The sequence below is a fragment of the Gopherus evgoodei genome, unplaced genomic scaffold (genome assembly GCF_007399415.2).
Source record: "Gopherus evgoodei ecotype Sinaloan lineage unplaced genomic scaffold, rGopEvg1_v1.p scaffold_108_arrow_ctg1, whole genome shotgun sequence".
Taxonomy (NCBI): Eukaryota; Metazoa; Chordata; order Testudines; family Testudinidae; genus Gopherus; species Gopherus evgoodei.
Window position 1 is genome coordinate 80,754 of NW_022059771.1, and position 72,089 is coordinate 152,842.

General features: G+C 42.6%; 1 protein-coding gene and 1 pseudogene across 1 annotated transcript; both read left to right on the forward strand.

Moving 5' to 3' along the window:
• The first annotated feature begins 15,402 nt into the window (after nt 1–15,402).
• LOC115639712 (olfactory receptor 1009-like) lies at nt 15,403–16,341 on the forward strand. Its single transcript, XM_030542661.1, has one exon. It carries the CDS (start codon nt 15,403–15,405, stop codon nt 16,339–16,341), a length of 939 nt encoding a protein of 312 aa, XP_030398521.1.
• A 20,351-nt stretch (nt 16,342–36,692) lies between these two features.
• Nucleotides 36,693–37,631, forward strand: LOC115639713 (annotated as a pseudogene).
• Nucleotides 37,632–72,089: the final 34,458 nt, after the last annotated feature.

Genomic DNA, 72,089 nt, shown 5'->3' on the forward strand with positions numbered 1-72,089 from the left:
CAGCGGTTCACCAAACCATCAACCTCACCTTATGAAAATCCTACAGGAAGAAAGGGAGGAGGTATCTACTGAGTGGGCTTCTTCATTTCCCTATTATGTTTTTGTTAATCTCTTCTTCTCTAGAGAAATGATACTGCATGCCCTTGAAAGTTTAGACTAAATGGACATATTCCTACAGCCTGTCTGCCTTCAAACCTCCAACTGAGGTTTAGAAGATTTCCACTTACAGACCGCCGGCAGGGTTGAATCTAATCAACATTATGCATGATCCCGATCCTGCAGATACATTCACCCTCGTGCTAGGAGTCGGTACTTACGTGTAATTTCAATAATATTATTCATGTGTACAACATCTTCATAGGTGTAACGTTCTTGCTGGATTTTGCATTGTATGCCTATTTATATGATCATTTGTATTTTCACTAAACTGACCACACTGAAAAGTGAGATCTGCAAGATGTTAATTAGGCCTGAACTTTCACAGGGCTCTGAATTCTGGACATTGTGGAAGAGACAGGAGCAGATCTTGAATACAATGGAAATGAAAATGTAAAGATGGATACTTGGAGTTACAGGGATGGACCATGTTTGGAACTAATGAAGTAGGGGAAATGTTATAGTTATAGAAAAGCTGAGGGAATCAAGGCATAGATGGTTTGGCCATGTGAAAAGAAAATTGGAAGAATATATAGGAAACAGGGAGTTAAACTTAGAAGTGGAGGGAAAGAGAAGGGTTGGCAGACCCAGAACTAGATGGATGGGTGTCATACTAAAGGACATGATTAGCTGCAGAGTTTCCAAAGAATAGAATTCAAGACAGACTGGAATGGAGAAGAAGGATGTGAAGAACCAACCCCATATAGATGGGAGTAAAGTTAAGAAGATTTGAGTTAAATAAGTGCAGCAAGATGTTCAGAAACTATATTACAAAAATGCAATATAGAGTGCATGCCTGCAAAACACTATATTGCAGATATAACAAGATCCTTGAAGAAATGTTCTTGAATTAAGTTTCACATCCTTGGACTTCATTGCATTAAAAATGCAAATTTTCATGTACTTCTGTAGGATTGCATGGTGCTTCTTTAGGAGGAAGACATGAATAATGCAATTGCTGGGAGATATTGGGGACTTCAAAGGACTTTCTGGGATAATATGCCTGATGTGGATTTTCAAGGAAATTCTTCGGGATGGACTCACCTAAAATCCATTCTTCTTAAGCTACACTTTGAGCAGATACCCATTGTTTGTCTGATTACCTAGTCAAGGTCTCTTAAAGAGCCATACTGGAGAAGTCAATGACAGAGGGTCAGGAGATGATTTTGGTTTGAGCTGTGATATAATGACCTTGAAACCACAAGAAAACCTCTGGGTAGGGGTTGAAGTACAGCTCCTGCCAGAGCCCTGCACACATACTTAATCTCATCTAATCTCATACTACGCTAAAAGCTAAATTAATTTGACTTCGCTCTTAAATTACAGGAACACAACCTCTCTGATTTGCATTCTCTTGACCTGCCCAGTTTCTCCTGTGTGCCCATATAACTCTAAGTGTGGTTCCCTCAGTGTGACCCAGCCTGTTCAAACTGTTTCCAGTGTCCCACAGGTAGCATGCTACAGCCTTTAACACATTGACTCACAATGTTCATTAAGGCTGTGTCTACAGTATGAGTTAAAGGTGGGATTCCCAGTTCATCAAGCTAGCACTCCAAAATTAGCAGTGTAGCAGTAGTATCATGGACAGCAGTGAGTGGAGGCACAGACTATTTTCACTGACTAGAAACATGTATGAAACTCATGGGTATGTATTTGACATGCCTAGTCCATGCCAACACATACCACTGTCTGTACTACAGCAGCTACATTACTATTTAGAGTGAGTGACCTCAATGAGAGCTACAATCAGTGAGTCTGCATAAACTGGGAATCACACCCCTAGATGACTTGTAGACACACTAAGTATAAGGTGTTAGGCAACTGTTGGAAAGGGCTTCCTTTCTCTTCCTCTAGGGTGGTAGGTTCTAGTTCCTAGATAAACCTGTTGGGTGAAATACACATGCCATTATGTAGTACAAAAAGCACCGTAGTAGTTACAGACCCTGAAACAATCTTTACAATTACTAAAGAGAAAACCCAGGTGTCACACTTGATAGAATGCTACTGAAAAATTCCTAGAGTGACCAAAGGACGTTACCTTCATGTTCATAGACTTTGTTGCCGGTTTTGACTCACTGCATCAATCAGTGCTGTGGATACAGCTTCACCATTGCGGGATGTATGAGGTCTTAGTGTGCCACATAGAGGAACACTACTATCAGGGCCAGTGCAACCCATTAGGAGACCTAGGTGGTCATCAAGGGCACTGACATTTGGGGTGCAGCAACAGCAGCGGCCAGATGTTTGGCCGCCGCGGTTGTCGGCGGTATTTCTGGGGTGGGACCTTCTGCTGCCTCTGTTGGGGGCTTCTTTTTGGGAGTGGGACCTTCCACCTCCGAGGGAGCCAAAAAGGCTGCTGGCACACCTGAGTACTATGGTACACTGACTTGTGCGAGGGTCAATGGTTGTATTACTGACTGGTTTTCTGTAGAAGCAGGGGTGCATCAAGTATGTTTCTCCAAACCTCGGTATCCAATGTTATAATAGACTATCAGATGACAAGATTGATTGTGGCCCGATAGAGGTGTACTATTTAAAGATTCATCTTGAGTGGATCTTAAATATGAGGATGATATTGCCTTACTTGGAGAGACTACTGACCATGTGCTGAGAAAAAGTGCTTTATCTATGATAAAATGAAAACCATCCATGCCGCTGATAAAACGGAAATGAATGACCTGGTGATGTGCATGTAGATGGCAATGACACTGAATAAGTTAATAGTTTTATCTATCTGAGTAGCTGATTGACATCAGAAGGGACTATGTCTGAAAAGGTCACATGTATGATCAGTCTTGCGTCAGTGACATTTAAGCATTTTCAGATGCCTCTGTTTGGGCAGCACAATGTCTATGTGACAACTAAGAGATAAGTTTTGTCAAAGTTAGACTCAGGACTCACAGTTTATCAGACCACTCTGTTTATTAGCACAGCTCTCTGTTAATAACACCCAGATAATGTGAGCACCATGCAAGACACAATAGAACCCCCTCATGTTTTTTTTAGTGAATTTGACTAAATTGTCCATAGTCAAATGATAGCAATCAGATAGTCTCTTTATTTGGATTATTTACAAGCATTCTTTTGGAAAAGGGTCCATTTTCCTTTCAGAATGGCTGCAAAGAAACCAAGAATTCTCTCTTTTTAATATGGTCCTTTTTAAGATTTTCACAAAGTTTAACTGCTTAATTCTCTCCAACCTCTGTAGAGTTAACTTTTCACTCTCTTTCTTTAAATCACTTGTTTATTTCCCAAAATGACACCTTTATCAACTCACATTTCACCGTTTTAAGTATTGTCCCAGGGATTCATGCCTGCACTTACTGCTTTCCTTACTCCTGACACTATGCCCTTAGGGCTTCCAAACTGTGTTTCAGTTTCTTTATCTGTTGCTTGTCTGCTTGTGTGGGCTCCAATATTGCTTTTTTTCCAATGAACCATTTTTGTTAGTGATATTGTGGCCATTTCAAAACTCTGAGAGAAATGCTCAAGGAAAGGGACCAGGAAGAGTGGAGATCAGCCGAGGAGCCCACCCTCCTTGCTGAATTGGCAGTGGAACACTCAAGGAACCTTTATATACAGAACGCCAGCTGGCGAATAGCAGCATAGCTCCACTGAAATAAACTGGGCTACTCCGATACATGCCAGCTGAGGATCTCTCAAAGATATGACTTTAAATTCGTCCATTGCCAATGTTTGGCTTATAGAGCTATGGTCTGGGGTAAATGAAGAGTCAACCAATATGCAGAGCTATTCAAAAGAGTCTAGGGGAATCAGCTGCCCAACTTCTTTTGGATGAGAATAACTTAGTCCCAGCCTCATGTCCAAGGTCAGCCAGAAAGTCTGTGGAGAACAGTACACAGAATCCTGATCTTTTCATTCCCTGGCTAGTGTGTTCAGTCACAATTCCATACATATGCCCACTTTCATCTCTCTTCCCATCCCATCCTAGTATTGATTGCATGCACTCTCTGCCCCATTTAAGAAAGATACCACCCTCTGCTTCTATTTTCACAGGGACAATTTCTTCTTTCAGATTCTTCACACAAAATAAATAGAGATAGCTGAACAGTGGGACTATTTACATGAAGAAACCATGTCTGTCTTTGTTAGTTCTGGTCAACATTTTTACCATGATTTTTTTTATCAAATTTCAAAGGTTGGTATTACCATGATAGATTGTTTTGTTTTGGTTTTTGGTTTGTTTTGGTTTTTGTTCTGGAAAATCTGAATTTTGAAGTAAAATGTTTGATTTTCTCATTGGGAAAATCTAAACAAAAATTTCATTTCATTTTGACCTCTCAACATGACAAAACTACTCATTTCAATATAATTTAGATCAAAATATTGATTGACAATGAAATTGACACTTCAAAAGCATGGTTTGTTTCAATAAAAAAGGACAAAATGAAATGTTTAGATATTTCTGCATTTAAATATTTTATGATTTTTTCCTTTCACAAAAATGTTGACATTTCAACTTTATGGCCTATTTTGGGTTTTAAAAAAATGTTGAAATTTGGAATTTACTGGGTGACTTTTTTTTTTCTGACCATCTCTAACATTTATACAGAACCAAGAATGACAAGGCCTTAATCTCACCTAATTGTAATAAAAAATAAATAATAATAAAAGAAGAAGTAGTATTTCCAGATTTTTTTTTTTTATATGTAAGCCTTTTGAGTCGTGGACTTTCTATAATTGTATCTTAAGCACAAAGACTAGAAGTGGATTGGTGTTTAATGGATGCTTGATAGTAATAATCTTCTGTAATTTGAAGAAAATAAATGGGCAGATGTATTGCAGAGGTTTATATATTAATGTACACAAAATATTTTGAGATCTCTGGGAAAAGAATGCTACTGAAGAACACTGATCTCTTCTTGTAATGCCATTGTCTGTGTCACAGAGCCATAAAAATAGCCATGCTGAGACAGATGTGCCATCTAAATTTGCTGTTCCATTTCTGACAGTGACCAGGAACAGATGTTCAGAAGAAGATTCAAGAATGTCACAGTAGACATGATACTTAATATCCCTTCCAGTAATATCATAATTAATCATAATAACTCTGTACATTATTCATACCCTATCTCTTTTTGGATCTTGCTACATTTATGACCTCAGCATATCCCTATGGCAAGAAGTTCCACAATCTAACCATGTGTCTTCTTCATACCATCTTCACACGCATCGAAAACCATCCCAACACTACTGCACCAAATCACCCCCATCATATTATGCAGATTCTATAGAAAGAAAGAAAGGATGACCTGACTGAATGGGCATTTTTCATTCAGCTCTTTTGGTTTATATGCATTTCTTTTACTCTATAGACATGATACTGCATGCACTGGAGTGTTCAGACTAAATGGACAGATCCCCATAACCTATCTGCATATAGATATCCAGCTGAGGAGAGCAGGACTTTCACTTTTAGACCACCTGCAGGCTTGAGCCCAAACAACATTGTGTATGACCCACTCCTGCAGACAGATTCATAGTGATGGCAGTGGTCCATACTCTCACTTAATTTGTTCTAGCTGTTCACTGGAGTAAGCCTTCTGCAAGACTGGGCACTATGTGACTATTTATATGAACATTTGAGATTTCACAAAGCCTATTTAAGTGTAGAGTGAGATCTACAAGTCGGTAATTAGGCCTGCACTGTGGTAGGGCTATGAATGTTGGGTACTGAGCAAGAGACAGGGGCAGATCTTAAATATAGTGCTTAATTACCAGCTTAGATCTGATATGCTGCCACCAATCAGGAATTTTCCAGGGCCTGATACCCTCTGGTCCCCTCAAAACCTTCCCTGGGGACCCCAAGACTCAGATTCCCTGAGTCTCACAACAAAGGGGAATAAAACATTCCCTTACCCCTCTCTTCTTCCTCCCAGCTCCTTCCCACCCTGAAAACACTAGGAGATTGCCTGATTCAACTTCTTGAATCAGCACACCGAGAGGAGTGTTACCTTCTCCCTCACCCAGAGGCACTACAGATTCAAGCTGCTTGAATCTAACACGAAGAGAAAATTTATTCTTCCCTTCTTCCCACCAATTCCCTTTAACCTTAACTAGGAGAAAAAAAATCACACAGGTCTTACAAGCAAAACTTTTAATAAAAAAGAAAGAAAAAAGTAAAAGGTTTATCTCTGCACTTTAGGTGGTAAACAGTTACAGGGTCTTTCAACTTATAAACAATAGAAAGAAACTTTCTCCAGCAGAAAAACAATTTAAGCTACTTCCAGCAAGTACACATATGTAAATGAAAAAAAAAATTAAAAGACTATGACAGCCTTTTCTTACTCACAATTCTGAATAGATAAGAGACTGTAGCAGGGAAATTGGCAGAAACCTGGTTGCACCTCTAGTCCCATCCAGGACCCAGAGAGAACAAAGCCAAACCTCAAAACCCACGAACAAAGGCTTCCCTCCACAAGATTTGAAAGTATCTTATCTCCTGATTGGTCCTCTGGTCAGGTGTTTCCAGGTCACTGTTTGTTAACCCTTTACAGGTATAAGAGACATTAACCCTTAACACTTTATTTATGACATGCCCCCCAAATTGCAGACAGTGGCGAATCTCACTGGCGGCGATTTCTTCCTAGAACTCAAAAATAACCAGATTAATACAAAACATGCACCTTTACATATACTACTAAGGATATAACTAACAGACTTCTACATTTTAATAACACTTTTTAACTACTGGATTCTGGGAAACTTTCACGAGAGAGTGCATCAGCTACTTTGTTAGAAGCTCCTGAAATATGCTGAATTTCAAAATCAAAATCTTGAGAGCTGAACTCCATCGAAGAAGTTTTTTGTTGTTTCCCTTGGCAGTATGAAGCCACTTTAGAGCAGCATGGTCAGTCTGTAGCTGGAACCGCCATCCCCAAAAGTCTGGGCATAGCTTTTCCAGGGCGTACACAATGGCGTAGCATTCCTTTTCACTGACTGACCAGTGACTTTCCCTCTCAGACAGTTTCTTGCTGAGAAACACGACAGGATGGAAGTTGTGATTGGGGCCTTCCTGCATGAGAACTGCTCCTATACCACGCTCAGATGCATCTGTGGTTATTAGGAATGGCTTGTCAAAGTCCGGGGCCATTAGCACAGGGTCAGACGTGAGTGTCGCCTTAAGCTGGGTAAAGGCCTTCTGACACTCATTAGTCCACTTGACTGCATTCGGCTGGGTCTTTTTGGTTAGGTCGGTCAGTGGGGCAGCGATTTGGCTGTAGTGTGGTACAAATCGCCTGTAATACCCTGCCAAGCCTAAGAAGGATTGGACCTGTGTCTTTGACTTTGGGACAGGCCACTTTTGGATAGTATCCACCTTGGCATGTAGGGGGTTTATGGTTCCTCGACCCACCTGGTGTCCCAGGTAAGTCACTCTGTTTTGGCCTATTTGACACTTTTTGGCCTTAACAGTTAGTCCGGCCTGCCTGATGCACTCAAAGACCTTTTCCAGGTGTTCGGCCCAGGAGTCAGAAAAAATGGCCACATCATTGAGGTAGGCAACTACATATTCGCCCAGTCCTGCTAGTAGACCATCTACCAGCCTCTGGAAGGTGGTGTGTGCATTTTGCAGCCCGAAAGTAAGCACATTAAATTCATACACTCCTGCATGGGTGATGAATGCTGACCTCTTTTTGGCAGGTTCATCTAGCGGTACTTGCCAGTACCCCTTGGTTAGGTCTATTGTAGAGATGAACTGGGCACCTCCCAACTTTTCCAATAGCTCATCGGTGCATGGCATTGGATAGTTGTCTGGACGAGTTACCGCATTTAGCTTACGGTAGTCCATGCAAAAGCATATTTCCCCATCTCGTTTGGGTACCAGAAGCACTGGAGATGCCCATGCGCTGGTAGATGAGTGTATTATACCAATCTGTAGCATGTTCTGGATCTCCCATTCTATAGCAGCTTGGGCATGAGGAGACACTTGGTAGGGTGGTGTTCTAATGGGGTGAGCATTACCTGTGTCAATGGAGTGGTATGCCCGTTCAGTCCGTCCTGGTGTGGCGGAGAACAATGGGGCGAAGCTAGTGCACAGCTCCTTGATTTGTTGCCGCTGCAGACGTTCCAGGGTGGTTGACAGGTTCACCTCTTCCACGCCACCGTCTTTTTTCCCTTCGTAGTAGATACCGTCAGGCCACTCAGAGTCATCTCCTCCCTGGACTGTAAACTGACAAACCTGTAAGTCTCTGGAATAAAAGCGCTTGAGAGAATTAACATGGTGCACTCTGGGCTTTAGGGAGGAATTGGGAAAGGCTATGAGGTAGTTAACAGCTCCCAGGTTCTCTTTGACCATGAATGGCCCTTCCCATGATGCTTCCATCTTATGGGCCTGTTGCACCTTCAAGACCATAATCTGGTCTCCTACCTTGAAGGAACGCTCTCTGGTATGTCTGTCATACCAGGCCTTTTGCTCTTTTTGAGCATCCTTTAGGTTTTCTTTAGCAAGGGCTAAAGAGTGTCGGAGGGTGTTTTGTAGGTTGCTTACAAAGTCCAGAATGTTAGTCCCTGGAGAAGGTATAAACCCCTCCTCTTGCTGCTTCAGCAACTGTAATAGCTCCTTAATCTCGTGACCATACACATGTTCAAATGGTGAAACCCCTAAACTGGGATGTGGTACAGCCCTGTAGGCAAAAAGTAACTGCTGCATCACTAGGTCCCAGTCATTGGAGTATTCACTGACGAATTTACGTATCATGGCTCCCAAAGTTCCATTAAACCTTTCCACCAGGCCATTGGTTTGATGGTGGCACGGGGTGGCCACCAAGTGGTTCACCCCATGAGTTTCCCACAGTTCCTTCATGGTCCCTGCCAGGAAATTAGATCCTGAATCTGTAAGGATGTGGGAGGGCCAACCTACCTTTGCAAAAATGTCAGTTAGGGCCTGGCACACAGCTGTAGCCCTGGTGTTGCCTAAAGCTACTGCTTCCAACCATCGGGTAGCAAAGTCCACGAAAGTCAGTACGTACTGCTTTCCTCTGGGTATCTTTTTTGGGAAAGTACCCAGAATATTCACAGCTACTCACTGAAATGGGACTTCAATTATGGGGAGTGGCTGGAGAGGGGCCTTGACCTGGTCTTGGGGTTTTCCCACTCTTTGGCACATCTCACAAGACCGGACATACTTGGCAACGTCCTTGCCCATCCCCTCCCAGTGGAAGGACTTCCCCAACCGGTCCTTGGTCATGTTCATCCCAGCATGGCCACTAGGATGATCATGGGCTAAGCTTAAGAGCTTTTCCCTGTACTTAGCTGGAACCACCACCTGTTTTTGCGGATGCCAGTCTTCCTGATGTCCGCCAGAAAGAGTCTCCTTGTATAAAAGTCCTTTTTCTACAACAAACCGGGATCGATTAGAAGAGCTGAGAGGCGGTGGGGTGCTCCATGCCACTGTCCAAGCTTTCTGAAGGCTGTCATCTGCTTCCTGCTCATTCTGGAACTGTTCCCTTGAGGCTGGATACACCAGTTCTTCCTTAGACTGTGGACTTGGGCTTGGTCTGTCTGGAAGCGTTGTAGGTGATGGGGTTGTTTCCGTTGCTGGTGAACCGCTCTCCGCTGGTGCACCAGGGGGTACTTCAGGCTCTGGCTGAGCCTCTTGGGTGTGGTTGTCTGCTGCTTCTGCCAGTTCAGGCTCACTGGCACCCTCTGGCATTGGGGTTGAAGATGAATTTGAAAGCGCTGGTGTTAGTGCTGTTGCTTTTCTAGTTCCTGGTCTGGGACTGGAAGCACTGTGACTGTTTCCGTTGTTGGCATGGGATCCGGGTCCACTACCTCCGTCTGGGTCTCTTGTAACACAGACGGGGCCTCTGTGGACGGCTCAGAAACAGGAATGGGGCTGGAAGCTTGCCTGGTTTGGCTATGTGTAACCATTCCCACTCTCTTGGTCAGCTTCACCTGGTTGGCCAAATCTTCCCCCAGTAGCATGGGGATGGAATAATTGTCATAGACTGCAAGAGTCCACATTCCTGACCTGCCTTTGTACTGGACAGCCAGTTCAGCTGTAGGCAAGTCTACAGCTTGTGACATGAAGGAGTAAATTGTCACTTGGGCCTCTGGGTTGATGAATTTGGGGTCGACGAAGGATTGGTGGATAGCTGACACTTGTGCCCCCGTGTCTCTCCACGCAGTAAACTTCTTTCCGCCCACTCTCAAAATTTCCCTTCGCTCCAAGGGTATTTGAGAGGCATCTGGGCTTGGGGATCTTTGGTGTGATGGTGGTGTAATGACTTGCACTCGGTTTGGGTTCTTTGGGCAGTTGGCCTTTATATGTCCCAGTTCATTACACTTAAAGCATCTTCCAGCTGACTGGTCACTGGGTCGAGGTGGGTTACTGGAGACTGGTGAGGTGGAAGAATAGGGCTTCTGTGGCTTTCCTTGGGTTGTAGGGGGGGTCTTTGGTTGCCCTCGGTTGTAGGGTTTATTGTCAGTGTGCCCTCTGGGGTATTCGTTCCTGTTGACAGTAGCTTTTTCTATTCTGCCACTTCCATCCATTTGGCTCCAATCTCCCCTGCCTCGATTACCGTTTTGGGTTTCCCATCTAGGATGTACCTCTCTATTTCCTCAGGAACACCATCTAAGAACTGCTCCATTTGTATCAGGAGATGCAGCTCGTCCAGATTGTTAACCTTTGTTCCTGATATCCAGGCTTCATAATTGTTTGCAATGTGGTAGGCGTGTTGGGGAATGACACATCTGGTTTCCATTTCTGGTTCTGAACCCACGATGGGCATGTTCAGGTGTTATCCCCATTCTGTATCTGGCCTTGGTTGAAAAACTTTATATCGTTCATTTTTCCTCCTTAGCATTTCGAGCCGCCACATGTCATAGTATAATTCCCAATTCTGGACCTTAGCGTCCAAAATATGCGTACTAGCATGAATTCTCCTAAGCTTAATTACCAGCTTAGATCTGATATGCTGCCACCAATCAGGAATTTTCCAGGGCCTATACCCTCTAGTCCCCTCAAAACCTTCCCTGGGGACCCCAAGACTCAGATTCCCTGAGTCTCACAACAAAGGGGAATAAACCATTCCCTTCTCCCTCTCTTCTTTCTCCCAGCTCCTTCCCACCCTGAAAACACTAGGAGATCGCCTGATTCAACTTCTTGGAGTGTTATCTTCCCCCTCACCCACAGGCACTACAGATTCAAGCTGCGTGAATCTAACACAAAGAGAAAATCTATCCTTCCCTTCTTCCCACCAATTCCCTTGAACCTTAACTAGGAGAAAAAAATCACACAGGTCTTACAAGCAAAACTTTTAATAAAAAAGAAAGAAAAAAGTAAAAGGTTTATCTCTGCACTTTAGGTGGTAAACAGTTACAGGGTCTTTCAACTTATAAACAATAGGAAGAAACTTTCTCCAGCAGAAAAACAATTTAAGCTACTTCCAGCATATACACATATGAAATGAAAAAAAAAATTTAGAAGACTATGACCGCCTTTTCTTAATCACAATTCTGAATAGATAAGAGACTGTAGCAGGGAAATTGGCAGAAACCTGGTTGCACCTCTAGTCCCATCCAGGACCCAGAGAGAACAAAGCCAAACCCCAAAACCCACAAACAAAGGCTTCCCTCCACAAGATTTGAAAGTATCTTGTCTCCTGATTGGTCCTCTGCTCAGGTGTTTGCAGGTCACTGTTTGTTAACCCTTTACAGGTATAAGAGACATTAACCCTTAACACTCTGTTTATGACAAGTGGAAACAAAACCATTAAGATGGGTGCTTGGAGTTATTGGTACTGACCATGTTTCGAATGAACAAAGTAGGAGAAGTGTGAAAGTGGTATCAGTTATAGAAAAGCTGAGGGAATCCAGGCTTAGAGGGTTTGGCCATGTGAAAAGATCGCATAGCAGGGAGTTACATTGAGAGGAGGAGGGTAAGAGAAGTGTAGGTAGACACCAAATTAGGTGGATGGATGTCATGGTAAAGGATTTGATTTGCTGCAGAGTTTCCAAGGGATAGTGTTAAAGAAAAAATGGAATGGGTTAGAAGGACACAAACAGCCAATCCCATATAGATGGGAGTAAGGCTGGAATAAGGATTGAGTCCAGTAAGTGCAGTAAAAGGTTGAGACACTATATTTCAAGATTGTCACTGTGACAGATATGAAAGTGTCCTGTAACATCCTGCACAAACTTTAATGGACTAAATTAATCCTTATTGAATTAAGGAAATATCTTTGAAGTTGGTTGTATTAAAAATGCAAATATTTATGTACTATTACAGTATTTTATGGAGCTCATTTAGGAGGAAGTTCTGATTAGTGCAATCTCTAGGAGACATTTGGAAATTCAAAGGACATCTGAGGACAAGACATGTGCAGTGGATTTTAATTGACTGTCACTGAGATTGGGTACCTAAATCACTTGGATGCATATGATAACCCAAGTCTCAGTGCTCTCATTTTTAGGTACTGCAGCACAATGTTACTGGGAGCTTGTTACAGAGAGTGAACTTCAGGGAATGTCCCAGGGGGAACAAGACAGCATTTAAACAACTCTCAAGAATCAGCTCCTAGTCTTGGAGTCAGCTAGGGAAAAGATCTTTGCCTCACTCCCCAACACACCTTGAGGTGTTTCACTGTTCCAGGTAAAGAATATTGGATCTGCTTGGATGCTGTATTCCAGAAACAGACAGACTAGATAGACAAACTGATAAGGAGGATGATAGACTAAGAAAAGAGGAAATCACAGGTCAGAATGATCTCACCATATTTATGATCTGTGCTTAAAAGGCAGGTGAGTTGATTCATATTTTTATTCCTTTTTAATTTTTGTATCCTTTTCATTTCAAAGGACCGGATTGTGTCCCTCCTATCTAGGGGTAGGTCTCTGAAGAGTCCCATTGATTTCTGCCTGGCTGCAGCACTGAGTCACACAGACTCAGTTACAACACAGGGACCATGGCGGGTGAAACCGATTTACTTGAATCGCCCAGCTCTCTCTTTCTTAAGGCAGCACTGAGATAGCTGAGATCAGCTAGTGCAGTAGTTTGTATTCTGTGTGGCGCGGGGGAGGTCAGGGGAAGGGCATTCTCTGGAAAATGCCCTTGGAATAGAATTTCCCTGTCCACAGAATCTGCCTGTGTTGACATTCAGGTTCTAGTACAAGGTCCATCTCTTTGCTTAGGCATTTGTCTCACGAACTGATAATGGAGGACAAGTTTAGTTTCTCTCTAGAGTTGTATGAGGACAAACATAATTTTGACATTGGACAGAACATTGATTTTATTCCCTTTTCCATTAATAAAGGATGTCATTCACTTCCAGAAGGGCAGCCTGATATTCAGACATTCAGAAAAAGGAGTACAAAATCCCACTGAGTCGGAGTTAAGTGACTTAGGAGGAAAAGTCCCATTAATTTTCTATCAGGCCCCTCTTCTCAAAATTATGTCACTGTGTCGAGATAATGTTTGATGGTCCCATTCATTTCTCCTTGATAGTGTCTCATGGCCTTCTCATAAACTAGAGAAATGCAACGTAGATGGAGCTAGTATAAGGTGGGTGCATAGCTGGTTGGAAAACAGTTCCCAGAGAGAATTGGTCAGTGATTCACAGTCATACTGGAAGGGCATAATGAGTAGGATCCTGAAGGGATCAGTTCTTGGTCTGTTTCTGTTCAATATCTACATCAGTGATTTAGATAATGCATAGAGAGTACACATAATATTTGTGGATGATACCAACCTGGGAGGGGTTGGAAGTGCTTTGAAGGATAGAATTATAATTCAAAATGATCTGGACTGACTGGAGAAATGGTCTGCAGTAAATAGGATGAAATTCATTAAGGACAAATGCAAAGTACTCCACTTCAGAATGAACAGTCAGTTGCACACATACAAAATGGGAAAGTACTGCCTAGGAAGGAGAACTGCAGAAAGGGATCTAGAGGTCAAAGTGGACCACAAGATAAATATGAGTCAACGGTATAACATTGTTGCAAAAAAAGCAAACATTGTTCTGGGATGTATTAGCAGGAGTGTTGTAAGCCAGACACGAGACGTAATTCTTCCACTGTACTCTGTGCTGATTAGGCGTCAACTGGACTGCTGTGTCCAGTTCTGGGTGCCGCATTTCAGTAAAGATGTGAAGAAATTGGAAACAGTGCAGAGAAGAGCAACAAAAATTATTAAAGGTCTAGAAAACATGATCTATGAGGGAAGATTGGAAAAAAATGGCTTGTTTAGTCTGGAGAAGAAAAGACTAAGCGGGGAGAGGATAACAGTTTTCAAGTACATAAAAGGTTGCTATGGGGAAGATGGAAAAAATTGTTCTTAACCTCTGAGAATAGGACAAGAACCAATGGGCTTAAATTGCAGCAAGGTCAGTTTAGACTCGAACATTAGGAAAATGGGAGGTAGTGGAATCTCCATCACTGGAGATTTTTAAAAGCAGGTTGGACAAACACCTGCCAGGGATGGTCTAGATAAAACTTAGTCCTGCCATGAGTTCAGGGGACTGGACTGGATGACCTTCCAGTTGTATGATTCTATGATTATTCTTCTTCTTGAAAAATCCTAATAATTTTAATAGGTAAGAATCCAATTATACACTGCAGATATTAAATAGTGTTTTCAACAAAATACTCTAGAACAACCGACAGACTGTAATTGAGGTGGAGATTATTTATATAGGTTTGGGCAGATGTCCAGCAATTGTCAATTGGCCATAGTTTCATTGCAGCCAATCTGCCAGATCCATACTGGTGTTACACAGCTGTAGCTCTACTGAAGTCATAAGGCCAGATTGCAGAGAGAGAACAAATTCCTCTATAGCCTAGTGGTTAGTACACTCACCCTGCAGGCAGAAGACCAAGTATTCAGTAACCCTGCACTGCCTCTTTTATGATTAATCCATAGAGGAACAGCTTCAAGAGGAGAGACTGAGGGAGCCTCACGTCAGACTATCGCTTAGTCAGAGCTGAGCAGGGAATTTGTGAATACCAGTAGGATATGATTCTTGGATTTAGGCATCTAAAGTGGTAGTTAAGTGCCCAAGTCCTTTTGTGTATCCAGCTTATTTTGCCTATTTAAAACACACAAATACCATCTCGCTTCTCTCTCTCTCTCTCTCTCTCTAAATTTAGTCTACTTAAAACACACATTTTACGTCTTTACATTCATCCTCTGGAACAGATAATCTCCACATACTATTTCAATTTATTTTCATAATAAGTGTTAATTTCATTTTGTCTGGTCTTCCAATCCACAGATTTCCTGAATAAATGGCAATGAAGAATCAAACCACAGTGACCGAATTTATCTTCCTGGGACTTTCCAGTGACCCACAGATGCAGATTTTCCTTTTCTCGGTGTTTTTAGTTATTTACCTAATCACTCTGGGTGGTAACATAGTGATCATGCTGGTGATAAGAGCTGATTCTCACCTTCACACCCCTATGTACTTCTTCCTCTTCCATTTATCCTTTGTTGATATTTGTTATTCCTCAGTCACAGTGCCTAATATGCTGATGAACTTCCTAGCAGAGCGCAAAACTATTTCTGTCATTGGCTGCATTGCTCAGATGTTCTTCATGCTCCTCTCAGCTGCTACTGAAGCTTTCATTCTCTCAGCCATGGCTTATGACCGCTATGCTGCCATCTGTGACCCATTGCATTACATGGAGAGAATGAGCACAAGGATCTGTGTTCAGCTGGTGAATGGAGCATGGGCAATAGGTGTCTTCCATGCCCTGCTTAACACTGTTTTTACCCTCAAGTTGCATTTTTGTGGACCCAGTCAAATCAGCCATTTCAGCTGTGAGCTCCCTCCTCTCTTACGACTGTCCTGCACTGAAACCCTCACCACTGAAGTGGTGCTTCATACTTCGTTTCTGACATTTGCCTCAATCTCCTTCCTCCTCACCCTAATCTCCTACATTCACATCATCTTCAGCATCCTGAGGATACGCTCTGCTGAGGGCAGGAATAAAGCCTTCTCCACCTGCAGCTCCCACCTGATTGTGGTTGGCTTGTTGTACCTGACAGCTTTTCTCCAGTACACAAAACCCAGCTCAGTCTCTTCTGTGGTGCTGGATGAAATATTCTCCATCCAGTACAGCATCTTGACCCCCATGTTAAACCCCATCATCTACAGCCTGAAAAACAAGGAGGTGAAAACAGCTCTAAGGAAAATGTTGGGGAAATTAAAGTTTCTCAAGTAATGTTGATGATGTTAAATAAATTAAATTACATATTTTTACCTTAGAGAGCATAGAACTCTGGACAACTGATGTTTGGGAAATTCTCTGCTCAGCTAACTGAGACAAATTGGGACAAAATCTCAGTTGGTCTATATGAGTGTGGCTGCATTGAAGTCAGCAGGCCAGGTTCCCAGTTGTACAAGAGCCACTGGAGCACTGGGGACTGGATCTTAGGTCTCCTAAATCCAGAGTGAGTGCTCTGTAGAGTCAGTGTAGCGGGGTGGTTACCCATTCCTGCCTTTCGGGTCTTTAAACACCCAAGGAGAGGGCTGTGGCTGGGGCAGAAAGCCTGTGCTGATTGGGAGAAAGGAGGCTCAGCTGTAGCCAGGTCCCAGTCAGGCCCTGCTGGCTCCTATAAGAGGCAGTGAGCCAGAAGCCCAGTCAGTCTCCCTTTGCCTGTAGAGGGAGAAGGGCCTGGCTGCAGGGAGCTAGACATAGGGTACCAGAACGGAGCAGGGCTGGGGAAAAGCAGAGGAGCTGGGCAGCTCCTGCCTGGAAAGCCACAGGCTGAGGCCTAGGTTAAGGCCAAGAGGTACTAGGGATTACAGGGGGCAGCCCAGGGGTAGGCAAAGGCAGCAGGTCCAAACCCCTTTGCCTATGATGAGTGGCTGATACTGCAGTTTGCCCCAGTGAACTGGGGCTATATGGACACTGGGCAGTAGCAATATATTGAGGCAAAGTGGAGATAGTGGGTTGGGGGTTACCGTGGGAGGGGAGATCCAGGGGGCAGCACCCCAGTTAAAAGGGCACCGGGGTCCAGGGAGGGACACGGCGGCCAAGAGGACAGGTGGATCACCGGCCTGCAGGGGGCGCTCCTAGCTGGAATGAGCTAATTCCCATAAGTGACCAGCAGGAGGCGCCACAGGGGTGAGTCCGTACCCTTACAGTCAGTCACACATTTCTTCCTTTCCTCTATCTCCATATCTCTTTAATCTGGCCCACTGACTTCGGGGGATCTATGGTCAATTAATGGCAGCTGAGATTCTGGCCAATTCTATAAAAAAATAATCTTTCTTAATCTATTAATCGCTCTTATTTTGTTTTTTTGACTAATTTATTGAAACTCCATTTAATATCAGTTTAATATCCTACTAAAATCTCAAGGATTTTCAATAATAATTAATAAGGATAATATAATAATCATTGGAGCCAATGGGTTTACTCCCCAGGGAACTTAGTCTTCAACAGTAGAGTTAGAGAGAGGCCCAAATGAGTGTATCCCAGTGGTTAGGGCATCCACATGGGTCGGGAGAGTTCCCCTGTTTGAATCCCGTCTCTTTATCAGGCACTTGAAGTGGGGCTCTCTCACATTCCAGGTGACTACCCTGACCATTCGGTTTAAAGTTATGAGCGGTCTCCTCCTTCTTCTTCCTCCTTCAACCCCAGCTTCATGTGTAAAAAAACAAAAAACAAACAAAAAAACTTAGGTGGGGTTAGAGAGTTCCTAGCTGAGAATGACAAGCAAAAGGATTTGTCTCCCTCACAGGGATATGGGGACTGAACTCTTTGACAGTGGCAGGGCTTAAATCACACCGTACTCCTCAGCATCTCCCATTGACTAGTGAACCACCTATTACCATGTTAGAACATAAGAACAAATGAAAGACCATTCCAGGTCTGACCAATGGTCCATCTAGCCCACTATCATCTTTCTGCCAATGGCCAGTGCCAGATTCTTCAAAGAGAATGAACAGAACAGACATTTATTGAGTGATATATCCCCTGTCACACAGTCCCAGCTTCTGGCAGTCAGAAGTTTAGGGACACCCAGAACAGGGGGGTTGCCTCTCTGGCTTTCTGGACTAATAACCATTGATGACCCATCCTCCATGAACTTATGTAATTGTTTTTTAAAAACTGTCTCCAGCTCAAAAAAAGGGAACAAGAGATGTTGTTAAAATGAAAGCCTGATGTAATATTTTACAGTTCAAATGAATTTTTACGTCTTGTCTTTAATAAAAGGTTATAAAAAGAGATTTTTAATGGTGTGTTTGCCAAGGTACTAAACAGACTGAGGTCTTTGCAAAGCGAACCCTGAACCTTGTTTAAAACTGACAAATGTGGGACAGTGACTGGGTTATGTGGCTTAATCCCTGAAACATAATGTTTAATATCCCTTAAAATATGTTGTCCTAATTAATTATAATAACCCTGAATATTTGTCTTATCCAAATCTTATCTGAATATTGCTACATTTTTTGGTCTTCAAAGCGTAAATGTGGCAAGAATTTCCACTATCTAATTATGTTTCTTCTTCATGCCATCAGCACATGCATGGAACACCCTCCCAACAGCGGTTCACCAAACCATCAACCTCACCTTATGAAAATCCTACAGGAAGAAAGGGAGGAGGTATCTACTGAGTGGGCTTCTTCATTTCCCTATTATGTTTATGTTAATCTCTTCTTCTCTAGAGAAATGATACTGCATGCCCTTGAAAGTTTAGACTAAATGGACATATTCCTACAGCCTGTCTGCCTTCAAACCTCCAACTGAGGTTTAGAAGATTTCCACTTACAGACCGCCGGCAGGGTTGAATCTAATCAACATTATGCATGATCCCGATCCTGCAGATACATTCACCCTCGTGCTAGGAGTCGGTACTTACGTGTAATTTCAATAATATTATTCATGTGTACAACATCTTCATAGGTGTAACGTTCTTGCTGGATTTTGCATTGTATGCCTATTTATATGATCATTTGTATTTTCACTAAACTGACCACACTGAAAAGTGAGATCTGCAAGATGTTAATTAGGCCTGAACTTTCACAGGGCTCTGAATTCTGGACATTGTGGAAGAGACAGGAGCAGATCTTGAATACAATGGAAATGAAAATGTAAAGATGGATACTTGGAGTTACAGGGATGGACCATGTTTATAACTAATGAAGTAGGGGAAATGTTATAGTTATAGAAAAGCTGAGATAATCAAGGCATAAATGGTTTGGTCATGTGAAAAGAAAATCAGAAGAATACATAGGAAACAGGGAGTTAAACTTAGAAGTGGAGGGAAAGAGAAGGGTTGGCAGACCCAGAACTAGATGGATGGGTGTCATACTAAAGGACATGATTAGCTGCAGAGTTTCCAAAGAATAGCGTTCAAGACAGACTGGAATGGAGAAGAAGGATGTGAAGAACCAACCCCATATAGATGGGAGTAAGGTTAGAAGAAGATTTGAGTTAAGTAAGTGTAACAAGATGTTCAGACCCTATATTACAAGAGTGCAATAGAGTGCATGCCTGCAAAACACTATATTGCAGATATAACAAGATCCTTGAAGAAATGTTATTGAATTAAGTTTCACATCCTTGGACTTCATTGCATTAAAAATGCAAATGTTTATGTGCTTCTGTAGGATTGCATGGTGCTTCTTTAGGAGGAAGACATGAATAATGCAATTGCTGGGAGATATTGGGGACTTCAAAGGACTTTCTGGGATAATATGCCTGAAGTGCACTTTCAAGGAAATTCTTCGGGATGGACTCACCTAAAATCCATTCTTCTGAAGCTACACTTTGAGCAGATACCCATTGTTTGTCTGATTACCTAGTCAAGGTCTCTTCAAAGAGCCAAACTGGAGAAGTCAATGGCAGAGGGTCAGGAGATGATTTTGGTCTGAGTAGATATATAATGACCTTGAAACCACAAGAAAACCCCTGGGTAGGGGTTGAAGGACAGCTCCTGCCAGAGCCCTGCACACATACTTAATCTCATCTAATCTCATACTACACTAAAAGATAAATTAATTTGACTTCGCTCTTAAATTACAGGAACACAACCTATCTGATTTGCATTCTCTTGACCTGCCCAGATTCTCCTGTGTGCCCATATAACTCTAAGTGTGGTTCCCTCAGTGTGACCCAGCCTGTTCAAACTGTTTCCAGTGTCCCACAGGTAGCATGCTACAGCCTTTAACACACTGACTCACAATGTTCATTAAGGCTGTGTCTACAGTATGAGTTAAAGGTGGGATTCCCAGTTCATCAAGCTAGCACTCCAAAATTAGCAGTGTAGCAGTAGTATCATGGACAGCAGTGAGTGGAGGCACAGACTAGTTTCACTGACTAGAAACATGTATGAAACTCCTGGGTATGTATTTGACATGCCTAGTCCATGCCAACACATACCACTGTCCATACTACAGCAGCTACATTACTATTTAGAGTGAGTGACCTCAATGAGAGCTACAATCAGTGAGTCTGCATAAACTGGGAATCACACCCCTAGATGACTTGTAGACACACTAAGTATAAGGTGTTAGGCAACTGTTGGAAAGGGCTTCCTTTCTCTTCCTCTAGGGTGGTAGGTTCTAGTTCCTAGATAAACCTGTTGGGTGAAATACACATGCCATTATATAGTACAAAAAGCACCGTAGTAGTTACAGACCCTGAAACAATCTTTACAATTACTAAAGAGAAAACCCAGGTGTCACACTTGATAGAATGCTACTGAAAAATTCCTAGAGTGACCAAAGGACATTACCTTCATGTTCATAGATTTTGTTGCCGGTTTTGACTCACTGCATCAATCAGTGCTGTGGATACAGCTTCACCATTGCGGGATGTATGAGGTCTTAGTTTGCCACATAGAGGAACACTACTATCAGGGCCAGTGCAACCCATTAGGAGACCTAGGTGGTCATCAAGGGCACTGACATTTGGGGTGCAGCAACAGTAGCGGCCAGATGTTTGGCCGCCGCGGTTGTCGGCGGTATTTCTGGGGTGGGACCTTCTGCTGCCTCTGTTGGGGGCTTCTTTTTGGGAGTGGGACCTTCCACCTCCGAGGGAGCCAAAAAGGCTGCTGGCACACCTGAGTACTATGATACACTGACTTGTGCGAGGGTCAATGGTTGTATTACTGACTGGTTTTCTGTAGAAGCAGGGGTGCATCAAGTATGTTTCTCCAAACCTCGGTATCCAATGTTATAATAGACTATCAGATGACAAGATTGATTGTGGCCCGATAGAGGTGTACTATTTAAAGATTCATCTTGAGTGGATCTTAAATACGAGGATGATATCGCCTTACTTGGAGAGACTACTGACCATGAGCTGAAAAAAAGTGTTTTATCTATGATGATAAAATGAAAATCATCCATGCCTCCAATAAAACAGCAATGAATATCCTGGTGGTGTGAATGTAGATGGCAATGACATTGAATGCGTGAACAGTTGTATATATCTGGGTAGCTGGTTGACAGCAGGAGGGACTATATCTGAAGAGGACACATGTATGATCAGTCTTGTGTCAGTGGCATTTAAGTATCTTCAGATACCTCTCTTTGGGTGGCAGAATGTCTATGTGACAACTAAGAGATGAGTTTTGTCAAAGTTAGACTCAGGACTCACAGTTTATCAGACCACTCTGTTTATTAGCACAGCTCTCTGCTAATAACACCCAGATAATGTGAGCACCATGCAAGACACAATAGAACCCCCTCATGTTTTTTTTAGTGAATTTGACTAAATTGTCCATAGTCAAATGATAGCAATCAGATAGTCTCTTTATTTGGATTATTTACAGGCATTCTTTTGGAAAAGGGTCCATTTACCCTTCAGAATGGCTGCAAAGAAACCAAGAATTCTCTCTTTTTAACATGGTCCTTTTTAAGATTTTCACAAAGTTTAACTGCTTAATTCTCTCCAACCTCTGTAGAGTTAACTTTTCACTCTTTCTTTAAATCACTTGTTTATTTCCCAAAACTTTATCAACTCACATTTCACCATTTTAAGTATTGTCCCAGGGATTCATGCCTGCACTTACTGCTTTCCTTATTCCTGACACTATGCCCTTAGGGCTTCCAACCTGTGTTTCAGTTTCTTTATCTGTTGCTTGTCTGCTTCTGTGGGCTCCGATATTGTTTTTTTTCCAATGAACCGTTTTTGTTAGTGATATTGTGGCCATTTCACAACTCTGAGAGAAATGCTCAAGGAAAGGGACCAGGAAGAGTGGAGATCAGCCGAGGAGCCCACCCTCCTTGCTGAATTGGCAGTGGAACACTCAAGGAACCTTTATATACAGAACTCCAGCTGGCGAATATCAGCATAGCTCCACTGAAATAAACTGGGCTACTCTGATACATGCCAGCTGAGGTTCTCTCAAAGATATGACTTTAACTTCATCCATTGCCAATGTTTGGCTTATAGAGCTATGGTCTGGGGTAAATGAAGAGTCAACCAATATGTAGAGCTATTCAAAAGAGTCTTGAGGAATCAGCTGCCCAACTTCTTTTGGATGAGAATAACTTAGTTCCAGCCTCATGTCCAAGGTCAGCCAGAAAGTCTGTGGAGAACAGTACACAGAATCCTGATCTTTTCATTCCCTGGCTAGTGTGTTCAGTCACAATTCCATACATATGCCCACTTCCATCTCTCTTCCCATCCCATCCTAGTATTGATTGCATGCACTCTCTGCCCCATTTAAGAAAGACACCACCCTCTGCTTCCATTTTCACAGGGACAATTTTCTTCTTTCAGATTCTTCACACAAAATAAATAGAGATAGCTGAACAGTGGGACTATTTACATGAAGAAACCATGTCTGTCTTTGTTAGTTCTGGTCAATATTTTTACCATGATTTTTTTTATCAAATTTCAAAGATTGGTATTACCATGGTAGATTGTTTTGTTTTGATTTTTGGTTTTTTTTGGTTTTTGTTCTGGAAAATCTGAATTTTGAAGTAAAATGTTTGATTTTCTCATTGGGAAAATCTAAACAAAAATTTCATTTCAATTTGACCTCTCAACATGACAAAACTACTCATCTCAATATAATTTAGATCAAAATATTGATTGACAATGAAATTGACACTTCAAAAGCATGGTTTGTTTCAATAAAAAAGGACAAAATGAAATGTTTAGATATGTCTGCATTTAAATATTTTATTATTTTTTCCTTTCACAAAAATGTTGACATTTCAACTTTATGGCCTATTTTGGGTTTAAAACAAATGTTGAAATTTGGAATTTACTGGGTGACTTTTTTTTTTCTGACCATCTCTAACATTTATACAGAACCAAGAATGACAAGGCCTTAATCTCACCTAATTGTAATAAAAAATAAATAATAATAAAAGAAGAAGTAGTATTTCCAGATTTTATTTTTATATTTAAGCCTTTTGAGTCGTGGACTTTCTATAATTGTATCTTAAGCACAAAGACTAGAAGTGGATTGGTGTTTAATGGATGCTTGATAGTAATAATCTTCTGTAATTTGATGAAAATAAATGGGCAGATGTATTGCAGAGGTTTATATATTAATGTACACAAAATATTTTGAGATCTCTGGGAAAAGAATGCTACTGAAGAACACTGATCTCTTCTTGTAATGCCATTGTCTGTGTCACAGAGCCATAAAAATAGCCATGCTGAGACAGATGTGCCATCTAAATTCGCTATTCCATTTCTGACAGTGACCAGGAACAGATGTTCAGAAGAAGATTCAAGAATGTCACAGTAGACATGATACTTAATATCCCTTCCAGTAATATCATAATTAATCATAATAACTCTGTACATTATTCATACCCTCTCTCTTTTTGGATCTTGCTACATTTATGATCTCAGCATATCCCTATGGCAAGAAGTTCCACAATCTAACCATGTGTCTTCTTCATACCATCTGCACACGCATGGAAAACCATCCCAACACTACTGCACCAAATCACCCCCATCATATTATGCAGATTCTATAGAAAGAAAGAAAGGATGACCTGACTGAATGGGCGTTTTCCATTCAGCTCTTTTGGTTTATATGCATTTCTTTTACTCTATAGACATGATACTGCATGCACTGGAGTCTTCAGACTAAATGGACAGATCCCCATAACCTTTCTGCATATAGATATCCAGCTGAGGAGAGCAGGACTTTCACTTTTAGACCACCTGCAGGCTTGAGCCCAAACAACACTGTGTAGGACCTAGTCCTGCAGACAGATTCATAGTGATGGCAGTGGTCCATACTCTCACTTAATTTGTTCTAGCTGTTCACTGGAGTAAGCCTTCTGCAAGACTGGGCACTATGTGACTATTTATATGAACATTTGAGATTTCACAAAGCCTATTTAAGTGTAGAGTGAGATCTACAAGTCGGTAATTAGGCCTGCACTGTGGTAGGGCTATGAATGTTGGGTACTGAGCAAAGAGACAGGGGCAGATCTTAAATATAGTGCTTAATTATCAGCTTAGATCTGATATGCTGCCACCAATCAGGAATTTTCCAGGGCCTGATACCCTCTGGTCCCCTCAAAACCTTCCCTGGGGACCCCAAGACCCAGATTCCCTGAGTCTCACAACAAAGGGGAATAAAACATTCCCTTCCCCCTCTCTTCTTCCTCCCAGCTCCTTCCCGCCCTGGGAACACTAGGAGATTGCCTGATTCAACTTCTTGAATCAGCACACCGAGAGGAGTGTTACCTTCCCCCTCACCCAGAGGCACTACAGATTCAAGCTGCGTAAATCTAACACAAAGAGAAAATTTATCCTTCCCTTCTTCCCACCAATTCCCTTGAACCTTAACTAGGAGAAAAAAATCACACAGGTCTTACAAGCAAAACTTTTAATAAAAAAGAAAGAAAAAAGTAAAAGGTTTATCTCTGCACTTTAGGTGGTAAACAGTTACAGGGTCTTTCAACATATAAACAATAGAAAGAAACTTTCTCCAGCAGAAACACAATGTAAGCTACTTCCAGCAAGTACACATATGTAAATGAAAAAAAAAAACAAATTAAAAGACTATGACCGCCTTTTCTTACTCACAATTCTGAATAGATAAGAGACTGTAGCAGGGAGATTGGCAGAAACCTGGTTGCACCTCTAGTCCCATCCAGGACCCAGAGAGAACAAAGCCAAACCCCAAAACCCACAAACAAAGGCTTCCCTCCACAAGATTTGAAAGTATCTTGTCTCCTGATTGGTCTTCTGGTCAGGTGTTTGCAGGTCACTGTTTGTTAACCCTTTACAGGTATAAGAGACATTAACCCTTAACACTCTGTTTATGGCACGCCCCCCAAATCGCAGACAGTGGGGAATCTCACTGGCGGCGATTTCTTCCTAGAACTCAAAAATAACCAGATTAAAGAACACATGCACCTTTACATATACTACTAAGGATTTAACTAACAGACTTCTACATTTTAAGAACACTTTTTAACTACTGGATTCTGGGAAACTTTCATGAGAGAGTGCATCAGCTACTTTGTTAGAAGCTCCTGAAATGTGTTGAATTTCAAAATCAAAATTTTGAGAGCTAAACTCCATCGAAGAAGTTTTTTGTTGTTTCCCTTGGCAGTATGAAGCCACTTTAGAGCAGCTTGGTCAGTCTGTAGCTGGAACCGCTGTCCCCAAAAGTCTGGGCATAGCTTTTCCAGGGCATACACAATGGTGTAGCATTCCTTTTCACTGACTGACCAGTGACTTTCCCTCTCAGACAGTTTCTTGCTGAGAAACATGACAGGATGGAAGTTGTGATCTGTAGCTTCCTGCATGAGAACTGCTCCTATACCACACTCAGATGCATCTGTGGTTACTAGGAATGGCTTGTTAAAGTCCGGGGCCATTAGCACAGGGTCAGACGTGAGTGTCGCCTTAAGCTGGGTAAAGGCCTTCTGACACTCATTAGTCCACTTGACTGCATTCGTCTGGGTCTTTTTGGTTAGGTCGGTCAGTGGGGCAGCGATTTGGCTGTAGTGTGGTACAAATCGCCTGTAATACCCTGCCAAGCCTAAGAAGGATTGGACCTATGTCTTTGACTTTGGGACAGGCCACTTTTGGATAGCATCCACCTTGGCCTGTAGGGGGTTTATGGTTCCTCGACCCACCTGGTGTCCCAGGTAAGTCACTCTGTTTTGGCCTATTTGACACTTTTTGGCCTTAACAGTTAGTCCGGCCTGCCTGATGCACTCAGAGACCTTTTCCAGGTGTTCTAGGTGTTCGGCCCAGGAGTCAGAAAAAATGGCCACATCATCGAGGTAGGCAACTACATATTCGCCCAGTCCTGCTAGTAGACCATCTACCAGCCTCTGGAAGGTGGTGGGTACATTTCGCAGCCCGAAAGTAAGCACATTAAATTCATACACTCCTGCATGGGTGATGAATGCTGACCTCTTTTTGGCAGGTTCATCTAGCGGTACTTGCCAGTACCCCTTGGTTAGGTCTATTGTAGAGATGAACTGGGCACCTCCCAACTTTTCCAATAGCTCATCGGTGCATGGCATTGGATAGTTGTCTGGACGAGTTACCGCATTTAGCTTACGGTAGTCCATGCAAAAGCGTATTTCCCCATCTCGTTTGGGTACCAGAAGCACTGGAGATGCCCATGCGCTGGTAGATGAGCGTATTATACCAATCTGTAGCATGTTCTGGATCTCCCGTTCTATAGCAGCTTGGGCATGAGGAGACACTCGGTAGGGTGGTGTTCTAATGGGGTGAGCATTATCTGTGTCAATGGAGTGGTATGCCCGTTCAGTCCGTCCTGGTGTGGCGGAGAACAATGGGGCGAAGCTAGTGCACAGCTCCTTGATTTGTTGCCGCTGCAGACGTTCCAGGGTGGTTGAGAGGTTCACCTCTTCCACGCCACCGTCTTTTTTCCCTTCGTAGTAGATACTGTCAGGCCACTCAGCGTCATCTCCTCCCTGGACTGTAAACTGACAAACCTGTAAGTCTCTGGAATAAAAGCGCTTGAGAGAATTAACATGGTACACTCTGAGCTTTAGGGAGGAATTGGGAAAGGCTATGAGGTAGTTAACAGCTCCCAGGTGCTCTTGGACCATGAATGGCCCTTCCCATGATGCTTCCATCTTATGGGCCTGTTGCACCTTCAAGACCATAATCTGGTCTCCTACCTTGAAGGAACGCTCTCTGGTATGTCTGTCATACCAGGCCTTTTGCTCTTTTTGAGCATCCTTTAGGTTTTCTTTAGCAAGGGCTAAAGAGTGTCGGAGGGTGTTTTGTAGGTTGCTTACAAAGTCCAGAATGTTAGTCCCTGGAGAAGGTGTAAATCCCTCCCATTGCTGCTTCAGCAATTGTAATAGCCCCTTAATCTCGGGACCATACACATGTTCAAATGGTGAAACCCCTAAACTGGGATGTGGTACAGCCCTGTAGGCAAAAAGTAACTGCTGCAACACTAGGTCCCAGTCATTGGAGTATTCACTGACGAATTTACGTATCATGGCTCCCAAAGTTCCATTAAACCTTTCCACCAGGCCATTGGTTTGATGGTGGCACGGGGTGGCCACCAAGTGGTTCACCCCATGAGTTTCCCACAGTTCCTTCATGGTCCCTGCCAGGAAATTAGATTCTGAATCTGTAAGGATGTGGGAGGGCCAACCTACCTTTGCAAAAATGTCAGTTAGGGCCTGGCACACAGCTGTAGCCCTGGTGTTGCCTAAAGCTACTGCTTCCGACCATCGGGTAGCAAAGTCCACGAAAGTCAGTACGTACTGCTTTCCTCTGGGTGTCTTTCTTGGGAAAGTACCCAGAATATTCACAGCTACTCACTGAAATGGGACTTCAATTATGGGGAGTGGCTGGAGAGGGGCCTTGACCTGGTCTTGGGGTTTTCCCACTCTTTGGCACATCTCACAAGACCGGACATACTTGGCAACGTCCTTGCCCATCCCCTCCCAGTGGAAGGACTTCCCCAACCGGTCCTTGGTTCTGTTCATCCCAGCATGGCCACTAGGATGATCATGGGCTAAGCTTAAGAGCTTTTCCCTGTACTTAGCTGGAACCACCACCTGTTTTTGCGGATGCCAGTCTTCCTGATGTCCACCAGAAAGAGTCTCCTTGTATAAAAGTCCTTGTTCTACAACAAACCGGGATCGATTAGAAGAGCTGAGAGGCGGTGGGGTGCTCCATGCCACTGTCCAAGCTTTCTGAAGGCTGTCATCTGCTTCCTGCTCATTCTGGAACTGTTCCCTTGAGGCTGGATACACCAGTTCTTCCTTAGACTGTGGACTTGGGCTTGGTCTGTCTGGAAGCGTTGTAGGTGATGGGGTTGTTTCCGTTGCTGGTGAACCGCTCTCCGCTGGTGCACCAGGGGGTACTTCAGGCTCTGGCTGAGCCTCTTGGGTGTGGTTGTCTGCTGCTTCTGCCAGTTCAGGCTCACTGGCACCCTCTGGCATTTGGGTTGAAGATGAATTTGAAAGCGCTGGTGTTAGTGCTGGTTGCTTTTCCAGTTCCTGGTCTGGGACTGGAAGCACTGTGACTGTTTCCGTTGTTGGCATGGGATCCGGGTCCACTACCTCCGTCTGGGTCTCTTGTAACACAGACGGGGCCTCTGTGGACGGCTCAGGAACAGGAATGGGGCTGGAAGCTTGCCTGGTTTGGCTATGTGTAACCATTCCCACTCTCTTGGCCAGCTTCACCTGGTTGGCCAAATCTTCCCCCAGTAGCATGGGGATGGAATAATTGTCATAGACTGCAAAAGTCCACATTCCTGACCAGCCTTTGTACTGGACAGCCAGTTCAGCTGTAGGCAAGTCTACAGGTTGTGACATGAAGGGGTAAATTGTCACTTGGGCCGCTGGGTTGATGAATTTGGGGTCGACGAAGGATTGGTGGATAGCTGACACTTGTGCCCCCGTGTCTCTCCACGCAGTAAACTTCTTTCCGGCCACTCTCAAAATTTCCCTTCGCTCCAAGGGTATTTGAGAGGCATCTGGGCCTGGGGATCTTTGGTGTGATGGTGGTGTAATGACTTGCACTCGGTTTGGGTTCTTTGGGCAGTTGGCCTTTATATGTCCCAGTTCATTACACTTAAAGCATCTTCCAGCTGACTGGTCACTGGGTCGAGGTGGGTTACTGGAGACTGGTGAGGTGGAAGAATAGGGCTTCTGTGGCTTTCCTTGGGTTGTAGGGGGGGTCTTTGGTTGCCCTCAGTTGTAGGGTTTATTGTCAGTGTGCCCTCTGGGGTATTCGTTCCTGTTGACAGTAGCTTTTTCTATTCTGCCACTTCCATCCATTTGGCTCCAATCTCCCCTGCCTCGATTACCGTTTTGGGTTTCCCATCTAGGATGTACCTCTCTATTTCCTCAGGAACACCATCTAAGAACTGCTCCATTTGTATCAGGAGATGCAGCTCGTCCAGATTGTTAACCTTTGTTCCTGATATCCAGGCTTCATAATTGTTTGCAATGTGGTAGGCGTGTTGGGGGAATGACACATCTGGTTTCCATTTCTGGTTTCTGAACCACCGATGGGCATGTTCAGGTGTTATCCCCATTCTGTATCTGGCCTTGGTTTGAAAAACTTTATAATCGTTCATTTTCTCCTTAGGCATTTCAGCTGCCACCATGTCATAGTATAATTCCCAATTCTGGACCTTAGCGTCCAAAATATGCGTACTAGCATGAATTCTCCTAAGCTTAATTACCAGCTTAGATCTGATATGCTGCCACCAATCAGGAATTTTCCAGGGCCTATACCCTCTAGTCCCCTCAAAACCTTCCCTGGGGACCCCAAGACTCAGATTCCCTGAGTCTCACAACAAAGGGGAATAAACCATTGCCTTCCCCCTCTCTTCTTCCTCCCAGCTCCTTCCCACCCTGAAAACACTAGGAGATCGCCTGATTCAACTTCTTGAAGTGTTATCATCCCCCTCACCCAGAGGCACTACAGATTCAAGCTGCGTGAATCTAACACAAAGAGAAAATCTATCCTTCCCTTCTTCCCACCAATTCCCTTGAACCTTAACTAGGAGAAAAAAATCACACAGGTCTTACAAGCCAAACTTTTAATAAAAAAGAAAGAAAAAAGTAAAAGGTTTATCTCTGCACTTTAGGTGGTAAACAGTTACAGGGTCTTTCAACTTATAAACAATAGAAAGAAACTTTCTCCAGCAGAAAAACAATTTAAGCTACTTCCAGCAAGTACACATATGAAATGAAAAAAAAAATTAAAAGACTATGACCGCCTTTTCTTACTCACAATTCTGAATAGATAAGAGACTGTAGCAGGGAAATTGGCAGAAACCTGGTTGCACCTCTAGTCCCATCCAGGACCCAGAGAGAACAAAGCCAAACCCCAAAACCCACAAACAAAGGCTTCCCTCCACAAGATTTGAAAGTATCTTGTCTCCTGATTGGTCCTCTGGTCAGGTGTTTGCAGGTCACTGTTTGTTAACCCTTTACAGGTATAAGAGACATTACCCTTAACACTCTGTTTATGACAAGTGGAAACAAAACCATTAAGATGGGTGCTTGGAGTTATTGGTACTGACCATGTTTCGAATGAACAAAGTAGGAGAAGTGTGAAAGTGGTATCAGTTATAGAAGAGCTGAGGGAATCCAGGCTTAGAGGGTTTGGCCATGTGAAAAGAAGATCGCATAGCAGGGAGTTACATTGAGAGGAGGAGGGTAAGAGAAGTGTAGGTAGACACCGAATTAGGTGGATGGATGTCATGGTAAAGGATTTGATTTGCTGCAGAGTTTCCAAGGGATAGTGTTAAAGAAAAACTGGAATGGGTTAGAAGGACACAAACAGCCAATCCCATATAGATGGGAGTAAGGCTGGAATAAGGATTGAGTCCAGTAAGTGCAGTAAAAGGTTGAGACACTATATTTCAAGATTGTCACTGTGACAGATATGAAAGTGTCCTGTAACATCCTGCACAAACTTTAATGGACTAAATTAATCCTTATTGAATTAAGGAAATATCTTTGAAGTTGGTTGTATTAAAAATGCAAATATTTATGTACTATTACAGTATTTTATGGAGCTCATTTAGGAGGAAGTTCTGATTAGTGCAATCTCTAGGAGACATTTGGAACTTCAAAGGACATCTGAGGACAAGACATGTGCAGTGGATTTTCAAGGAAATTGTAGGGGAGGGAGGAAGAGAATGTGACTGACTCTTCTGGAATAGTCATTTTGAAGCTGCATTTTGAGTTGAGACCCATTGTCTGGCTGATTACATTTTCAAGGTGTCTTCAAAGAGCCAAAGTGGACAAATGAGTCACTCACAGAGTCTGGAGTTGTTCTTGTTCTGAGCTGAGGATGTGATGTACTTGAAACAGCAGGAAAAAAACCTGGGTGGGGATGGAAGGAGAGTTTCAGCTAGATCCCAGACTGCAGTCTCTGAGGAGAGAAGTGAAGCTGCTCTGTTAGGATATCTTTTGCTGGAAATAACAAATTGAAGGCTAGGAACAGGTCATCCTCAAAATACCCTCCCCAGCTGGGAGAGAGATGTGAGTTTCCTCTAAAGAAAGGCAACTGCTGGGGAGTGAGAAGCCTGAGAGTAGATGCTCTAGTTGGACCATAGAGGGGGAATACAGATGCAGTTGGTCTGAACTGTAACAGTCATTTTACAATGTGCCCCATGTAAGGAGCAAGCCACATTCAGCAGATCCTGAGAGTTGACATCCAGTTGCTGGTTCCAACCCCATGATCCCTTTCCTAGGGAAAACAATTTCCTCCCAGTGCAGGTTTACCTCCCTTGAGGTGCTGGCTGAATTCATGTCCACAAGCTATGAGGTATCTGCCTCATAGAGGATGTACTACACATTGCACAATGACCTGAAAAATATTCTGTGTAGCTCGAAAGATTGCCTCTTTCACCAATAAAAGTGGTCCAATAAAAGATATTAGCTCACCTATCTTGTCACTCAGATAGATAGATTATATAGATGCTGATGGAAGGATAAATGCCACACAGACAGGAACAAAGATAAATAATGCTGATCGTGTACTGTGACATAACATATTTTACAATCCCAAATTATGTGTAGCAATCACGTGAGGAAATGCTCAGAAATGTAATTTTCTGATCTCTTGAAAAAGGCATAGACACATGTTGTTCATTACTCAGTCAAATGTTAGCAATGAATGTTGGTCTTGAGTTATTTGTGAAGTCATCCTGATTTCTCTGAATGCTTTGACAAATAATTTGGATGGGAAATTTCTTTTGCCATGGGATTACTCATGACCTGCTAATGGTGCATATAGATGGCAACCACACTGACTGGGTGAATAGGTTTTTCTATCTGAGTACTTGTCTGACAAAGTGAGTTTCTATATCTGAAGAAGTCACACATCTGATGGGTCTTGTGCCAATAATATTTCAGTACCTTCAAAAGCCTATGTTTGGGTGTCAGAATGTCTATGTGACAACTAAGAGACAAGTATTCAATATGATAGTGATGACAACTCTGTTATATGGAGCAGAAACATATTAATTAGAAACAGCTGAGAAGAGGAAAGGAAGAAGACTTGGAATGGACCACTCATGATGGAAACCCATTCTACATGCCACCATGGCTGCATTAGAGCCATGTGTTTCTGCTGATGATGATGTGCTGATGACTTTACAAAGCAAACCAACTTCTGAGATGCTTAGAAAAGCCTGCCCAAAAATACCTTATAGACCAAATTATTAATGCTGAGGAGAGTTGTTAAGGCTGCTAAGTTGTTAAGGCTGCTCAGTGCTGCTGTTCTTGGAGCTCCGATGCCAGCTGCACGAGCAGGGAATGCAGTTTACTGATTCAGGAGACCTTGATATTATTCATAAAGAAAAAGCACAGGCTTGTGAGATCTGTGTATTTCTGTACCATCCTCTCTGGTCAGGAATGGGCCCACCTGGTGCATTGCTATTCTGTCAAAGCCCGGCCTACTCACAGAGATTAAAGCATTTTCCTGAGAGATAAGAGACCTAACTTCAAATCTCTGCTCTACATCAGACAGAGAAGAAATTGCATGAGGATCTCCCATGACCCAGGTGAGTTCTCTAAAAACTAGGTTAAAAGCAACAAAGAATCCTGTGGCACCTTATGGACTAACAGATGTATTGGAGCATAAGATTTCATGGATGAATACTCACTTCATCAGACACCTGAGGGGTGGCACTAAGGTTCCCTGTGCTGCTTTGTAACTTTACTTGGTTTTTTTTGTTTGTTTGTTTTGCCCTGGATGAAACAGTTTGGCTTTTTTTCTAATTCACAAATAGTATTGGGTCAACTAAACTGCATTTTTCAGTGACTAAACTACTTGTCTGAAAAATTTTACCTGGTTGTATTCAGAAAAGCTCCTCCTTTGTCTCATCTCCTATTCAGTCCTGACATCTGATAGAGTCTATTTGCTCTTTTCACATCCCTTAACCTGTGTATCCAGCCACTGGTGATTTTTTAAGGATAGCTGGCCATTCCACATTCTATCTCCTCTGCTGCACCTGTGGTAATTGTACATTAAGACTTGGACCTTCAAAGGAGTCTAAGGGAGAGGAAATGTGCTGCTGTTTGCGCATTTATCTCCTTCAGCTGCTTTGAGAATCTCAGCCTAAGCACATGCCTTTTTAATTGACTGTCACTGAGATTGGGTACCTAAATCACTTAGATGCATATGATAACTCAAACCTCAATGCTCTCATTTTTAGGTGCCGTAGACCATTGCTTAAGGGCTGACCCAGCACAACGTTACTGATAGCTTGTTACAGAGAGTGAACTTCAGGGTTTGTCCCAGGGGGAACAAGACAGCATTTAAACAACTCTCAAGAATCAGCTCCTAGTCTTGTAGTCAGCTAAGGAAAAGCTCTTTTCTTCACTCCCACTGATAACCCTAAACACCTTGTGGGGTATCACTGCTCTGGTAAAGAATATTGGGTCTCCTTGGATGCTGTATTCCAGAGACAGACAAACAGACTAGACAGACAAATCAGTAAGGAGGTAGATAAACTAAGCAAAGAGAAAATCACAGGTCAGAATGATCTCACCATATTTATGATCTGTGCTTAAAAGACAGGTGAGTTGATTCACATTTTTAATCCTTTTTAATTTTTGTATCTTTTTCATTCAAAGGACCAGATTCTGCCCCTCTTATCTAGGGGTGAGTCTCTGCAGAGTCCCATTGACTTCTGCCTGGCTGCAGCAGTCTCCTCATACAGACTCAGTTACAGCACAGGGACCATAGCTGGTGAAACTGATTTACTTGAATCACCCAGCTCTCGCTTTCTCTCTCTTTCTTAAGGCAGTTCTGAAATAGCTGAAAGCAGGTAGGGGTGTGTGTGTGTGTGTGTGTGTGTGTGTGTGTGTGTGTGTGTGTGTGTGTGTGTGTGTGTGTGTGAGAGAGAGAGAGAGAGGGGGAGGTCAGGGGAAGGGCACTCTCCGGAAAATGCCCTTGGAATTGAATTTGCCTGTGCACAGAATTTGCCTGTGTTGACATTCAGGTTCTAGTACAAGGTCCATCTTTTGCTTAGGCATTTGTCTCATGAGCTGATAATAGAGGAAATGTTCAGTTCTCTGTAGGGTCATATGGGGACAAACTTAATTTTGACATTGGACAGAACATTGATTTCATTGCCTTTTCCATTAATAACTGATGTCAAAATAGCGATTCACTTCCAGGAGGGCAGGATAACTTCTCTGCTGTCTCTACAGCCTCATATTCAGACGGGCAGAAAGCTGAGTCAAAAATCCTTCAGGGTTTAAGTGACTTTAGGAGCAAATATCCCCTTCATTTTCTATCAGGCCCCTCTTTTCAAATTATGTCACTATGTCAAGATAATGTTTTCTGGTCACATTCTTTTTTTCTTGATACTGACTCACATGACCTTATCATAAACAAACTAGAGAAATACAACCTAGATGGAGCTAATATAAGGTGGGTGCATAGCTAGTTGGAAGACAGTTCCCAGAGTTTAGTTATCAGTGTTTCACAGTCATGTTGGAAGGGTGTAACAAGTGGGGTCCTGAAGGGATCGGGCCTGGGTAGGGTTCTGTTCAATATCTTCCTCAATAATTTAGATAATGGCATAGAGAAAACACATAGTGTCTGCAGATGATACCAAGCTGGGAGGGGTTGGAAGTGCATTGGAGGATAGCATTATAATTGAAAATGATCTGGACAAACTGGAGAGATGGTCTGAAGTAAACAGAATGAAATTCAGTAAGGGCAAATGCAAATTACTAAATTTAGGAAGGAACAATCAGTTGCACACATACAAAAAGGGAAATTGCTGCCTAGGAAGAAGAACTGTGGAAAGGGATCTGGAGGTCATAGGGAACCATAAGCTTAATATGAGTTAACACTGTAACACTGTAGCAAAAAAAAAAAAGCATAATTCTGGGATGTGTTTGGATGAGTGTTGTAAGGAAGACATGAGAAGTAATTCTTCCGCTCTATTCCACACTGACAAGGTCTCACCTGGAGTATTGTGTCCAGTTATGGGCGTCACATTTCAGGAAAGATGTGGACAAATTGGAGAAAGTCCAGAGAGGAACAACAAAAATGATTAAGGTCTAGAAAATATGACCTATGAGGGAAGATTGAAAAAAATGAGTTTGTTTTGTCTGGAGAAGAGATGAGTGAAAGGGGACATGATAACATTTTTGAAGTACATAAAAGTTTGTTACAAGGAGGAGGGAGAAAAATTGTTCTTCTTAACCTCTGAGGATAGGACAACAGGCAATGGGCTTAAATTGCAGCCAGGGTGGTTTAGGTTGGACATTAGGAAAAACTTCCTACCTGTCAGAGTGGTTCAGCACTGGAATAAATTGCCTGGGAAAGTTGTGGAAGCTCCATTTTTGGAGATTATTAAAAGCAGGTTGGACAAACACCTGCCAGGTGCCATGAATGCAGCGGACTGGAGTAGATGATCTCTTAAGGTTCCTTTCAGTTCTATGATTGTTCTTCTTTTTGAAAAATCCTAATGGTTATAATAGGTAAGAATCGAATTATATACTGCAGATATTAAATAGCGTGTCCAACAAAATAGTCTAGAACAACTGACAGACTCTAATGGAGAGGGAGATTATTTATATAGATTTGGCCAGATGTCCAACTATTGTCAATTGGCCATACTTTCATTGCATCCAGTCTGCCAGATACCATGTTGCTGTAATGCAGCTGTAGCTCTATTGAAGTCATAAGGCCAGATTGCAGAGAGAGAAGAAATTCCTCTATAGCCTGGTGGCTTGAACACTCACCCCACATGCAGAAGACCAAGAATATAGTAACCCTGCACTGCCTCTTTTATGGTGTATCCACAGAGGTATAGCTTCAAGAGGAGAGACTGATGGAGCCCCACATTAGACTAACCCTTAGTCAGAGTTGAACAGGGTATTTCTGAATACCTGTAGGACCTGATTCTGGGACTTAGAATTGTAAAGTGGCAGTTAGGTGCCCAAGTCATTTTGTGTATCCAGATTAATTTGTTTATTTAAAACACACAAATACCATCTGGTGTCATCCTCTGTCCCTCTCTCAATTTAGCCTACACATTTTACAGCATGGAATAGGACTCTCTTTACATTCACCCCCCATAATAAGTGTTAATCTCATTTTTTTCTGGTCTTCCAGGTCACAGATTTCCTGAATGCATGACAATGAAAAATCAAACCACAGTGACTGAATTTATCCTCCTGGGACTTTCCAGTGACCCACAGATGTAGATTTTCCTTTTCTCGGTGTTTTTAGTTATTTACCTAATCACTCTGGGTGGAAACATAGTGATCATGGTGGTGATAAGAGCTGATTCTCACCTTCACACCCCTATGTACTTCTTCCTCTTCCATTTATCCTTTGTTGATATCTGCTATTCCTCAGTCACGGTGCCTAAAATGCTGATGAACTTCCTAGTGGAGCACAAAACTATTTCTGTCAATGGCTGCATTGCCCAGATGTTCCTTTTTAGCCTCTCAGCTGGTACTGAAACTTTCATTCTCTCAGCCATGGCTTATGACCGCTATGCTGCAATCTGTGATCCATTACATTATGTGCAGACAATGAGCAAAGGGATCTGTGTTCAGCTGGTGAGTGGTGCATAGACCATGGGCTTCTTCTATGCCCTTCTTAACACAGTTGTTGCCCTCAAGTTGCATTTCTGTGGGCCCAATCAAATCAACCATTTCAGCTGTGAGCTCCCTCCTTTGTTACAGCTGTCCTGCACTGAGACCTTTACCAGTCAAGCGGTGCTTCTTACTTCTGCTTTGCTATTTGGGTTGAGCTCCTTCCTCCTCACCCTAATCTCCTACATTCTCATCATCTCCACCATCCTGAGGATATGCTCTGCTGAGGGCAGGCATAAAGCCTTCTCCACCTGCAGCTCCCACCTAATTGTGGTTGGCTTGTTGTACGTGACAGGTTTTCTCCAGTACACAAAACCCAGCTCAGTCTCCTCTGCGGTGCTGGATGAAATATTCTCCATCCAGTACAACATCTTGACCCCCATGTTAAATCCCATCATCTACAGCCTGAAAAACAAGGAGATGAAAACAGCTCTAAGGAATATATTGGAGAAATTCAGGTTTCTCAATTAGTGTTGATTCTCTCTCTTTTTTTTTAAGTCAGAGAACAGAGATTTGTGGGTAATTAGTGTATGCGACATTCTCAGCTCAGATAACTGAATGACACTTTGAGCCAAATCTTCCACTGGTCTAAATCAGTGCAGATCCATTGAAGTCAATTGGCCAGTTCCCCAGAGTGTGTAAATCAGCATAGCTCCATTGGAACCAAAGAGTGCTGGAGTTAGAGTCACAAAGGGTCTTGAACAGGAGAAATTGAGAGATATCCCATAACACAGTGGCCAGGGCATGTACATGGGAGAGGACAGATCTCTGTTTCAATCGTTTCTCCTCTTCAGACACTTGAAGCGGGGGTCTCCTACAGCTGAGATGACTACCACTGGGATAAAAGTTATGCTAGAGCTCTTATTCCTAATTCTGTCTCCTTGTTTGCACAAAATCAAATGGATATAACTGGCCATGAACAAATTCAGGTGGAAATTAGAGAAAGGTTTCTCACTCTCAGAAGGGAGAAGTTCTGGAACAACTTTCTAATAGGAGCTGTAGGGATGCACAGCTTAATTAGTTTTAAGAAAGTGTTGGATAAATTTATGACAGTGTGATGGTGTGGGGCAGGGCTCAGCAACCCTGGGCCTCACTTCTGGTTTATGTCTTATGTTTCTAAAGGACATGCTTCAGGGTTTCAGCCGGACACCACCGTTCATGAATGAATCTTGCGTCTTCCCACTAATAGATTCTGGGAGGGTTCTTTTGTCTGCTTCCTCTGAAGAATCAGGGATGGCCACAGTTGGAGATAGGATCTTGGATGGGATGGGCTAGAGTTCTAAGGTGGTACTATGTTTTCTCTCTCTCAGATGTTTGCCTACACTGTTCTTGCTCACATAGTCAGAGACTAACTGATTGAAAATTAGCTAAGAACACTGTTGGTATCACCAAGTATAACTCTAGGTAACTCGGGAGGGTGGTAGACCACAAGTGTCAATGAAGACCTCCTGTTGTAGGCCTCAGTGAACCATTGTTCCTCCATGTTCAACACTTTGTGTAACCTAGTGTAACCTAATGTACTAATAGCTGCAAAAATGTAGTGTTAGCAGTTAGTTTTTGGTTGTAACAGCCAGTTTTCTGCTGTAATACATTGAAGCTAGGCTGAAGCAAGTTTCAAGGCCGCTTTTAGACACAGCATACATGTCTCTGCAGCAGAAAGGGGGAGAGGGAGGGGGAAGACAAAGAAGTGTGTGAGAAGAGAATGCTGCAGCTGGACAGAAGAGGGAAGGGAAACGGGGGATTGCGAGTCAGCGAGAAAAGTTCTCATGGATATAAAGGAACAGACTGCTTGTTTTAGGTGTGCTTGATTTGAGGCGTCAGTCTCCCTGCACCACTTTGAGATCTCAAATAAACATGGTTTGCTTCTCCACCCTGGTGTGTTTATTGGCGTGGCAAACCGGGCGACAGACCCCCCCTGTTGCTTGGCCTCAGGCAGTTATCTGCCGGCAACAACACAAAAATTAACTGCACTTTTTTTTCTAAGTACAGCAGAAGCAGGAAGCCAGACAAACAATCAGTGGGGCCACTGGATAATCAAGATGCTAAAGGAGCTGTAGTAAAATATTCCCAGATTTGGACCTTAGCGTCCAAAATATGGGTGTTAGCATGAAAACCTCCAAGCTTAGTTACCAGCTTGGACCTGGTAAAGCTGCCACCACCCAAAAAATTAGAGTGTTTTGGGGCACTCTGGTCCCCCAGCAACCTTCCCTAGGGACCCCAAGACCCAAATTCCTTGAGTCTCACAACAAAGGGGAATAAAGCATTTCCCTTCTCCTTCCAGGTGTTCCCTCCCTGGGTTCCTGGAGAGATACACAGAAGCAAGCTCAGTGAATCTAAACAGAGGGATTCCACCCTCCCTATTTCCTGTCCTGGAAAACACAAGTACAGATATAGCTAATCTCTCTTCCACCCCACCCCCCCTTCACCCAGAGGGAATGCAAAGTCAGGCTAGTAAATCTAACACACGCAGATTTCCCCCTGACTTCTTCCTCCCACCAATTCCCTGGTGAGCTATAGACTCAATTCCCTGGAGTTCCCCACTAAAGAAAAACTCCAACAGATCTTAAAAAGAAAGCTTTATAAGAAGAAAGAAAAATACATGAAAATGGTCTTTCTGTATTAAGGTGACAAATACAGGGTCAATTGCTTAAAAGAAAAAAAATGAATAAACAGCCTTATTCAAAAAGAATACAATTTAACACATTCCAGCAACTACACACATGTAAATACAAAATAAAAACCATATAAATCACTATCTTATCTTTTGTACTTACAACTGGGAAACAGAAGATTAGAAAAGCAGGAGGCAGAAAAATCCTCTCATAACTGAGAGAGTACAGGCAGAAGACTAAGAACAAAGGACTCACTTACAAACTTCCCTCCACCCAGATCTGAAAAAGTCTTGTTTCCTGATTGGTCCTCTGGTCAGGTGTTTCAGGTTACTCCTTTCCAGGTAAAAGAACATTAACCCTTAGCTATCTGTTTATGACAGGAGCACTCAAGAAAGACATTGCTGTGGTGAAGTAGCTAAATGAAGTCTTTGAAATAATCTTCACTGCAGAGGATGAGAGGGAGATCCCTTCATTTTAGGTGATAAATTAAAGGAACTGTCCCATACTGAGTTGTCAGCAGAGGAGGTTTTGGAACAAATTGATAAATTACACAGTAATTAGTCATGAGGACCAGATGGCATTCATCCAAGAGTCCTGAAAATACTCAGATATGAAATTGAAGAACTCCTTCTTTTCCTTACAGTCACAAAATCTATCATTTCACAAGCACTTTCTCTCAAAATTGCCTTCCACCTTCAGATTTGCAACCCCTTCTTCCCTGTTGTTTAGAATCAAGTGTAAAATGGCCACACAGCCACACCTTTCATCCCCACTCTGACCCCCCGCCCCACAGCTAAGCCCCTTACTCCCACTCTGGCCCAACCTGCCTAGCTAGGTTTTGCAGTCCTGAGGTCCCAAATGGGGCCATTGCAGAGTAATAGGTCACATCCATAGACTCTTACTGTATACGTGTGTGGGGGTTTTGTTTGGTTTTGTGTTTTCAGAAAACCTAACAAGCCATTTGCACTGAAAACACTCAGTTCAGCCTACATGAGCAATGAAGGTTTACCCTGGTTGTTAGATCAAGTTTGGGATTTTAAAGGATTGTAAGGGAGGTGCCCAAATCCTATTAATTCTCCCAATGACTTTAACACCATAAACCAGACCAAGACTCTTATTTCTATTTTTTTGAAGGTAAGATATCCATGAGTTCAGAACCCAGGTCTGCAGAGGTATTAGGCACTTAACCACTCCAAAAAGCTACACAGCAGCAGAAGTAACCAGCCTGCACTCCATATCCCATGACCTGCCATGGAGACATACCATGGGAAATTCCACATTAAGGGTTTGATAGGCAGCAGCCCCATGGCTCCTTGCCCTATATAAACCCAATGAGTGCTCTGGGAAGTGTCCAGGCAACAGCATGGATCTTCTGTAGTTGCTCTGACTGTTCTGGCTCTATGTTCTTGAACTCCTGGCTTGACTGTGGCTTGTTTTGGACTTTGCCTTATGACTCAGATCCTGAAATGTGACTTGGACTCTGATACTCGGTATTGACCCTGGCTTGGAACTGACTATGAAATCCTTGGCTACTTGGAGACTCAGGTTTGCCCCTTGGCTCTGATTGCCCTTTTTGAGTTCCTGATATTGATAGTCTTCCAAATAGCCCATGGAACTGGGGAGTGGTGTAGCTCAAAGGGCTAGCTTGCCTTTAGTATATTCAGTGCCTTACCTTCCTTATATTTTGCTATTTTCATTATATTCAGCTGTAATGCAAGAAATCTACAGGCCTGTATCCTGTAAGATATTAGCTGAAGCATTAGTTAGCAGAAGTGTGGTCAAGCAGGCTGTAACCCTTGGCACAGAGCAACCGTTGGCTTTAGATTTTGGGAACGAAGAAGAGCTTGCTCAATGGCAGGAGTTAGAAAGGTCCAGTAAGTGTTACCACAAGGAACACAGAAGTAAACTGCAAATCTGCTTAAGCAAGGGGTGATGGGCTTGGTCATGAGCTGAAATGGTTGTTACATGTATTAATATACTAACCTATAGAAGAAAGACATCTCAATATTAGTAGGATGAGGAAATACAAATTAAGGGAGGGGGGGCCCTACTGAATATTCATTAGATATAGTGGTGTCAGTGTAACACAGTGGTTCTCAAACTTTTGTATTGGTGATCCCTTTCACATAGCAAGCCTCTGAGTGTGACCCCTGCCCCGTTATAAATTAAAACACAATTTTTTAAAAAAATATTTAACACTATTATAAATCCTGGAGGTGAGTGGCATTTGAAGGTGGAGGCTGTCAGCTTGTGACATATGTAATAACCACACGAGAGCCTGGGAGTTGGGGGGGTCATGACCCTCAGTTTCAGAACTTCTGGCATAACATATTATAGAAGTTGAATCCCAGTCTGTGGATGGTAGGAGGAAGAGATCCATCCCTTGGGAGGAGCCAGAATGATGGCCACTGCTGATGAGAATGAAGATAATGGCTAATATTTCAGGTTGTTTGCAAGGGATGGTGTGAGAATATGGATGTGCAGATGTACATTCTGTAGTCTCTCTATCCGCCTTACTAAATTAGAATGTTTGTGACTTTGCTAAATATAATAATGAACTATTTGTAAATATAGAAGAGTTCCTATAGTGTGACTGTTGCAACTGTGCACATCGGGGTTCCCAACCATATAGTAAATTTAATGATACTGGTTATAGGACAAGAAACTATCAACCCTCAAAGAGAGAACTAGGAATTCTCAAATGATCAATATAATTAATACACAACCTATGGAACAGGCTACACTGGACAGGTTGTGTAGAGTGATTTGGGTATATTCTAAGGGTCCAGTCAGAGTTTGTGCGATGAAGTGGGAATTTTCTGAAATAATGTAACGAATGACATTCAAGAAAGTTATGTGACTAGGGATTGCTACCCAGTGGATGCAAAGAGTTAAAATTGTCTAGCCAATGTACTTTTTTAATACACAAATCCTTAGGTTTGATCTCAACCTTTACTCAGACCTTACTCCCCATAAAAATCCCACAGACTGAGTGAAAATTGCATTTCAATGCATGTTGGGTGCTTAACTCCTTAGGCTCCTTTGAAAATCCCAGCCTCCATTGCTTTACATACACAATTCATAATTGCACTCTTCTCAGGCAGACCTTAAGGTGAACAACAAAACAGGGAAGAACAAAGTCAAGTTTCCTGAGAGAGCACCATGGACATTTCTCCTTTATAACAAACTACAGCACTTTTCCTAATGAAATGGAAACTGCAGGTGTCATTTCTAGAAGTGCCTAAATGACTTAGAGCACGAGTCAATGGGCTTTGGTTGACCAAGTTGCCTGAAAGAGGAGGTGGGGTCCCTTCTTCCAACCATTAGCCCAGTGTTCCTTACTGGTGTTCTGGAAGACCTGGGTTCAATTCCCCATTCTACCTCCTGTAGAGCAGGGACTGAATCTTTGACCTCCCAGCTGAAGGAACAGCTTCAATACTCCACAATACCTTATAGCCCAGATATTAAAGAACTTTCCTCAGAGATGGGAGAACTCACTTCACAACTCTGCCTCCACCCCCCAGGTAGAGAGGGGAAGAGAACCATGATCCCCCACATGCAAGAATGGTGACCTAACCAATGGACTGAGATACAGGTGAGCTGGGTTCACTTCTGGACTGCACCAGTGACTTCTTATGAGGGAGAGATAGCTCAGTAGTTTGAGCACTGGTGTGCTAAATCCTTGAGGGGACCATTTGGGGCAAAAATCTGTCTGGGGATTAGCACTGCTTTGAGCAAGGGTTTAAATTAGATGACCTCCTGAGGTCCCTTCCAATCCTGATGTTCTATGAACTGGAAGGGACTTGGAGAGGTCATATAGTCTAGTCTCCTACACTTATTACAGGCCTAAGTATTACCTAGACCATCCTTGACAGGTGTTTGTCCAACCTGCTCTTAAAAATCTCCAACGATGGGGATTCCACAACCTCCCTAGGCAATTTATTCCAGTGCTTAACCACTCTGACAGTTAGCAAGTTTTTCCTAAAGTCCAACCTAAACCGCCCTTGCTGCTGTTTAAGCCCATTGTGTCTAATCCTTTCCTCAGATGTTAAGAACAATTTTTCTCCCTCCTCCTCGTAACAACCTTTTATGTACTTGAAAACTGTGAACATGTCCCCTCTCAGTCTTCTCTTCTCCAGACTAAACAAACCCATTTTTTTCAAATCTTCCCTCATAGGTCATGTTTTCTAGACCTTTAATCACTTTTGTTGCTCTTATTTGGACTTCCTGTAATTTGTCCACATCTTTCCTGAAATGTGATGCCCAGAATTGGACACAATACTCCAGCTGAGGTCTAATCAGCGTGGAGTAGAGCAGAAGAATTACTTCTCGTGTCTTGTTTACAACACTCCTATTAATACATCCCAGAATGGTGTGTGCTTTTTTTGCAGCAGTGTTACACTGACTCATATTTAGCTTGGGATCCACTATGACCCCCAGATCCCTTGCTGTAGTACTCCTTCCTAGGCAGTCCTTTCCCATTTTGTAAGTGTGCAATTGATTGTTCCTTCCTAAGTGGAGTATTTTGCATTTGTCCTTATTGAATTTCATCCTATTTATTTCAGACTGTTTCTCCAGTTTGTCCAGATCATTTTGAATTATAATCCTATCCCCCAAAGCATTTGCAACCCCTCCCACAGGTACAATCCACGAATTTAATAAGTGTACTCTCTATGTCATTATCTATATCCTTGATGAAGATATTGAACATAACCCCATCCAGAACTGATCCCTGTGAGACCCCACTCAATATGTCCTTCCAGCATGACTGTGAACCACTGATAACTACTCAGGGAATTATTTTCCAACCACTTATGCACCCACTTTATAGTAGCTCCATCTAGGTTGTATTTCCCTAGTTTGTTTATGAGAGCCACGTGAGACAGTATCAAAATCATATGTAGTCTATTTACTCCTTTTTTCCCATTAGCAAAGTTTAAGGCTATTCCCATGTAGTCATATTATGGTAAATATATATTATGGTTTGATCTTCAAAGAAGTGTAGGGGAGATTAAATAATTTGCTATTAGGATGTCTAGCTCCTTTTGGCTGTTGCTGAGATTGGATACCTAAATTCTGTGATAATCCAAGTCTCATTGCTCTCATTTTCAGGCATTACAGAGCATTGCTTGAGTGCCGACCCAGCCCAGTGCTACTGGGAGCTGTTACAGAGAGTGAACTTCGGGGATCTTGTCCTGAGAGGAACAAAACAGCATTTAAACCATTCTCAGGAAATCAGCTTTTAGTCTTGGAGGTAGTTCAGGAAAGGCTTTTTGCTCCACTCCCACAGATAACCCGACACACCTTGAGTATTCAATGCTCCGGGTAATGGGTCCAAAAGTCACATCCATAGACCTATTAGGTGTCTTGAGACATTTTATTACTGATGCAACTAGACAGACTAGATAGCCAAATCAATAAGTAGGTAGGTAGACTAAAAACAGAGAAAATCACAGGTCACAATGATCTCACCATATCTATGATACACTTCTAAAAGGCAGGTGAATTGATTCATATTCTTATTCACTTGAATCTTTCAATTTCAAAGGACTGCTCCACTTAACTAGGGGTGGGTCTCTCTGCAGAGTCCCATTAACTTCTGCCTGGATGCAACCCTCTGCTCACACTGTCACTTACAGCACAGGAGTCGTGGCTGGCAACCCAGCTACTATATGAATCACCCGGCTCTCTCACTCTCTGGCCTGGTCTACCTGGTTTAAACCAATTTTAGCAGCATTAAACCGATTTAACGCTGTACCCGTCCACACTACGAGGCCGTTTATATCGACATAAAGGGCTCGTTAAATTGGTTTCTGTACTCCTCCCCAAAGAGAGGAGTAGTGCTAAAACTGGTATTACCATATCGGATTAGGGTTAGTGTGGCTGCAAATCGATGGTATTGGCCTCTGGCGGTGTCCCACAGTGCATCACTGTGACCTCTCTGGACAGCAATCTGAACTCGGATGCACTGGCCAGGTAGACAGGAAAAGACCCGCAAACTTTTGAATTTCATTTCCTGTTTGGCCAGCGTGGAGCTCTGATCAGCACACGTGACCACGCAGAGCTCATCAGCACAGGTAACGATGCAGTCTCCTGAGAATTGAAAAAGAGCTCCAGCATGGACCACACAGGAAGTACTGGATCTGATCGCTATATGGGGAGATGATTCAGTGCTAACAGAACTCCGTTCCAAAAGACCAAATGAAAAAATATTTGAAAAAATTTCCAAGGCTATGATGGCCAAAGGCCACATCAGGGACTCAGTGCAGTGCAGAGTGAAAGTTAAGGAGCTCAGACAAGCCTACCAGAAAACCAAAGCAGCAAACGGAAGGTCCGGGGCAGGGCCGAAAATATGCTGCTTCTGTGCTGAGCTGCATGCAATTCTAGGGGGCTGCGCCACCACTATCCCACCCCTGTCCGTGGTTTCCGAGGTGGGGGTTGTAATCTCAACCATGACTGAGGATTCTGCTGAGGGGGAAGATGAGGAGGAGGAGGAGGAGGAAGAGGAGGACGACCTTGCAGTGAGCACACAGCACTCCATTAGCCCCAACAGCCAGGAGCTTTTTGTGACTCAGACAGAGTTACCCTCCCAGCCCTCCCAAGCCACTAGCCCAGACAGTGAAGCCATGGAAGCGACCTCTGGTGAGTGTACCTTTGTAAATATAAAACATGGTTTAAAAGCAAGCTTTTTTTTAATGATTGATTTGCCATGAGGGCTTGGGATGCATTCACGGCCAGTAAAGTTACTGGAAAAGTTTGTTAACATGTCTGATGATGGAGCAGAAATCCTCCAGGGACATCTCCTTGAAGCGCTCCTGGAGGTACTCCAAAAGCCTTTGCAGAAGGTTTCTGGGCAAGGCAGCCTTGTTCCGTCCACCATGGAAGGATACTTTACCACGCCATGCATGTAGTAAGTAATCGGGTATCATTGCATGACAAAGCATAGCTGCGTATGGTCCCGGTGATTGCTGGCATTCAGAAAACCTCCGTTCTTTATCTCGCTCTATTATCCTCAGCAGAGTGATATCATTCATGGTAACCTGGCTGAAAGTCAGGAATTTAATTAAGGGGACAGAGATGGACATTTTCCTACTGGGCTGTTGCTTAAAAGAAATGCTTCCTTTCACGTAGCCAAGCGGGGGAAAGGGAGGAAGGATAGCGCTAAGCTTTTTTGCGTTTGGCTAGCAGGAATAGTCCCAGCTACCAGCCACGCGGTGCGGGGGGGAAGGGTGGTGTTTAGCAGTGATCTTCCATGATACCAGCCAGGCGGTGGGGGGAGGGGTAAAGCAATCATCCTAGAGAATTGGGTGTGGGGGGGGTTGGTTTCTGCTGCTGCATGTTAACAGGAAGAAGCATCAGAGGACACTGTGTATATGAAGGCTGGAGAAGCTGAAAGACAATGTCTTACCATGTCCGCATGCAAGCTGAATTGTGATGCCCGGACCTGCGTCTGTGAGATCTTTAACACCAGAGCTGCAGGTACTCAATATTAAGATGCAAAATGCGACCTTGTAGTGAAATCACATGTGCTATGTAAGGTGAATAGTGTTGTTCACTGTGAAAGAGTATAACCATTGTTCTGTAAAATGTATCTTTTTAAATACTTCTCTCTTTTTTTTTCCCTCCCTCATGCAGCTGCACATTTTTCAAGCCTCCCTACTCCATCCCGAAGGATCTCTCAGATAAGGCGGAGGAAAAAGAAGATGCAAGATGAAATGTTCTCGGAAATCATGGAAGTAACCCGCAATGAAAGAGCTCATCTGAATGACTGGAAGGACGTGCTAGCAAAGTACAGGAAAGATGACAGTGAACATGAGAACAGGAGGGACCAACGTGAGGATAGGAGGGATGAACATGAGGATAGGAGAGACGCTCGAGATGAGAGGTGGCGGCAGGAAGATCAAAGGTGTAGGCAGGAAGATCAGCGGTGGCGGGATGCAACGCTGGAGCTGCTGCGTGATCAAACTGATATCCTCCGACGTCTGGTGGATCTTCAGGAAGAGCAGCGGGGTCATAGAGTGCAGCAGCAGCCCCTGTGTAACCACCCTCACCACTCACCATGTTCCATATCTTCCTCACCCAGACGTGTAAGAACGCATAGGGGAAGGCTTCGTGGACCCGCCCACTCCACCTCAGTGGACAGTCCAACCAAAAGGCTGTCATTACATTGAAATGTATTTAATGGCCTTTTCCTTCCCTCCTATGCTCCTCCCAAACCACACCTGGGATACCTTGTCAGTTCTCTGCCTCTTTTTATAATTACTTTTTAATAATGAATACATGATTTCTAAACGATAGTGACTTTATTTTCTTAAGCAAGCTGTAATCGAAGGGGAGGGTGGGTTGCTTACGCAGAAGGAGTCAATAATGGGGGAGCGTTCATGAAGGGGCAACAAACACAGCAGTCACACCGTACCCTGGCCCCTGATGAAACTCATTTTCAAAGCTTCTCTGATGCGCACCGCTTCCTGGTGTGCTCTTCTAATCGCCCTGGTGTCTGGCTGCATGTAATCAGTGGCCAGATGATTTGCCTCAGCCTCCCACCCCGCCATGAAGATCTCCCCCTTATTCTCATAGAGATTGTGGAGCACACAGCAAGCAGCAATAACAAAGGGGACACTGGTTTGGCTGAGGTTTGAGCAAGTCAGTAATGTGCATCAGCACGCCTTTAAAAGGCCAAATGCACATTCTACCACCATCCTGCACTTGCTCAGCCTGTAGTTGAACAGCTCCTGACCACTGTCCAGGCTGCCTGTATATGACTTCATGAGCCATGGCATCAAGGGGTAGGCTGGGTCCCCCAGGATAACTATAGGCATTTCAACATCCCCAACTGTTATTTTCTGGTCTGGGAAGTAATTCCCTTGCTGCAGCAGTTTAAACAGAGCAGTGCTTCTGAAGACGCGAGCGTCATGAACCCTTCCTGGCCATCCCACGTGGATGTTGGTGAAACGTCCCTTGTGATCCACCAGTGCTTGCAGCATCATTGAAAAATACCACTTGCGGTTTATGTACTGGGTTCCCTGGTGCTCCGGTGCCAAGATAGGGATATGGGTTCCATCTATCGCCCCCCCCACAGTTAGGGAATCCCATTGCAGCAAAGCCATTCACTATGACCTACACGTTTCCCAGAGTCACAACCTTTCGTAGCAGCAGCTTAATGATTGCTTTGGCTACTTGCATCACAGCAGCCCTCACAGTAGATTTTCCCACTCCAAATTGATTCCCAACTGACCGGTAACTGTCTGGTGTTGCAAGCTTCCAGAGGGCTATTGTCACTCGCTTCTCCACTGTGAGGGCTGCTCTCATCTTGGTATTATGGTGTTTCAGGGCAGGGGAAAGCAAGTCACAAAGTTCCATGAAAGTGCCCTTATGCATGCAAAAGTTTCGCAGCCACTGGGAATCGTCCCACACCTGCAAAACTATGCAGTCCCACCAGTCTGTGCTTGTTTCCCTGGCCCAAAATCGGCATTCAATGGCTAGAACCTGCCCCGTTACCAGTAGGATCTCCAAAGCGCAGGGGCCCGCGGTTTGAGAGAATTCTGTGTCCATGTCCTCATCACTCTCGTCACTGCTCTGCCGTAGCCGTCGCCTCCTCTTCGCCTGGCTTTGCAGGTCCCGGTTCAGCATAGACTGCACGATAATGTGTGAGGTGTTTACAACGTCCACTATTGCGGTATTGATCTGAGCAGGGTCCATGCTTGCTGTGCTATGGAGTTTGCACAGTTCACCCAGGAAAAAAGGCGCGAAAGGGTTGTCTGCTGCTTTCACGAAGGGAGGGATGAAGCTGTATCCAGAACCACCCTCGACAATGATTTTTGCCCCATCAGGCACTAGGTTCTCAACCCAGAATTCCAAGGGGCGGGGGAGACTGCGGGAACTATGGGATAGCTACGGGATAGCTACCCACAGTGCAACGCTCCAGAAATCGACGCTAGCCTCGGGCCATGGATGCACACCGTCGAATTAATGTGCTTAGTGTGGCTGCCTGCACTCGACTTTATACAATCTGTTTTATAAAACTGGTTTATGTAAAATCGGAATAATCCCGTAGTGTAGACGTACTATCTCTCTTTCAACAGCACTGAGACAAATTAGATCAGTTGGTGCATCTTAGAAGTAGGGTTTGTGTTTGAGAGTGGTGAGGTTGGGGGCAGGGCATTCTCTGGAGATGATGCTTAGCTCTGGAGTTCACTTTGCACAGAATCTGCCGGTGACATTCAGGTTCTAGTACAAGATCTCTTTGCTTAGGCATTTGTCTGATGAGCTGATAACGGGGAAAAGATTTATTTTCTCTCTGGCAGACATTTGAGTTTAAACATCAATTTGGCGTTGGATAGAACACTGGCTTCATTCCCATTTCCACTAAAAATCAATGTCAAAATAACCATTCACTTCCAAGAGGGCAGAACAGATTCTTTTATGTATGAGCAGCCTGATATTCAGACTTGCAGGACACTGAGTCAAAAGGAGGAAGCTGCTGTCTAAAATGTATCCCCATGTGTCACCTATAAATACTGGCTGACTGGATTCTGTAGGTTTGGGTAGTCAGGAGTCTTGTTAAACCCTTGACAGAATTCCTGTATTTCAGGTGCTCAAATTCATTCATTCTCCTTGGACTTTCCTTCACATTCTCACAGTGCCTAAGAGAAGTGTCTGCTGGAAGTCACTGACCATGATGTCTTGCAGTCCTGTCATGTTTTACTCCTAGCTCTAATAACTGCTAGGATAGTGTTTGTTCTAGTTTTCTATAATTGCTCCCCTTCAAGGCAGCATTCTTCATACTTCACCATCCTCTCTCCTTGTTGTTTTTTGTTTGTTTGTTTCTCTGCCGGCACAGGAAAGTCAATTCACATGGGCTTGTTTGCTGTGCTTTTCTACAACTATGTCTGGCCTGTCTGACTGAACCTTTCAGTCTGTGACAATTGCCAAATCCCATAAATCTTACCATCCTCATTCTTTAGGGTGCTTTCAGCTTGGTGTTTGTCATAGCAGAGTTTGTGGCAAGTATGGATTTGTACAGAGGCTCCAGTGCAGACTCTTGGCAAATTCGGAGTATCTGTTCATATATTCTCTCCCAGATAGGCTCTAGCAGTTGCTAAACACATGCTCCACCATCTCTTCAGAGAACTTTACTTCTTACATAATTAAACCTTGTAAGCATTTTTCTTATCCACTCATAATGAGGCTCTGCCTCTTTTTTTGAGGGATCCCTTTACATGTCATGAGTTTGTCAATCTTCTATCACCAATATGTCTGATCTCTCTCCACCACTATCCGTGCATTGACCTCTGTGTAAACCTTTCAAATCTTTTTTGGCAGTTTGCTTTCTCCTTTCTTTCATGCTTTCTTCGGCTTGGATGCAGCTCAGTCATTGCTTGTTATCATGATCGGAAGATCTTTATTCTGGTTAACTCCTCATATATTTTGATATTATAGTCTTCATTATCAATTGCTTCCTCCACAGATAGCAGAGGTCTTCCTTTATCACATCATGTGATGTACATCCTGTCCATGACTTGATTGCTATCTAATACTCTATGCATCACCGGCAGCTGTCTGTCTTCTTTGGATGTCATATTTTTTCTTCTCCACTTGATTCCACTTGATCACTCCAGCAATATTCTGTACTACTGGAATCCCCCCACATATTAATGGCTCAGATCACATTCTTAGACTTCAGTTTTGTCCATAGAGTAGTTCTTGTACATCTGTAATATTCTTTCCTCACTTTTTCTTTCAATTTCTTATTTTGTAGCCCTGAGAGTTCCCTGATTCCAAGATATTTGTACAGGTCATGCTGAGATATCCTGGATAGTTCCTTCATTAACTTGTATGTTATCAGATTGTACCAGTCTGGCCACTTTTGCAGATGCTGACACACAGTTAGCCAAGCCAACACGTAGCTTTATAGCTTCACCCAAATTTTCCACACATCATCGATCTCTGTAGCTCCTTTTTGTGACAGTTCATGTAGTTTCAGATTGCTCATGTCTAACAAATTGTTAACTGGTTGTTGCTCTTTGCTGATATGGTAAATTGTGGTTATCTCAACAAGCATCCATGTTAGTGGCAGCTTGGTTACCACAAACAGCACTGGTGCTAAGGAATCCCCTTGAAAGATTTCTCTTTTAATTTGAACCTCATCAATGAGTCCCTTCCAGGTAGAGTCTAGTGCTCCAGTAAAACATAGATTGCTGCAGAAAGGAAATGATCTGTGGATGAACTTTGGACATTTTCAGTGTCTCAGTGAACCTTGATTGTGAGACACTGTTGGATGCTCTCTGGTAGAAAAAAGTTAGCCATTGTGTGGGTAGACTTCCTTTGTTTTCAAAAAAATAAAATAAAATAAAGGGGAATTGAACTGTGGATAACGTGGGTTTTGGAGAGTCTCAGCTCAGGTATCTGATGCTTTGGGCCAAAGCCTCAGCTGCTCTTAATCAGTGTGGTTCCATTAAACTCAGCAGGCCACATCCCCATTGCATAGAAGAGACCCTGGAGCAAGGGAGACAGGATCCTGGGTCTCCATGTAGGTTGCATGCTAGAAGCACTAGAATCTAGAGACATTCATGCACATTTTCTTTCTTTCTTTCTTTCTTTCTTTCTTTCTTTCTTTCTTTCTTTCTTTCTTTCTTTCTTTCTTTCTTTCTTTCTTTCTTTCTTTCTTTCTTTAATACAGCTATGGCCAATTTGTACCACTTGGGGATATGGCCAGTTCTATGAAAAAAACAGCTGTGTCTATTGCATTCTGTAGTTCTTCTAGAGTATTTTGTTGAAAACCCTACTTAATATCTGTAACATCTTATAAGATTCATCCCTATTAATGTCTCTGTCTCCAATAATATCAATAATTAATAATGAATGTGATCGCACAAAGAAAGTAAAGCTCTATTAGGCGAGATTGAGAAGGACACATATCAGGTATCCCATATCACAGTGGTTAGGGCACCCATATGGGAGGAAGCAGATCCCTTTTTAAAATCTTTCTTCTCATTAGGCATTTGAAGAGGGTCTCCTATATCCCTAACTGCTAGGATACAATTTGAGGGGTTTTCTCCACCTAATTCCTCCTTCTTCTCTCCCTTCTCATGCCATGGTTTCTTGCCACCTTAAGTGAGGTTAGAGGCTTCCAAGCTGAGAATTCCAAGGTGAAGGAGGTGTCTTCCCTCAGAGGAGACAGTGACTGAACTCCTGTGTTAGCTGCAGTATTTAGAACACAACCCTCTGCTTGGCCTTTCCTATTGGCTAAGGAACCATCTGTCATTTTGGCTTTTTTTAAATCCCATTCTTAGGTGTCTATGTCTCCACTTTTACTGTGTAGGGAGCCTGGCTGCCCAACTCAGGCTCTGGGAACCAAATGATGACAAAAATAACCTAAAAATTATCCACTGCAATGCTCAGCATTAGAACAGCTACGTCCCTTTGTGAATCTAACTCTGAATGTAAATTGACATAGCACCATTACACCAATGGAACTAGATGGATTTACATGAACAGGGAATCTGGCTCATAGTGTCCATATTCTAAATTGATTTTACATTCCTCAGATTTCCCTCACCATTCAGTTGGAAAGACCAGTGTATCATCAAGTTTCCACTTAAATCCTAAACATAATAGGAAGTGGTGCTGGCACTATGCACCCCAGTGAAATTCACCTTAGATGCAGCATCGCAGTTGGTGGAAAGCAACATAACTCCCCTGAAAGAAAGAGGGCTACACCAATATATGTCAGCTGAGGACCTTGCCTTGGCGAATAAAGTTATAATTCAGAATCCACCTTTTGTCAAAGTTGGACTTACAGAGATATCATCTCAGGTAAATGAAGAGCCAACCAGCAGGCTGGGATTTTCAAAAGAGGTTAAGCAAGTTAGGTGCCCTACTCCTATTGAATGGGAAAATGGTAGTCCTAGTGACATGCCCAAGGTCAGTCAGAACGTCGGTGGAGAGGAAGATATTGAAGCCTGATCTCTTCCATCCATGTTTCTGCTTTGGATCATATGATCATCCATATATCTGCTGGTAGTCCTATATCTCTTTCCATCTCAGCCTAGGACTAACAGAATGCACTCCCTGTCCCCATTAAGAAAGATACCACCCTCTCCTACTGGTTTCACAGGGAGAATTTCTTCTTTCACATTCTTGACAAAAAATGAAAAGAGCTAGTTGAAAATGGGAATATTTTCACTAAAAAAAAATCATGTCCCTCTTTCTCATCAAAATTCACTACTTTTGCAACCAACTCAATGACAGAAAATAGCATGATTTAGCTACTCTCACCTCCTGCTTTTGCAAGGTGTCACTCTGTTGGACTGTAATTTCTTTTGAACAGGAGCGATGACCATTTCTATATGTGTTAGTTCTGGTCAAAAGTTTTACCCATGTTTGGAAAATAAAATTTGAAAGTGTTGTTTCGTCAAGATAGAAATTTTCTATGGGAAAATCTGAATTCTGAAGAAACATATTTTTTTCTTGGGATGGAGGGAGGATTCCATTTCATTTGATGTCTCAAACTGAAATGAAATTTTGTTTCAAAATGTCAAATTGAAATGAAAATTTTCATTTTGAATAGACATTTTCACTAAAATTGATGTTAAAATGACTCCTCTCAAGCTCATTGTAAATTAAAGTATTAATTCAACATGAAAATTTTCATTAGAAATGGACACTTGAAGAGGAAATATTTTGTTACAATCAAATTTAAAGATGAAATGTTTAGACATTTCTGCATCTAAACCTTTTAGAATTTTTCATCTCATAAAATTTTGACATTTCATCTTTTTGGACCCTGTTGGGAGTAAAGAAAATATCAAAATACAGAGCTTCCTGGGTGATGGAAATTTCTGTATCGTCTCTAATATTTGTACACTGCCAAGCATAACAAGGAACTGATTTCATAGTTCAAAGGCCAGAAGGGACCACTGTGATCCCTTAGTCTGACCTCTTATAACACACAGGCCAAGTGTATTTATTTATATATAAATATATAAAATAAAGAAGTGTTTTATCCAGTGTCTCAGTCTATTGTATTTAAGCTCTCTGGGTCATAGACACTCTTTAATTTCATTTTAAGCACCGAGACTAGTATTTTGTTAGAGCTTAATGGACGATTGATGGTAATAACCTTCTGTAATTTGGAGAAAAGAACCTCACAGATGGACTGCAGAGTTTAATACATGTTGTAATAATTTGGCCTACAAACTTACTCTCATTATGAGCTCAACTGTGAAAAGTATGTGACAGTTCATCAGTATGTCACAGTAGCCTCTAATAGCAAATGGTGATGGAAAAAGAAAAAAACAGGGGTGGCCAACCTGAGCATGAGAAGGAGCCAGAATTTACCAATGTCCATTGCCAAAGAGCCACAGTAATACATCAGCAACACCCCCATTAGCTCCCCTGTCCCCGCTCCCAGCGCCTCTCACCCACCGGCAGTCGTCCCCCCCCAATCAGAGTCTCCCCGCACCTCCCAATCAGCTGTTTCATTGATTCATAGATTCATAGACTCTAGGACTGGAAGGGACCTCGAGAGGTCATCGAGTCCAGTCCCCTGTCCTCATGGCAGGACCAAATACTGTCTAGACCATCCCTGATAGACGTTTATCTAACCTACTGTTAAATATCTCCAGAGATGGAGACTCCACAACCTCCCTAGGCAATTAATTTCAGTGTTTAACTACCCCAACAGTTAGGAATTTTTCCTAATGTCCAACCTAAATCTCCCTTGCTGCAGTTTAAGCCCATTGCTTCTTATTCTATCATTAGAGGCTAAGGTGAATAAGTTTTCTCCCTCCTCCTGATGACACCCTTTTAGATTCCTGAAAACTGCTATCATGTCCCCTCTCAGTCTTCTCTTATCCAAACTAAATAAACCCAATTCTTTCAGCCTTCCTTCGTAGGTCATGTTCTCAAGACCATTAATCATTCTTGTTGCTCTTCTCTGGACCCTCTCCAATTTCTCCACATCTTTCTTGAAATGCGGTGCCCAGAACTGGACACAATACTCCAGTTGAGGCCTAACCAGCGCAGAGTAGAGGGGAAGAATGACTTCTCGTGTCTTGTCTACAACACACCTGTTAATGCATCCCAGAATCACGTTTGCTTTTTTTGCAACAGTATCACACTGTTGACTCATATTTAGCTTTTGGTCCACTATGACCCCTAGATCTCTTTCTGCCATACTCCTTCCTAGACAGTCTCTTCCCATTCTGTACGTGTGAAACTGATTGTTCCTTCCTAAGTGGAGTGCTTTGCATTTGTCTTTATTGAACTTCATCTGGTTTACCTCAGACCATTTCTCCAATTTGTCCAGATCATTTTAAATTTTGACCCTGTCCTCCAAAGCAGTTGCAATCCCTCCCAGTTTGGTATCGTCTGCAAACTTATTAAGCATACTTTCTATGCCAACATCTAAGTCGTTGACGAAGATATTGAACAGAGCTGGTCCCAATACAGACCCCTGCGGAACCCCACTTGTTATACCTTTCCAGCAGGATTGGGAGCCATTAATAACTACTCTCTGAGTACGGTTATCCAGCCAGTTATGCACCCACCTTATAGTAGCCCCATCTAAATTGTATTTGCCTAGTTTATCGATAAGGATATCATGCGAGACCGTAACAAATGCCTTACTAAAGTCTAGGTATACCACATCCACCGCTTCTCCCTTATCCACAAGGCTCGTTATCCTATCAAAGAAAGCTATTAGATTGGTTTGACACGATTTGTTCTTTACAAATCCATGCTGGCTATTCCCTATCACCTTACCACCTTCCAAGTGTTTGCAGATGATTTCTTTAATTACTTGCTCCATTATCTTCCCTGGCACAGAAGTTAAACTAACTGGTCTGTAGTTTCCTGGGTTGTTTTTATTTCCCTTTTTATAAATGGGCACTATATTTGCCCTTTTCCAGTCTTCTGGAATCTCTCCCGTCTCCCATGACTTTCCAAAGATAATAGCTAGAGGCTCAGATACCTCCTTTATTAACTCCTTGAGTATTCTAGAATGCATTTCATCAGGCCCTCGTGACTTGCAGGCATCTAACTTTTCTAAGTGATTTTTAACTTTTTTTTTTATTTTGTCTTCTAAACCTACCCCCTTCCCATAAGCATTCACTATGTTAGACATTCCTTCAGAATTCTCAGTGAAGAAGCATGCAAGAGGCTCAGCGGGTGAGGGGGAGAGGAAGAATGAGGGCATAGTAGGCTCAGGGGAGGGGGCAGGAAGGGGTGGAGTGGGGGCAGAGCCAGGGGTTGAGCAGTGACCACCCCCCAGCACACTGGAAAGTTGGTACCTGTAGCTGCAGCCCTGGACTCAGCGCCTATGCAAGAAGCAGCATATTAACTTCTGAAGAGCCTCATGTTGCTCTGGAGGAACAGGTTGGCCTCTAAAGGGAAGGAGGAAAAGAGACTGAATTAGTCCAAAGGAAAAGGTTTCCTGATAGAACTCAGAAACTGTGCTAAGATCATACCTCATAAATAAGGCAGTGAGAGGCAGAAGAATCAGTGAACCAAAATCAGTGTATCAAACCAGGCCTAATGGGTGAGCAAAGTAATGAGGGGATGGGCGACTGCACCCATCAGTCCCTTTTGGGGTTCTGAAAGAAAGAGATTTGGGGTAGAAAAGTTGGCTACTGGAGTGAGTGTCACCATCATGGCTGACATCCTCACCGTTTCCTGGGACCCTAGAATTTCTTCATTCTAATCTTGAGAGATGTCCTGACCAGACTGGTCCAGAGACAGGGAGGAAGATGACACCATCACTGCCTCCAGTTAAATCCCAAATACCACCTGAGATGTGAGACTTTCTCTCTCTCCCCCCTTCCTCCCCTTCACCTCGTCTCCTTTTCCTTCACCATATTATTTCTTCTCTTTCCTATCCCTCCCCTTTTCCCTTCTGTCCAATGAGAGTCTGGCTTAGCAGAACGAGGCTGTATACTTTGCAGCACTGCTGTGAGCCTGTGACCAGAAAGAGGCCACTGAAAGTAATGTCCTAAACAGCTGGAGCTGGTACAAGCTTGTCAGATCTCTAAGTGGCTTATAAGACTGTGGGCCGTGCCTGTGTTTCTCCAGCTGTGAGGTTGCAAGTGAGAGTCAACCTCAGAGACTGAAGCTGCATTTTCTATCTTTGCTTTTCCTTTCTCTCCTCTTGTGTGTGTGTTTCTGTTGTTTTGTCTTCTAGGAAATGGGATCAAACTTTAACAGAACAGCAATGATAGCCCTACTAACTTCTCTTTTCCCCAAAAGAACAGTTATTACCATCCTCAATGCCATCTAAAAGTGTTTCAGCTAAAGTGGAGGGGAATAATGGAGGTTGTTAAAATATAAGCCTTATTTAACTCTTTTCTTTTCAAAGACTTTATTTTTTGCCTTCTTTTCTGTGTCTTTAATAAAAAATAAAAAAGATGTTTAATGGTGTGTCTGCCATGGTAAGAAGTAGGCAGAGCTCTATGTATACCAAATTCTGAAGCTTGTTTAATATTGTTCAGTGTTAGATAGTGATTGGTTTATGTTTGTAGAATCATAGAAATGTAGAACTTGAAGGGACCTTAAAAGGTCACTGAGCCCCATGCTGTGCCTTTGCAACAGGACCAAGTACTCTCCCTGACAAGTTATTTTGCCCCAGATCCCTAAATGACTCCCTGAAGGATTGAACTCACAGTTCTGGATTTAGCAGGAGCTATGCCTTCCTACCTCTTGCTTCCTCCTATTGGGGCCATATATTCCATCTAAATTAATAGACCATATACTGATGCACATGAAGTCCTTTGAGATCTTTGGCTATAGGAAGCTGCAGAAGAAAATAGCTCTCTCTTGTACTGTCATTGTCTGTTTGTGGGAAAATAAGAATTACCATATTGTGTCAGACCTGGCATCTAGTCTAGATTCCTCTTTCTGGCTGTGACCAGAACCAGCTTTTCAGAGGAAGACTCAGTAACCTGTCAATACACAGATGTGGGATAATCTGTCCCCATAGCAGAGTCTCTAATTATTAGAGTTTAGTTTAAAACATGAAGTTTGATATTTAATATCCCTACCAAAAATCTTATCATAAAGAATTACAATAGCTCTGGCTATTTTTCTTCTGCAATCCCTTTCTGATTCTTCCTACATTTCTGGTCTCTACATCTCCCGGGGACAACGAGTTGCACATTTTAATTATGTGTCTCAATAGTGACACCCTCTCAACAATGGTTCACCAAACAAACACCCTCATCTTATGTAAACCCTATAGAAAGAAAGTATAACTTGGCTGAATGGGCTTTTTCATTCATCTATTATGTTTATGTGCATCTCTTCTTCTCTATAGACATGATATAGAATACACTTGAGTGTTTGGACTAAATGGTCATATCCCTACAGCCTGTCTGCATTCAGATCTCCAACAGAGGCTAACAAGACTTCCTCTTTTTGACTTCCCGAGGGATTGAACCCAGTCAATATTGTGTGGGATCCAAGTCCTGCAGACAGATTCAGAATCATGGTAGTGGTCCATAGTCACACTTAACTGGAATATGATTATTCATGTGTTCATCCTATGCACTGGAGTAGCCCTTTTGCAGGATTGGTCACTATATGAATATTTATATGAGCATTTGAGTTTTCACCAAGCCAACCAGATTGAAAAAGTATGGTCTACAAGATGGTAATTTCATTTTCATTTTTTCAGGGCTCTGAATTCTGAGCACTGAGGAAGAGAAAGGAGGAAATCTTGAACACAGAGGAAATGAAAAATTTAAAATGGGTGGTTGGAGTTACAAGGATGGACCATGTTCAGAACAAACAAAGTAGGGAAAGTGGGAAAGTGGTACCAATTATTTAAAAAAGCTGAGGGAATCCGGGTTTAGATGGTTCAGCTATGCAAAAAGAAAATTGTGAGAACATATAGGAAAGAAGGAGTTAAATTTAGAAGTGGAGGGTAAGAGAAAAGTTGGAAGACCCAAAATTAGATGGATGGATGTCATAGTAAAGGATTTGGTTGACTTCTTGGTTTCAGAGGAAATATATACATGACAGACTAGAATGGATAAGAAGAATTTGAAGACTTAATCCTACATAAATGGGAAGAAGGCTAGAAGAAGATTTGAGTTGGGTAAGTGCAGCCAGAGGTTCAGACACTATATTGCAAGACTGTTGTTGTGACAGAAAAGACAATATCCTGTAATATCTTGGAAAAACCTTACTGAATTAAGTTTAACATGCTTGGAGTTTGTTGAATTAAAAATGCAAATGTTTATGTACTGTTGTAAAATTGCATGGAAATTCTTTAGGAGGAAGTCATGAATAATGCAATCTCTGGTAGCTATTAGGATCTTCAAAAGACTATTGGGGACAATGCGAGTGAAGCGGATGTCGAAGGACATTTTTTTTGGGGGGGGGAGGGAGAAGGGAATGCAAATGCTTGCCCAGATTTAGGAGAGGCAACCCAGTGCTTGGGAGGCATGGGTCTCAGGGTGCTGTTTTTGTTGTTAGATACAAAATACAGATTTACAAATCCTACTGTGCAAATGTATCTTCTTATATGACAGAGACAAATCATGCATGCAAATCATGCATCAAAGTCATGAAATGTGCTACAAATGCAATTTAAAAAATAAGGTATTCAAACATTTAACCAATGGGGGGGCCCCAAAGAGGCTTCTTGCCTGGGGTGCCATTTGGTCTAGGGCCAACCCTGTGCAAATGAATCACCTGGAGACCCTTCTTTTGAAGCTACACTTTGGGGAGAGATTGTCTGGCTGATTATACATGCAAGGTCTCTTCAAAGAGACAAACTCGATAAATGAGTCACTCTCAGACTCAGGTATTGTTCTTGTTCTGAGGTGACGATGTGAAGAACATGAATCCACAGGAAAATCCCTCAGTGGGCATTGAAGGACAGCTCTTACCAAAGCCCATGTTGCAGTTGAGGTGATCTCTCACAAGCTTGTTGTATAGGTTTCTTTTGTTGATTTTAATATATTTTTCTGGATAGTGATTTACCTTAAGACTAAGAGTTTGCTTAGAAAGAGCTCTGTGGTAATTTACAAACATAGCAATTACACTGTGTAGTGTCTCTGAGAAGAGAAGTGAAGCTGGTTTGTTAGGCAGAGTATCTTTTGCTTGGAATAACACAGTGAAGGCAGGTAACTGGTCAGCCCTGGAATACCCCTTCAGAAGGAAGAACAATCAGGTCTCCACCCAATAGAGGTAGTGGCTGGGGAGCAGGAGGCCTGAGACTGGGTGGCCTCACTGACCATAGCAGGGGAAACACAGGTGCTCTTGTTCAGGACTTTACCAATCGCTGCACAGTCAGTCCTGTTTAAGGAGCAAACCCCATTCAGCAGACCCTGAGAATCTCCATTTGGTTCCTGGCTCTCTGTCCCATGCTCCCTTTCCTAGGGAAAACAATGTCCTTCTGATACAGGTTTATTTTCCATATGGTGCTGGCTCACTTCATGTCCACAAGACATAGAGTCTCTGCCCCACAGAGGATGTTCTGCCCATTGAACAGTGACCTGGAAAAGAACTCCATGTCACTCGAAAGCTTGTCTTTTTCACTAATAAAAGTGGTCCAACTTGTCACAGAGAGCGATAGAGACATGCTAATGAAACAATAAATGACACACGGAGAAGTATAAAGAGAAATAATGCTGTTAGTCTATCATGATGTAACACATTATGCAGTTAATAAAAATGTATACTATTCACATCAGGAAATGTTCAAAATATGGGGGAAGTTTCTGATCTCTTGAAAAAGGCATAGACCCATGTCAGTGGTTTTCATTTGTCAGTCAAACGTTAGCTGTGAATGTTGGCCTTGTTTTGGGCCCTTAAGTTATTTCTGAACTCATCCTGATTGCACTGAATGGTTTGAAAATAATTTGGATGGGCAATTTCTTTTACCCAGGGTTAATCATGAGCTGCCGACAGAGCATGTAAATGGCAACAATATTGAATGGGTGAATAATTTTAAGTATTTGGGTAATCAGATGAAGGCAGGAGGTCTATATCTGAAGAAGTCACAGGTCTGATGGATCTTGTGTCAATGGCATTTCAGCATCTTTAAAAGGCCCCTGTTTAGGTAGCAGGATGTCTCTGTAACAACTAAGAAACAAGTGTTACATGTTGTTGTGATGACATCTCTCATATATGCAGAAGAAACATATTAATTAAACACAGCTGAGGACAGGAAACTAAACAGTTTTCAGTGTCAGAATTTCTTAACTTCTTAACTTCAATTTGTTTGATTTGTCACAAATGAGGAGATACTTAAATGATCCCAGCAAGCTGCAGTCTGGCATCAATTGAGAAGATGATTGCAATGGTGGAGTCATGTTCAGCTTGCAGAAGAAGTTATGCTTTTACTGAAGCTTTTTATATCTGGGGTCAAAGGAAATAGAGCACTAGGCTGACTAAGAAGAAGGTTGGAAGATGCAATTTTGTGGGATTTAAGAAACCTTAATCCTCCCATACTGACTGTTGTGGAAGGAAGAAGACTTGCAAGGAACCATTTCAGATGGAAACCATTTCTATACGCTGCCATGGCTGCTTTATAGCCATGTGTATATGCTGATGCTGTTGTGCTGCTGATTTATACAAAGCGAACAGATTCATGAGGAGACACGGAGAAAGCCCTGCCTCAATCTAGCCTAGAGATTAAAGCACTTTCCTGAGAGATGGGAAAGCAAGCTTCAAATCTCTGCACCACAACAGACAGAGGTGGGTCATGAATAAGTATCTCCCATTGACACCCAATGAGTGTCAGGTGATGAGTCCCCTAACCAATGTGTTAAAGGTACTGCAAATCAATGAGGTTCCCTGTACCTCTGGGTGAATTTAGCCTTTTTTTCCCCTTTGGCTCAGATGAAACTATTTGGTAAACTTGTTTCAAATTTACAAATATATCAGGTCAATTAAAACAGCATTTTTGGTGAATCAGCTGTTTGTCTGTAAATGTTTTGCCCAGTTCTATACAATATAGCTTTTCTTTTGTCTCATCTCCTATTCTTTCCTGCCATTTTACAGTCTATTTGCTCCTTTCTCAATCTTTAACCTGCGAATCCATCTATCGGTGATGTTTAAGGATGGCTGGCCTATTCCCATGCTTTCACCTCCACTGCCTTCTTGTGGAATTACACTTTATGGCTATCATCTTCAAAGGAGTCTAGGGAGATTAAATGATTTGTTATTTGGATGTGTAACCCTTTAGCCTGCTTTAGAGAATCTGAGCCTAAATACATGCCTTTTTAATTGACTGTCCCTGAGATTGGAAACCTAAATCACTTGGGCTCTTTTCATAATCTAAGCCTCAGTACCCTCATGAACCATACACCGTTTTTTAAAGGCTGACCCAACACAGTGTTCTCGGTAGCTTGTCACAGAGAGTGAACTTCAGGGATCTTGCTCCAGGGGGAACGAGACGGCATTTAAACAGCTCTCAAGAAATCAATTCTTAGTCTTGTAGTCTGCTAAGGAAAGGGTCTTTGTTCCACTCTCACTGATAACACTTGAAGGGTCTCACTGCTCCTGGTAAAAAAATATTCGATGTCTTAAATGTTGTTTTCCAGAGGCAGAGAGAGAGATTAGACAGACAAATCAATAAGTTTGTAGACAGACTAAGAAAACAAAAAGAGAAAATCACAGGTCAGAATGATCAGACCATCTTTAAGATCTACATTAAAAGGCAGTTGAGTTGATTCATGTTTTAATTCATTGTAATCTTTTATTTTCCTTTTAATTTCAAAGGACCAAGTTCTGCCCCTAACCCTTATCTAGGGGTGGGTCTCTCTGCAGAGTCCCTTTGATTTCTGCCTGAATGCAGCAGTCTGCTCACACAGAGTCAGTTGCAGCGTAGGGGTCACGGCTGGCAATCCAGGCGTCTCTCTCTCTCTCTCTCTCTGTGTTTCTCAAGGCAGCACTGAGAAAACTGAGTTCAGCTGGAGCAGGAGAACAATAGTTTCTACTTTTGGAGTCTGTGTGTTGAGAGGTGAGTAGATTAGGGGCAGGTCATTCTCTAGAGAAGACACTTAGCTTTTGGTTTCACTGTGCACAGTGCCTTTGTTACATCTTTGGTGCATCTCTTTGTTCGGGCATTTGTCTGATTAGCTGATAGTTTGGAAAAGATGAAAAAACAATCTCTTTGCTATGGGATAGATATAGGATAAACATAGATATGAACTTGGACAGAACATTGGCTTCATTCCCATTTCCACTACAAATTAATGTCAATTCCATTAGGGCAGGAGAGATTCTCTTATGAAGGAAAAGCCTGATATTCAGATGTGCAGGATCCTGAGTCAAAAGTCCCATTGGGTAGAGTTTAAGTGACTTAGGAACAAAACTCTCATAACTTACAATCAGACCCCTCTTTCTAAAATCATGTTAGTGTGCCTAGAGAGTGTTCATTTATTATGATCATTATCATGAGCTTTCACAATATATAAGATCTTTAAGCATAAAAAGGGAAAAGTTACTGTCTAAAATGTATCCCCATAAGTCACCAATAAATCCTTTGTGCACTGAGTCTGTAGGTTTGGGTAGTCAGGAGTTTTGTTAAACCCTCTGCACAATTCCTATATTTTAGATGATCAAAAGCTCTCATTTTCCTTTGACTTTCCATGACATTCTCGTAGTGTCTGAGAGCTCTGTCTGCTGGAAGTCACTGACCATGATGTCTTGCACATCTCACATGTTCCTCAGCTGCTCATTCAGACCCTTAGGGATCACTCTAAGTATTCCAATAATCGCTGGGGTCATCTGTGTTCTATGTTTCCATAATCAATCTACTTTGTGAAAGTGTTTTCATACTTTGCTATCTTGTCTTTTTGTTTCTTTTTATGACACTATCTGCCAGTATGGTGATATATATTAATATTTGGCCTGTGTTTCTGCACTGCTTAGTCTGTGAAAATTGCAAGATCCCATAAAATCTTAGCATTTTCATTCTCTACAGCGCTTCTGGTTTGATGGTTGTAATAACACACAATTCGTTTAAATCTGTAATTCCACAGAGACTCCAGTGCAGGAACTTGGTGGCCTCATGTGTGTGTTCTCTCCTAGCCAGGCTCTGCAGGCACTCCACAGTCTCTTCCTTTTCAGAACACATTGTTCATTTCAGGGAGCAGGTTTGTTGCTGGATCTTACTTCTATGTAAATAACACTTAAGGAATCCTCTTGTGCACTCATATTGAGGCTCTGTCTCTTTTCTGATATGCTTCTAGAAGACATGAGTTTATTCATTGTCTATCCCTAATAGGTTTGATCTCTCTCCACCACTGTCCATGCACTCATTTCTGTGTAAAACTTTGAAGATTTTCTGTGGGGATTTTGTTTCTACACCATTTCATGATTTCTTGGGCTGGGATGCACTCTCGGTCATTGCTTTTTATCACCCCAGATGATCTTTTTCTCTGTCTCACTTTTAATATGTTTGATGTTGTATTCTTGATTATCAACTTCTTCCTCCACGGATAGCAGATCTTCTCCTATATCACACTGTTAGACGTCTTGTCTGTGTTTTTATTGCTATTCAATACTCGTTGCATCACTAGCAGCTTTCTGGTTTGGATGTCAAATTTTTACTTTTCTCCTTGATTCCACTTGCACTCCCCGGCACTGTGCCACACTACTGTTGATCCTGCCTGATTGCTATACCAAAATTTTTGCATGTGGGTCAACATGACTAATCTTCCTTTTCAGGCTTTCAGTCTCCATTTGCATAAATAACTCCCCTTTTCTATTAACCTCTAAGTTGTCCAGTGAGTCTATGCTCAGTCATTTCTTTCTCTATGTTAACATTTCTCTTCTTCAAATCTTTTTGCATTCATGTCCTCCAGCCTCTCTCTTCTGGTTTTGAGAAAAAAAATAATAATAATGATAAAATAAATAAAAATAACTGGAGATATACCAGTCTCCTAGAAGTGGAAGGGGCCTTGAAAGCTCATTGAATCCAGCCCTCTGCCTTCACTAGCAGGACCAATTTTTGCCACAGATCTCTAAGTAGCCCCCTAAATGATTGAACTCACAGCTCTGGGTTTAGTAGGCCAATGCTCAAACCCCTGAGCTATCCCTCCCCACAACAAATCCCCAACCTTAGTGCAAGTCTTGGTGCATTCATGTCCTCCGGTTTTGCCAAAATCCAACCTAAGTGCAAACCAAGATGTGATCTAAGAGTCCTTTTCACTCTTTGGCTGAAAATGATCTCTGGGTTTCTTGAATTGTTTGGACAGTTGTATTATATCAACCTGGGCTTACCCACTTCCACACACACACCTCGGCTTTGGCGGAGCCTGTCATACAGCTAAGCTCTTGTGAGGCCCTCTTTATGGCATTTATAATATTTATCAATTTGCCTGTATTTGATTGGGTTGCCAGCCTATGTCCAAACTGGCATTTCTAATTTTCAGGGTTTTTTAAATTAATTATTAATTATTATTATTATTATTGTTGTTCTTGTTGTAGAAATCCTAGATATTTTAATAGAGATGAATCCAATAATATACTATAGATATAAAATACTCTACAACAGTGGTTTTTAACTTGTGGTCCACAGACCCCTGCTGATTCGTAGACCACATTTAAGATTTTCAAAGGGGTCTGCACCTATATTTATGTGGGTTCACAAATGAAAAAAAAAAGCCAAAAACCTCTGCTCTACAAAAATTACAAAATGTAATAGAGAGAGAGTAACTTATCGAATTGGCCAGATGCCAGATTCAGTGGGTGTGACTCAGCCATAGCTCCATTGGAGTAAAAGGGCCAGATACCCAACTGGAGTAAAAACAGCTGTCTCTCTGCTGATGTTAAAGGGACAGATTAAAGAGTTATTAGGGCAGAGAGAAACTGCAAGCAAGCGAATGACTGTTGGTTCGGGCCCTCACCCTGCATGCAAGAGATCCAGTATCCAGTCCCCTTTCTCCAATGCTTCTTTCATTATTTAACCACAGTGGAACAGATTCAACAGGAGAACCTAAGCAAGGTCCGCATCAGACTGTCCCATAGTCCCAGGTGGGTGGGGATTTTGTGAATACCTATGGGGCAAGCTTCTGTGATTTAGGTTCTTAAAGTGGCAGATAGAGATCAAAGTCCTATTGTGTTACAGGCCCATTTTGTCATTGTAGAACACACAAATTCCAGCCAGATTAACGCTGTTGGTTTTCTAAATCCTGTCTATTTAAAGAACATATATATTTTACAGGATAGAATAGGGCTCTCTTTATATTCATCCTACTGAAGAGATGACCTCTAGATGACAGTTCAATTCACTTTTAAGATCTGAGTTAATTTTATTTATTTATTTGTCTCATAGGTCCTAGTTTTACTGAAAAAAGTATCAATGGAAAATCAAACCACAGTAACTGAATTTATTCTCCTGGGACTTTACAGTGACCCACAGATGCAGATTTTCCTCTTCTTTGTGTTTTTAGTTATTTACCTAATCACTCTGGGTGGTAACATAGTGATCATGGTGGTGATAAGAGCTGATTCTCACCTTTACACCCCTATGTACTTCTTCCTATTCCATTTATCCTTTGTTGATATCTGCTATTCCTCAGTCACGGTGCCTAACGCACTGAGGAACTTCCTAGCAGAGCACAAATCTATTTCGGTCAGTGGCTGCATTGCTCAGATATTCTTCATCCTCCTCTCAGCTGTTACTGAAGCTTTCGTTCTCTCAGCCATGTCTTACAACCGCTACATTGCCATCTGTGACCCATTGCGTTACATGGAGAGAATGAGCAAAGGGATCTGTGCTCTGTTGGTGAGTGGGGCTTGGACGATGGGCTTCTTTTTTGTCCTTGGTTCCAAAGACTGTTGGTATGCAAATGTTAACAACAATTTTCAATTAAAATATTTGGTCAATGAAGTTTCTTTTTCTTACTTAAGGAAATGTATTAGACTTTAGTATATCACATTTTCCTGATTTATCCAAACACTTTGTATTCCAAAGTTGAATAAAACAAGTATCTGCATTTTAATTTAACCCTGCTGTTTGATTTTAAATTAGACTATCGTATGAAAATATTAAACACAACAATTCTGGCCATGAGACAAACACCACAAGACAGGACATAGAACACAAAAAATGATTCCTATTGTGCCAGTAAACGCATGATACATTGAATGCTGTTTAGCTGGCATCCATTTTCTCTTATTATCTGAAAGACAAAAAACACAGAGATCTACCCCTTCTGGGCAGTCAATCATCACTTAAAATATACAAATACCCTTGTTGATTTCAGGCAAAACAGAGGAATTACCCCATATTTTCTTGTATTTGTCTCATAGGCAGCCCAGGTTTCAGTGGCTTCTACCTTATCAGTTAGGTAATTTGCATTAATACAGATGCTTTCTGGCTTGCTTCTGGATCCAAAGCTATTCACAGCTTAAAGATTCTTACCTTAAAAGGGACATAATTAACTTTACCAGAATTTTGATGGCTTTTTACTGCTAACTCCTGCTTTCAAACACTGAAAGGAAAGCACTTCTTATAGTGCCCCTTTAGAGCCTAATAAGATTTCAATTACATAGCACTGTACACATTCTTTAGCTAATTCGACTAAATTGTTCATAGCCAAATAATTGCAATCTAATAATTTCTTTGCCTGAATTTATTTACAAACATTTTAAAGACACCAAGAACTTTCCTCTTTAGCATTTTTACAAAGTTCAACTGCTGTTCCCTTCAGCAACTACAGAGTTAACTTCTCACTTCTTCTTTAAATCACTTGCTTGTCCCCCAACAGCCACTTTTATCAACTCAAATCACCATTTCAAGTATTGTCCTGGGTATTTGAAATCCCTGTGCTTACACTTACTTACTCCTTCCTTCTACTATTCCCTCAAAATTTTCCAACCTGTTTTCCAGTCTCTGGGTACGTCTACACTACGGGATTATTCCGATTTTACATAAACCGGTTTTATAAAACAGATTGTATAAAGTCGAGTGCACGCGGCCACACTAAGCACATTAATTCGGTGGTGTGCATCCATGGTCCGAGGCTAGCGTCGATTTCCGGACCGTTGCACTGTGGGTAGCTATTCCGTAGCTATCTCATAGTTCCTGCAGTCTCCCCCACCCCTTAGAATTTTGGGTTGAGAGCCCAGTGGCTGATGGGGCAAAAATCATTGTCGCGGGTGGTTCTGGGTAAATGTCGTCACTCATTCCTTCCTCTGGAAAAGCAACGGCAGACAATCATTTCGCGCCCTTTTTCCCTGGATTGGTCTGGCAGATGCCATAGCACGGCAACCATGGATCCCCTTCAGCTTTTTTTTACTGTCACCATATGTGTACTGAATGCCACTGAAAGAGGCAATACTGCAGCGCTACACAGCAGCATTCATTTGCTTTTGCATGATAGCAGAGATGGTTATCAGTTGTTCTGTATCGTCTGCTGCCATTGTAAATTGGCAATGCGATGATGGTTATCTGTCATTCTGTACTGTCTGCTGCTATCATGGGTGCCCCTGGCTGAGGTCTGCTGGAGGCGCAAAGGCAAAAATGGGAATGACTCCCTGCTTCTCTCCCCCTCAACCTTCCTGGGCTACCGTGGCAGTGTCCCCCCCATTTGTGTCATGAAGTTATAAAGAATGCAGGAATAAGAAACAATGACTTGTTAGTGAAATAAAATGAGGGGGAGGCAGCCTGCAGCTACTATGATAGTCCAGGCAGGACATTAAGTGGTGTGGGGGAGAGGAGCCCAGCATCCCACTGCTGTGATAGTCCAGGCAGTACAGAATATTTTCTTTACACATGAAAGGGAGTGGGCTGATTGAAGCTCAGCCCCCAGTTGTTATGATGAGGACGGTTACCAGCAGTTCTGTACCATCTACTGGGAATGACCAAGAATCATTCCTATTTTTACCCAGGCACACCCCACCCCCAACCAGCCTCACCTGAGGGCAGCCAGGAGTACTCAGCAGCTATCAAGCATATTGTACCATCTGCCACTGGGGAGGGAAGAGAAGCGGATACTGCTCTTTACTGCCGCAGTATCGCATCTACCAGCAGCATTCAGTACACATAGGGTGACATTAAAAATAGTCAAGAAATGATTTTTTTCCCTTTCCTTTCACGTGGGGGGGAAGGGAGTAAATTGATGAGCCGGACAATGTGTTTGAACCTACAGGCATTGGGAGCTCAGCCAAGAATGCAAATACTTTTCGGAGACTGCTGTGGACTGTGGGATAGCTGGAGTCCTCAATACCCCCTCCCTCCCTCCATGAGCATCCATTTGATTCTTTGGCTTTCCGTTACGCTTGTCATGCAGCACTGTGTAGCCTGGAGATTTTTTTCACACTCTTTGGCATTTCGTCTTCTGTAACGGAGCTCTGATAGAACAGATTCGTCTCCACATACAACGATCAGATCCTGTATCTCCTGTACGGTCCATTCTGGAGCTCTTTTTGGATTTGGGACTGCATCGCCACCCATGCTGATCAGAGTTCCACGCTGGGCAAACAGGAAATGCAATTCAAAATTTAGCAGGGCTTTTCCTGTTTACCTGGCCAGTGCATCCGAGTTCGGATTACTGTCCAGAGCGGTCACAATGGTGCACTGTGGGATACTGCCCGGAGGCCAATACCATTGATTTGTGGCCACACTAACCCTAATCCGATATGGTAATACCAATTTTAGCGCTACTCTTCTCATCGGGGAGGAGTAGAGAAAACAATTTAAAGAGCCCTTTATATCGATATAAAGGGCCTCGTAGTGTGGATGGGTGCGGCGTTAAATCGATTTAATGCTGCTAAAATCAGTTTAAACACGTAGTGTAGACCAGGCCTAAGAGAAGATTGGTTCAACATTTTAGCTGATGTGTTTATTGATTTTGAATCCAAAGTCATGGCATGATTCTGGCAATTGCCAGATGTGAAATACAACATTTAAGCATCCTTGTTAAAGTTCTGTATGTCACTAGATGGGATACAATATTAGATGAAGAGTCTGATCTGTCGTATCAGTACTTGGCTACCAGAGAAATGCACTGTTATATTAGTCATTGCTCTGATATGGCAGAAGGTGGTTTATATGGGTACAAAACATCTGTTCTCGAACTGAGATTCCTGGCACTTTGACTGAAGTCTACGTTTAGCCTTAACATTTCAGCTGGTAGCCAGGAAATGGAGGGAGTTTTTGAATATTTATGGAATTAATTCATGACCCTTGATTATCTTTCAGCTCTGTTCTTCCAATTCAATTGCACAGTTTGCTTTATTATTCCTAGACTTAACCCATGGCAGACATAATCTGGAGAAACCAAACAGCTGTCACAGAATTTATCCTCCTGGGCTTCAGGGATCTCCCTGTCCTGCAAATTATTCTCTTTCTAATGTTCCTAGTGATCTACATGGCAACCGTAGCTGGGAACATGATCATCACTGCACTAGTTGTGGCTGATGAGCATCTTCACATCCCCATGTACTACTTCCTGGGGAACTTGTCCTGCTTGGAGACCTGCTACACCTCCACCCTCCTGCCCAGGATGCTGGTCAGTCTCCTGACTGAGGACAAAACCATCTCAGTTCGTGGCTGCCTCTCACAACTGTATTTCTTTTGTGCTCTAGCAGGTGTGGAATGCTGTCTTCTAGCAGCAATGTCTTGTGATCGGTATTTAGCAATATGTAAACCCCTCCACTATTCAACTCTTATGAATAACAGGCTTTGCCTCCATTTGGCTGCTGGGTCATGGTTAAACAGTAGCTTGGCCACTACCATCTTTATATTATTCATATCACAGTTAATTTTCTGTGGCCCGAATGAAATTGACCATTTCTATTGTGATCCCATTCTATTGACGGATCTCTCCTGCAGTGACACCCACCTGAGCATATTGGTGAATCTCATATTCGTCTCCATATTCACCCTGCCTCCATTCCTACTAACCATGACATCCTACGTGTATATCAGTGCCACCATCCTAAGAATCCCTTCCACCACCGGGAGACAAAGGGCCTTTTCCACCTGCTCCTCTCACCTCACTGTGGTGACAATTTTCTATGGCACCATAATGATTTTCTACATGCTACCAAAACATGATATGCTTATAGATCTGAAGAATGTTCTCTTTCTTTGCTTCATGGTCCTAACTCCCCTGGTAACCCCCCTCATCTACAGTCTGTGAAACAAAGAGGTCAAAGAAGCCTTGAGCAAAGCAGTCAGTAAATGTGGCTTTCACAAAAACATGCAGAGACTCTGAGATAATAATTTAGTCTGAGGTTTTGAAAGCTGCCTCAGTGATTGAAGCAATGAGCCTGTGATACACTGTACCTCAAAATAGCACCCTGTAACCCCTATTTTGTCTTTTGTATATGGTTGTGATATTTCATGAAAAGCATG

Bases quoted from the DNA above. Each gene is read 5' to 3' on its own strand.
- LOC115639712 (XM_030542661.1), top strand. From the start codon at position 15,403: ATGGCAATGAAGAATCAAACCACAGTGACCGAATTTATCTTCCTGGGA.